The 72,089-nt window shown below is 40.5% G+C and overlaps 1 protein-coding gene across 1 annotated transcript; it reads left to right on the top strand.

Moving 5' to 3' along the window:
* The first annotated feature begins 36,009 nt into the window (after nucleotides 1-36,009).
* Nucleotides 36,010-51,934, top strand: gcgra (glucagon receptor a). The gene is made up of 14 exons (XM_034710735.1): nucleotides 36,010-36,106; nucleotides 36,586-36,724; nucleotides 37,165-37,261; nucleotides 39,013-39,120; nucleotides 39,236-39,330; nucleotides 39,456-39,550; nucleotides 41,457-41,646; nucleotides 42,438-42,597; nucleotides 42,769-42,829; nucleotides 43,387-43,456; nucleotides 46,365-46,453; nucleotides 46,559-46,703; nucleotides 48,852-48,893; nucleotides 48,997-51,934. The coding sequence occupies exons 2-14, from the start codon at nucleotides 36,671-36,673 to the stop codon at nucleotides 49,351-49,353; spliced, it is 1,563 nt and encodes a 520-aa protein (XP_034566626.1). The 5' UTR covers nucleotides 36,010-36,106; nucleotides 36,586-36,670; the 3' UTR covers nucleotides 49,354-51,934.
* The last annotated feature ends 20,155 nt before the right edge of the window (nucleotides 51,935-72,089 follow it).

Here is a 72,089-nt window from a genome sequence, read left to right as displayed (position 1 = left end):
GGTGGACAGGGGTCAGCCCCATTGCAGCACGTGTTCTGACACCTGAACCAGAACTTTTTCAGCAATATGAGTGCCAGTATCTTCTATTGGATGGAACAACATTGGCCAGCCGTCACTCCTCACACGCACAATAAACCTTGGCAGCCCATGACCCAGATGCCAGTTTTCCTTACTGTGACCACTCTTGGCAGATACTGATCACTTTAGACTAGAAACATCCCACAAGAGCTGCAGTTTTGGAGATGTTCTGACCCATTTGTCCATTTTGTTGCACATTGGTTCTGCTACCAACACATCAACTTTGAGGACAAAATGTTCACATGCTGCCTAACATATCCCACCCACTGACAGGCGCCACTGTAACAAGATAATCAAAGATATTTCCATCACTTGACAGTGCTCATTATGTTGTTGCTGATCTGTGATATAAGACCAAACTGATGTCATACAGAGTTTATTTCCACATATATGATCTTGTGTTGACATGTTAAAGGTGACATATCACGCATTTTGGCATGCCTGAAAAACCCTCTTCTTCAGTCCTCCTCAGAACACTCTGTTTTCTCTCTGACCACGCCCCCTCAGGAAGTGGGTGTGGCCTCAGCTCTCCAGCACATTGATCTAATGTTTACATGTTGGCTGAATATACACGGCTGCTCAGAGATCACGTTACTTCAACCCTCTGAATCTGATCCAGAATCTGATCCTGACGGAGAGGCGCCTGTAGCAGGACCTTTCTGAAGGATTGGTCACAGATTTAGTGTTTCTTGTTGTTTTATTTGTCAGTATGTCGACGTGTGTCTTGGTACACAGCTACGAACATGTAGCTATGTGGCTATGCTAACTAGCGCTAGCACTTATCCATGATAAATAAAAATCATCCACTAGATCTTCAAATCTGCAGGCCTGGGGAGTAAAACCGACCTCTACCAGAAAGGCAGCAGGACCTTTCTGAAGGATTGGTCACAGATTTAGTGTTTCTTGTTGTTTTATTTGTCAGTATGTCAACGTGTGTCTTGGTACACAGCTACAGCTATGAACATGTAGCTATGTGGCTATGCTAATTAGCGCTAGCACTTATCCATGACAAATAAAAATCATCCACTAGATCTTCAAATCTGCAGACGTGGGGAGTAAAACTGACCTCTGCCAGTAAGGCAGCGGGACCTTTTCTGAAGGATTGGTCACAGATTCTGTGTTGCTTGTTGTTTTATTTGTCAGTATGTAGACGTGTGTCTTGGTACACAGCTACAGCTACGACATCTAGCTATGTAGCTATGCTAACTAGTGCTAGCACATGATAAATAAAAATCATCCACCAGATCTTCAAATCTGCAGACGTGGGGAGTAAAACCGACCTTTGTGTTTATTAAGACAGCCTACAACTAGCATGCCTCCCTCCTAAGCTCCTTGTTACCACACATTTGTGCAGGTAATGAAAAACGGAGGGGGGATTCAGTATTATTTTATACAATCTATGGGCTGAACAAGCTCCGAGCTCTGACTCCCTGACAGACCGGATATTGTTGTTACGTAACAAAAACACGGAAGTCTGAAACGGCTCGTTTCACACACATTTATAGAAAGGTGTAGAAATCAAAACAGGGTCAGAATGGATTTTTTTCATTCTCTGGGGGTTTGTAGACATGCCAGGGACACATATTTCAGGTAGAGAACCATTATAAAGTCAATTTTGCATGATATGTCACCTTTAAGCAATAGTACGCTTCAAATTATGGTAGTTTGCTGTAAAAGTGATCCTCAGGTGACAAACTTAACCTTTACGGTAACAGAAAATGAAGACAAAATGAATTGAGTGTCATATTCTGAACATTCTCATTCTCGCTGATAAAGCTTTCTTTGAACTACAGGCCTTTTTGGTGCTGATTGTTATTTAAACTAGACTAGAGCACACAAACACACATACACACATACATGTAAAATAAAGGACTTATCATTGACCACATAAAAATGTCGGAAAATATCTAAAAGGTCTGATAATAGTCATTTTGTTGCACAATTATCTCTGAACAGAGAGTCGAATCATAACAGTGTGAAAATCTGTAACACTGAACAACAAAAGCACCAAAGCATGGCTCATGGAGAGGATTGTGACACTCAACTGATCAAAGCATACTTGTTAAGTGTTTTGCATACAGCTGAGCTTTTAACATCATTTTCCAAATAGACTGTAACTAAATAATATGCCAATATATTTTTAAAAAATGATAACACTGCAGGAGGAGCTTTGGCTTATGTTTCCTCCCACTCTGGCAGACACACATGTTGCATGGTTGCAGTAGTAGCATATGTGGATTTTGACATGAGATTAGGGATGGGTACCTTTTACATTTGAACCGATACGGTACTGATACCCGGTACCTGGGAATCGGTACCGGTACTCAACGGTAACAATTTTCGGTACTTTTGTGTTTTTATGTGGTAATAAATATTAATTTAAAAAATATAAAAATCTCAAATTTGTTTAATTTAACATATTTATTGAAGTTAACATGAAATGAACAGAAACAGGATTATATAGGTGATTAGATATATTAGCTGACACGTGCTCGTGGCGTCTAATTGCTCTTTTGGGAGTTTATCAACGAACACACGTGAATGCCTGCGGATGGAAAAAGTCAGTTCTCCACATCTCTTTATAATAACAGGACACACAACTTACTTGTAGGGCATTCACGCACACAGGAACAGTTATAAACGGGGTTAGGTAGTCGGAGCGAGACAGTCCGTCTCAACCATAGACTATAAAATAAACTTAATTAATCCTCATGCAGTTCTGCCTCGGGGTGAGTGCGCGCGCCCGTCAGATGCAGGCTCCGTTTGGCGCGCTCCCGCGCAGATGCAGAGAGCAGAGACGTCACAAAGATGCGTTCAGGTACAGAAACATGATTTTACGTGAGTCGGTACTCGGTAGTACCGACGGAATTCGGTCAGTACCTATAAAAGTACCGAATTCGGTACCCATCCCCACATGAGATATATTTTCACTGAGTGTGGGTTGAGCACAGTTCATGCATGGTGAGCAATCGCAGGATGCAGAAACCACAGGAGAGAGTGTAAAATGTCTTCTCTAAAGGTCCGGTTCTCTCTCTAGTGGAATAACATCAGAACTGTGCATGAATAAGGATGTGTGCAGGACGTGCAAACCTTTTGTTTAATTAACGGCATATTTCACTTCAAGTAGAACATAATACATATGATGCTACTCATGAAGTTTTTAATCTCTTATCTTGTGCCAGCTGAGTAGCTGCACAAAACCCACCATAACACTGGGAGTTATCATTGATGAGTGGCATCACCCATCTCTTTTAACCCTCTGTGAGAGTATCTAATAACTTCAAATGTTTCAGCTGTGACTGATCTTTGTTTTGACATTTTGAACATTTTACCTGGCCTTTATAACTCAGTGTGAAAATTAAAAACTTGGCAGAGCATTGCAATAGTTTTTTAAAATGTCTACAGAACCAAATGTCCTCAAAGGGTGACAGTGGCTAACACTGCTGCTTCAGGTTAGCACTGTAAAAGGTTAACGGTTTGGGATGAAAGCTGGATATATTTAAGGATTTGAACTGCAGACTGTGTCAGACTAATACATTCCAATTGTGTTTTTTTTTGTCTGCTACCCATCAATGAATGAAGCTTTTCTCGTCAGTCCTCAGTAGTGGCGATTATTAGTGGGAGTAGAAAAACAACAAGTCCTCCTGCGTCACTGAAGAGACTGCTGATGTCAGGGTGTTTCTGACCTGCAGGGCTGGAAAAGGGCCTCCAAATGCTGTGTACACAGGCAGGAGACATTGACCTCCATCTACACGTTTCACTCACACACACACACACACACACACACACACACACACACACACACACACACACACACACAAACACACACTCCCTGCAGTGTGCTGTCAGAATAGCACAAGAAATGCCCACTTACTTTGGTGTTGGTTTTAGTGACTTAATCAACCGTCTGTTCAGAAACCTGTGACAAACATTAAAATATTGCTTTTGGCTCGTCAAGAATAGAACAGAATAATTTGTGTATGCTTCACTGACATATGTGACCCTGGCAGCTGTTAGTGCTATTCTTTACTATTCTTCACAAGAGTGTGTGTTCACTCTTACTTTTGAATTAGTTTCATTCCATTGTTTATCATAAGTCTTATTATGTAACACGTGATAAATAATGTCACACAAGCATTTCTGTTCTTACTAAAAACATAGCACTAAATTCTATTTTATGCTCCCAATGTTTTGTCTAATGTAGTCAGAGATTAAAAGTGGCTCTCAAAGAACTGAGAGCAAATATTGAAAAAAAAAACTGGTGAAAACACTGCACATGAATACAGTTACATGTGTGCTATTTTTAGTCTTGCAATCCAGGCGACAAAGTCAGTAAGCTAGTGGGATAAGGTAGACTGTCTGCTGCTTACCTTATCACTTGTACTCAGCTGGCCAGTTAGAGCATGAACTGTGTGTGAGTATTTGATTGTTTGTTTCAGAATAAAAAAGGAAATGGTTTCAGTATTTCCAACAGAATGATTCTGTACCTATTGCAGTGGAGGGGAGGGGGCAACAGTAGTGGAGGATCTTTGAATATACTGAAAAATGGACATTGTGCTTTTATATATATTACATTATGCCATCTATTAATTATATTATTAGGTTATTTTATACATTAATTTAGCTTTGTTCTTTAATTCATTTGATTGTGTGTCCATGTGAGATCGTCTGATTAGTTGATGACATTTAGAAATAACTAGCCTATGCTCAAATCTATAGCATAACTAAGTGTATTTTTCTATTTCATTAATTTAATCTGTGTTAAAGCTGGGGTTGGTAGTCGGATTTAGATACGCTTTTTGTTATTCTGGTTAAAATGATCTTTATGTCCTGATGGCAATCAATACATAATGTGTTCTTAAAAAAGAGGTAAAAAAGCTGCTATCTAAACCTGGGAAAACACCAACCAATCCCTGCCATCAGGAGCCAAATTATGAAACCAATCAAATCCCGTCCTGCCATTCTGCCCGCCTCCTAGTGCAAAAAACAAACGATGTGCTGAGGACCGGTTTTGAGTCAGTTACGATCATATGGTTGCGAATCAGCGGCGATCTTGCATTGTGAGTGGGGCGTCGTTTTGGAGGAGCTCCGAGGGGAGGAGGGGAGGGGTAAGACGGAGTCCTGAGGAAATGCTACATTCAAATTCATGCTAGTTTTCCGTGACTACCAACCCAAGCTTTAAAATCTATCTTAAACATGTTACTGGCTAAGATAACCACGTATATAATATTGAAATGTGCGTGTAATTATGTATATTTCTAATATTAAATAGTTGTATTTTATCAAATGCAAAAAACACCAACAACAACTATGTAATATCGCCATTATTTATCAGCCATCAGCCTACCTGCTATCACCATCTGTCAATAATGAAAAAGCAATATCACTAGTGTTAAAAAAAAAAGACTGTAGTTTTCTCACCTTACTTTCTGTCAGTTCTGTTACAGCACAGCAGTGTGCCCTGCCACACCTCCTACTGTTTCTCTTTTCTCTCTGTGTCAGAATTTTTGACAATACTCTTCATTTTATAGCAGAATAACACAACTTGCAGAATGTCATCAGAAGCGACCAGCTGCCCATACTGTTAGCGTTAGAACAACAATTTACGTAGGTTTATATTTAACATGAGACATCTCAGCCCAATTATTGCCTTAACACTAGGGAGGTTAAAATATGAATCACTGATTGTAGATGGGGATCTTTTACAAATAAAAAAGGCAAAATGTTAAATGACTGGTATATACTTGGGGTGCCAAAAGTATGCTTGGGTGGCTAGGATTTGTTGATGTGGGAACAACTGTGTTGCATGAAGTCCTTCACTGATACGACATCAGAAAGTGTTGGGGGCGCGGATTTAGCCTAATGGTTAAATGGCGCGCCCATATAGTGGATGGTTCGAGTTTGATTCCAGCCTGCTGCCCTTTCCCGCACGTCATTCCCCCACTCTCTCCCAGTTTCTTACCCTATCCACTGTCATCTCCTCTACAAATAAAGGTCTAAAAGCCAAAAAATATAACTTAAAAAAAAAAAGAAAGTGTTGGAGAGGCTGTTCTATGAAGCTTATTGTCTCAAACAAAGCACAGTCGAGGTGGATGGAAACACCATTTGTTTGCAGGTATTCACTTCAACAATTTACTTCAAACAATCAATTCAAGTTTCAAAGCATTACATCCCAACGTTTTTCAGACAAAATACTCAAAATGACAAACACAAACAGGGTTTTATAATAAAAAAGTCAGGAGACCACAGTTGGCCTGTGTGTAACAGACTTGTTAGCATACATCCAATAGCTGTTGCACACTTAAATAGCGATCTCTGAAGCTATGGCAGGAACAACACAATAGTTTCCAAAGTATGATTTTCCAAACTTATATTGAAAACATAAAAAAATACCCACTAAACTGTATAGTATCTCATATTTGCATGTTTTCTGTGTGGTAACAACAAATACTACATAGAAGACTGCAACAAGAAGTTATTTCAGATTAATTCAGATTAATGTTGATTCTTTATTGTTTACCAGTAACTGAAGCATTATTGAATTAACAGGCATGAATTATACACAGTTTTTCTCTTTTTCCTCTGTTGTGTTTCATGCCTATGACCTCCTTCCAACAGTGCTCTCTCTTGTTAAACATTGTCTCCCCCTTTTTATGTCCTTCACCCTCCCCTGAGCTGCGTTGTCTTAAACTAAATAAATCAAATATTCATAACACACAAGCTCACAACTGCTGTGGAGAAGTTTTCATTCCCTACACACGAGTGTGTTGGATTGCAGAGTGTCTTGCAACTAGTATGGCTTTTTTCTCAGACTTTTAGCTATCAGCATGACAGATCTTATCTGCAGACATAAGAGCCAGATACACTTTCAATCTTTCAGGTTTTAATCCCAAGTCCCTTTGTATCCCTGTCCTCTGGTGTTTAGTTGTGTGGCTGTAAAATTGATTGTAGAGGGGCAGTAGATTGGAAGTCAATGTTGTCAGTCTGTGGTCCCTGCAAGTATAGACAAACAGGATAATGTGTGTGTGTGTGTGTGTGTGTGTGTGTGTGTGTGTGTGTGTGCGTGCGTGCGTGCGTGCGTGCGTGCGTGCGTGCGTGCGTGCGTGCGTGCGTGCGTGCGTGCGTGCGTGCGTGCGTGCGTGCGTGCGTGCGTGTATACACAACTATGTGCTCATCTATTTTACTGCCTAACTCCTTTCTGTTTGCTGATTGCATTACCTGCATTACACGACCAGCTGACAGCCGTGTTTTGTGCAGGCTGACACAGCTGCAGCTGTGACACCAATTTATCACTGTATAATGTCTGTTTGACCCAATAAAGGTATTGAAATACGGTCCAGTAAGCACTAGGATTTCAAAGTTGAAATTTGGTTGAAAACAGGGTGAATTCAGGTCTGGATGTCCAAGATCTAATTTCGGCATCCATCCAGTCATCAACTGTTTGAAATATGGTGGTAAAGTAATCTGCACAGAGTCATTTTCTGACTAATGTGGTCATTTTATGGGTGTCATTCAATGTGCAGTGCTGTGAAGCTCTCTGTCATCAGTCTACAGGATGGAAGAGTTGTCTCTCCTTTGCTCTTAGTGTCTTCAACGAATATGAGCCTATCATGTGTGTCATTATTGGACACTAAAATGTCCTAATAAACGTTGGTATTTGCCAACCTGTGAATGAAAACGGCGGTGTTGAGGCTGTGATGGAGGGAGGAGCAGAGAGACACACGGCAAGCAGAAAGAAAGGCAACTTCAGCAAAATCCAGCATCTTCCTTCACTTTTGTGCGGAGGTGTATGTATTTATAAGACCTTTAGCCCATATCTGCTGTAAAAAAAATCTGAAAGTAGCTTCACACTTTTACTATCACTGCTTTTTTTCTTTACTGGCGCTCTTTACTTTAACTCCATGTTGCTCAATCCGCTGCCTGCACACATGGGCTTCATGTTGAAAACATAAGAATCAATCTTTTTTTATATTCAACAGCTTCAGTGCCATTATTGAAAAAAAAAAAAAAAAAAACTAACAGAGATTGTGTTATTTTTAAGCACATAGTGTTGACAAGTATTTAAGTGTCAAAGGTTTAGACTACCTTCAGTACTCTTGTGCAGCTCATCAGCTCATCGCTTCAGAGTTTGTAAGAACCTTGGAGGCTGATGAAGGTGATTCACACATTACAGAATCATGTAGTAGATAGACAAAATGACTAACAGTGGAGAGCACTTTACTACCATGAGGAAGGTTGTGGGATCAAACCTCTGACTTGATCATTATTTTTTTCACTGGTGACTGATGATCTGGAACACAGTCAGTTTGCCTGCAAATTACATGAGTTATGACGTGAAAAACTTGGTTCATACGTGTGTGTGATGAATCTTGTGGCAGCAGTAGATTTCCTGGTGAAATCTGGTCTAAACATCAACATTTCATCATCATCTACAAATAGAGTTTGATGAAACATTTACTTTTTAACCTGTTTCTGGCACCTTTTCAGTTGTTGCCATAGTTGTTTTTTAGGATTAACGTTTTTCAGGAAATAGGTGTGCACCCAGAGTTCTGTTGTCTGTCATTTATTCCTTAATATTTATGAAAATAACTGTCTGTAAACAAAACTGAAGTATCTTAGAAAATATATCATTTATGAACAGCTGACAAAAATGTACTGGCTCTAGTGTCTAGTGTAAATGACTTTTTTCAGTTATCTCCTAGATTTTTATCGCCCTGATAATTAATACCTCTTTATTTAAGACATAAGAAGTTTCACAGACTTCAGAAGTTCAGAATTTTCCAAACAGTAATTTATGGCCACACTTTTGGTTATTTTTCTGTTTAACAGATGCACAGAACTCTGAGTTGACATGTATGGACTCTGAATTTGTTCCTCACATCATTAGTCTTAACTCATTGTGGGCTTCTACGTGCTTACTTTACTCACTATTCTACTGCTCGCTGTCATGTGACATGCTAAGATCTTGTTTGCTGCACTCCTCACTTTCTCATGAATGACTGAAGATGTTGACGCTGTGCTGCGCACGTTGCTCCGCCTCAGTGATGAGAGGCAGGATATGTCAACTTACACTCTATAAACCACATCACTCACCATCACTAATGTACAGACATGGAAAATGATAAACCGTAGGTCTGGAGTGCCTAATTAAATGATCCAAATGAACCATGCCAAAAGTGTTTGATGACACACAGTGTCTGTTCATAGATCAGCTCTCTGTTCTGCGTGTGGATAACGTCTGTTGCTGTGACCCAAACACTTTGGCAGGTAATTCATTCATAAGTGGGGTCAGTCATAACAAGTGAACCTAAAGCTCTTCATGGGAGAATAACTGACACTTGAGAGCTATTTATTTGCGGCTCATATAGGCTTTTTGCTGCTTATGCAGCAACTTGCAGTTGAACACACTGGAGCACATAAGTAAAGCTGTTGCTAAAAAGCAGATAGAGTTTACTAAAGGGCGACAACTTTGCTCTGTATAAAAGAAACGCAATAAACACAAATTAGACCCAAAGTTTAAATACCAATTATATTAAGTGCATGAGTCTGCAGGAAGTGTGTGTGTCTGTGTTGGTGAGATGAGCAAGAGGGTGAGTGAGCATAATGTGTGTATAACTGAGACGATGGAGCGGCAGATAAGTTGCTTTGCTTTCTCAGGCAAGTGACGCATTGAGTTCATTTAGATTAAGGATGATACTGATGCTAAGAGAGGGAAATGGAGTGAGATAACACAGAGGAGGAATACGAGTGATAAAGAAAGAAGGGCTGTGGGAGCCCAGTGGAATCCAGACAAATCACCTTCATTTAGTTTATGTTTCACAGTGGGAAAGTCCCCCATTACACCAACAAATTATGCAGCACCATTTACAGCTTTAAACCCCCTGAGTGTCTGCACATCGACAGATTATAGCTATTTATCATTTATCATCTCAGTTTGCTGAGAAAGTGGCCTAGAACACTAACACTGTGAAGACTGTTCACAGTACCACAGCACCACTGTAGAAGTCTGCAGCAAGGGAAAGTATCGGACAGTAAAGTAATTCACAACATCCTCTGAACTTAAAAGATAAGAGAAGCAACTTATCTTTTTGTTTTTATCAACAAATCCTAAGGGAATACCAGAATGGAAAATAGATTTTACACCTTATATCATTTACAAAAGTGTCAGTACTCAAGTACAAGCATTACAACTCCTGAATTCAAATTATCTTAATGCAAAAGTGAAGTTCTAGAAACAAAATGTACTGGACGTATGAAATTCATTACACAGTGTTCCTGTCTGTAGAGTATTACTTGTTTGCTGGATCATTAGTAATGATTTATTAAGATGTACACAGCAATTAAGTTGTTGCAGCATGGTAGAACTCAGGTCCAGGACTAAGACTTGACTCAGACTTAAGCACAGATGACTCAGACTTAGACTTAAACTTGAGCATGGACTGCATTCAGATGTTCAACAACAGTTCCTGCCAGGATGCCAACAGATGCGCCACAAATCGTGAGCTTTGCGTTTCACATTGCAGATAAGATGTACAGGGGGTATAAATATCCTGCCTTGAAATGGCAGTATATGTACTTAGCGTTAAACATATCTATACCGGATTATTATAATCGTCATAATCAATGAAGCACATGTTGCTTGTTCACCTCAGTAGGTGTTAAAATGTGTGTTTTTTAGAAGACATTACATTAAAGTAACAGCACAGATGGCCAACTTTCAAAGTATACCTTAGACTGAAGCACACACTTGATACCACCTGTTATTGGTTGCAGTTTCCTCAGTGGATTTGGTGGCAATCATATATAATACCACCAAACAAGAAGCAAGCAGCAGTGATTCAACCAATATTAGGTTTGAATGTGCTATACCTGCTGTAATGCCCCAAGGTATACGGCTCCTCTTTTCTGCAGCATAAAAACAGTGACTGATTTGACATAGACATTGGCTGCAAAAGGAACATACTGAGTTGATGTCCTCTCTGTTTTTTTTAATAGTTAATTTGACATGATGCTGCCTTGTTTGATTATGAGTGCTAAGTAGAATTTGAAGTCTACTTAAGTAGAATTTGAAGTCTACTTAAGTAGAATTTGAAGTCTACCTTTATTATGACTGAGATGTCATATTCCATAAGGCTTCAGAAATTCAGAATCTAAATGTATTGGCAACCCCCCCCCCCCTTCCTCCAAGTGTTTGATAAAATCCAGGCTGATGGCGGAGTGACGGAGCAGAGAAGAGAAGCTCAGGGGATTACTGCACATAAACAGTGGCTGCCCGCATCCATGAAAGCTCAACATACAATAGAGCTGTGTGATCGAAGACAAGGGAGACATGGTGACGGGATCACTGCGGCCCTTTCATAATTCAGCAGGTCTTGTTGGAGTAACCTCATAAAGATTAAAGAGGGGATTAGAGAGGAGGAGCTTGGTGAGTGTTGAGCACATATATTACGCATGGTATGTTTTTACTTTTTGTGTGTGTGCGTGTGAATAGAAATTGGGAATATTTCTGAATGTGGCCACAGCAAGAGGAAGCCAAGTGAGTAACTGTACATTCTTGGGAGGTAATCTCTCCATATCTGTCTCTTTTTACTGTTTGTTGTGTTACATATTAATTTTTATGTTTCTTAAAAGCCCCACCTGAAATGAGTGAATGCTATTCTTCAGTTTCCTGACATGTATGCAAAGTGTTGACCTCTGCTGCTTTGTGAGTTTCTTTTGACTTTGATTTGGTGTGATATGCATGTTAATTTTCTTTTTTGCTCGGTGAGAAAGCACATTCAGAGATGTCTGAAGTTGTTTCTCGTCCTTCTGTTATCTACATTTTTGTTTATTTTCCTTCACAAATCTTGTCCCCATTGGACTTAATTAGGCAGGTTTATCATGTTGTCTTGGGTTTGATAACAGTGTTTGTTTGTCAAGCAGCTGTTTCACCCCCTGAACTGAAGCCCTCATTAAGACTCAGGGTAGCTGTACAGTATAATAGCATCATGAGAAAGCTTGATGCTTCAAGACAAAGGCAGCTGAGACTTTAAAAGAGACATCGTTTTACTTCCAGTCCTTATATAAGTTATAATGGACTAAAGATGCATCATTAAATCACAGAGCTGTTGGCAACTTTTTGACATTTATAGAGTCAATTTAAAAGGCTGTTACTCTTTAGCACCTACAATGCTTTCAGTAAATTTCACAGCTAAAGGACTGTTTCTGTATTCTCCAGCAGCTGAATCAGTGTGTTCCAGATGTCATGCTTCCCTGCAAGTGCTGACAGGTGGATTTGCTGCGTTGGCTCTGCTCCCCTGCTCTCTTGTTTACACCAAATCTCAGGCAATTGGTGTGAATGTCACTGGAAGATTTATTACCGTGATAAAGAGGTCATTTTTGGTCCCAATATACAACTCTGACACGCTGTACTAAGTTTTGTGCTACAACTCGCTGGTTTGGAATGAAGTTATTTGGCAGGTTTTGACTGGATCTCTGAGCTGTGAGGAGCTGATCTAATTGAGGTTATATACAGTATCTCGCTTGCTTGTGTTTCTTTTCCTGATTTAGAAATTGCTATTATCAATAGCAGGAATACTTCATGGCTTTTAAAATAGTCTATGTTATAATACAAAACCAGTCTGCATCAAATGAGCCACAATATTAAAAGTCTGTGTTATTTTCTCCTGACTTTGTGTACCTGTACTATCCCACGTGGAGGCAAGAAAACAGGTTAGACAACTCTGTCATTAGCTAACGTTAGTGGTAGCCAATATTAAATGGATGAATCTCATTGTATTCCCAGTTCTGTGAATATGATTTCCCATAGCACATCAGCGAGATTATTGTTGGCAGTGAAGCAGCAGCTGCAGTAATCCCAAGCTACTTCATAATAATTACAAACCATGTCTTTTATGAGTGTTTTGACTGAAACCCTGGCTAACTGTGTAAAAGTTCGACCACAATTAGTACCAGAAAAATGTAATACAAGTGCCAGAAGTAACAACAAGAAGAGTGGATGTTGTTGCTGATTATATATTTCAAAGGGTCTTTCTCTTACTAGCAATGCATTAAAGTATCTGCAGAATTGTAATGTTGATACTGATCCAAGTCCCATTATTGTAAATGCATACAGTTTTATAAAATGAAATATAGTCAAAAGAACAATAATGCATGCAGGTGTTTTCTCTTGTATCTACATATCTGACCTCTTCTCAGAGCAGTTTAAGCGTGTGACTGACATCTTCATCACTTTTCTGTTGGTTCTGTTGCATCGGTCAGGGAGGGTCAACTTATCTTGCTTTACTTTTCTTGAACATTTGGGTAAAACATTTTTTTTTATAAATGGTGCTCTTTTCTCAGAGGAGTTATAGACTATTCACCCTATAGAATAATTTCAATGGATACAACAATTCCCAAGATGATCAACCTCCTGGAGACAGAAGCAGACCTCACCCAGCTTCCTCTTGATGACAGGTCTAATCAGAGTTAATTAGAGTCACCTGAGTGTTTCTCTAAGGAGAGCAGTGAAAGGGTCTTCACGTGGTGAAAAGTAGTGCATATGGAGTAATACACAGTGAAATGAGAAGGGGTCAAGGTAGCTGGAGCATCCGAAACTCATTCAGGGTGGGGGCATGTCTTAAAACGCTTCCTGGTGAAGCTTCCTCTGGTTCCTTAATTAACACTCCAGAGGAAAGGAATAGGGTTTGTAGGGGAGGGGGTCTTGAGAACTGAGATAGAAGAAAAGGGGTAGGCAGACTTACACATGTACCCAAAGGTTAGAGGGCACAGATAAAAGAGCTAATGAGACACATTTTAATTAGAGAGAGATAGGGTCATGCTCCTGTTCCTGAACCTCAGTTTTAACAATTTAATTTAATCTGACTAGTCTCTGATCGTCAAACATTGGAGTAAGATGAACGATATTTTCCTCTCAAATGTAATAATAGTGCTCTATCTTCTCAAATGTAGAGACAGTAATGTAGTAGTAAAGAAAGTGTGTGTCTCTGTCTCTTATTCTTAGCTGGCACATGTTATACAATCATGACACATACATGAGCCGTGTTTGAGGCTTCTGTGTAGGCCGGCTTCACAGCTGTAGAGATTTAAATTGAACATGGAAGTTATATTGGAGCAGGTGGGTTACCACAGAAACGCTGAGTGTGCCACAGCTTTAAGTTTACCATGCATCCCTGTGACAGCTCCGTTTGTGCAGCTATGCCTGTCTGCATTTATTATAGTTGTCTCAAACCCATGTTGTCAGGTGAATCGCTTTGGTTCAAGTTGGTTGGAGGCTATAGCACAACTGCAAACCGGTGCTTAGAGGTATCATGATGTGTGATGGGCCAGGCTTGACTCATAATCTGTATAATTCTCTCTTAAACAAAGCAGTTTGCTCTGTGTAATTGGAATCTTAACAATGTGAGTCAAACTGTCTTGACTGTGACAACAAAAAAAAAATCCCAGGAGGAAACTGATGGCTGTGAAGAGAGGATGATGAGTCACCTCTATTCACCAAAAAAGTAACAGAATGCAGACAGCTTTACATTTTAAACCATAAGAACTTTTAAGATGTGAGGACTTGTCTTTCTTATGTTTGAACCATAGACTGTATAAAATATGGACGTAGGATCCGTGACTTCACCCATCTGTTTCTGAAGAGCTGTTTGAGGCCAATTGTCGGCTGCAGCCATATTGCTGCTGTCGAACCAGTGTGACGTAAAGAGGCAGAGTTTGAGCCTCCTAGCCAACAGCTACAGTGTTCCCGCAGGCAGCTGTGCCTCTAATTGGAAGACTCGTAATCTCAATATCTTCAAAATTGCCCCGTTAGAAAAAAAATTCACCCACCTCACAGTATGTGCCGATCGAGAAATTAGCTATCCAGACTACACTCGTCTTTTGTACCAGGCTGTAAACATGTTTATTTCTGCTGTAAAGATCGTCTTTTTCCCATTCATGTGTATGTGACTTCTGGTACTTCCAGAGCCAGCCTCAAGCGGATCCTCGATGAACTGCAGTTTTTAGCACTTCCGCATTGGACTCATATTTTTAGACCGGAGGTCTAACTAGGAGAAATGTCAATGCGCAGTAATAAAATAAGTGGTAAAAAAGTGTATTAACAGTTTGTCCTGCTGTTATCAGCTCCTGATCAGTTAAAATTCTATTAAATATCTAAAAGACCATGCTTTGACTTTTCAGTATTACTATGATATACTATAATAATTGTAGTTAAATCTAGATGCAGTTGTTAAAAACTATATTGAGCAACAACAAAGAAAAGCCAACATAATTGTCTATCATTTGCACTACCTGATTTAAAGGGTGTCTTATGCTTCATATCCATTATAGATCCATTATAAAGTATGCAGATGATTCTGTCATTGTTAGTCTGCTCTATGAAAATGAAACCAGCCACGGTCCAGTCGTTGATCAGTTTGTTGAGTGGTGTGAGGAGTCTTACCTCCAGCTCAATATTTCTAAAACCAAAGACATGGTTATTGATTTCAGCAGGAATAATCACATGAGTGAAGTGACTCAAATCAAGGATCAGCCTATCGAGTCTGTGCAAACTTAGAAATACCTTGGGACCGTCATTGACATGAAACTGAACTTTGAGGAAAACTGTGCAGCAGTGTGCAAAAAGGCTCACCAGCGTCTGCATTGCTTGAGAAAACTAGCTTTCTTTCACATTGATCGAACAATCATGACCATGTTCTACCATGCTTTTATTGAATCTGTTGTGTCCTTTTCTTTAGTCTCATGGTTTGGCCAAATCACTCTAAAGGAAAGGAACTCATTAAACCAGATTGTTAAATGGTCAAGCAAATTGATTGGTGAGCCACAGGCATCCACAGCATCCCTGTACACTAATCAGTTACAGCAGATAGCCACCTCTATTTTAAATAATGCCTCACACCCTTTGCACAGTGATTTCCAGCTTCTTCACTCTGGACGACGTTTTTTAGTCCCAAGGTGCAGGACACAGAGTCACAAGAAAAGCTTGGTTCCTGCTGCTATTACTGAGCTGAACAAACAATAGCTTTTTTTTTCTTACAGTCAGCCCCCAATTTTATGACTTGAGCCCAGATTGTCTTATTTATTCATGTGATTCTATCGTTTTTATTGGTTGACTGTTTTCTGATATGCTTTTTAAATGGAACCTTTAGCACTTTTATCATTTTATCATTTTATCATGTCTATTCATTTTACCATTTTTAGTGTTAGATTAGTTTTAGGATATTTTTTGTATGTTTTGCACATTAAGTAGATTGTTCTGTCTAAAGTCTATCTTGTAATTTTGTATCGACCTAACATCTCACTGGCTGCAAAACAAGTTTACCTATGGGTACGAATAAAGTAACCTGAACCTGAACCTATCCCCAGCATCTCTACAAACCTCAGTTTGGAGGCTATGCAAGTTATTAAACGTATGTCACTTGGTAATAAAAAAGACTGCAATGTTAGGTTAAGGCACCAAACTGATCGGTAACCTTTAGGAAAATTAGGATGATAAAGTATTCAGGGTGGCAAATGATTACTTATTTTGATCGCTACAAATCACTACATTTGAATATTTCAATGTTTTAAGTTTTTAGTAACAATTTGAGCAATTCTAGCTTCTTTAATTTAATTTCATCCTCAGGTCTGTTCAGATTTGCACGCTCCAAAATAGTGCTCTGCCGGCTTTGCCCACTTATATCAGTCTGTTAGCTGCACCTGTATGTTTAGCTTGCAGGTGTTAGCTCAAACCTACAGTTTTTTGGTAATATCTGAATTCTGTTTAATACTGACATAAAGTGCATATTACTTTTGACTTGTCAACTGAGCTCTCTTAAAGTTTTGCAAAGTGAAATGAGCCATTCAGAAGTGTAGTGGTGTTACCATGACGGCTGCTTAACTACTGTGTGCCAAAAGGGACAAAATAGCATGTTTATTTTATACATTATTGATTTACACAAAACATTGAAAAGCTGTCTTCTGACAATATGTTTTACTCACTGCATGTCATCAACATAATATCGTGTGAAGAGATTAGAAAAGGCGAGAACTCGTTTGATACTAGCTTTGTGCTGTTCATTGTTCTGCACTTTAGTTAGGCTCATTAGATTTTTGAGTAGTTTTTTTTTTCATTTATTTTATCATCTGAATAATTATCTTTGACCGCATCTTCTGCAGAGAATCTTTATTCTGTTAAAATTAACTGAGCGATCAGCTGAGCCAAAAAAGTAGCACAAACAGTGCAGAAGAGTGAACACTAAATCTAATCACAGGTTCACTGAAGGGGTTCTGTTGCCTCACAGCAGGAACAGTTCACAGATCCTGCTCACCTCATCAAAGACTGCATGAAACATCAACCCGCCAGTGCAAAACACTTCCCACACACATGCACATGTAAAATACATAAAAGCCCATACACACATTCACACAATACAGGTACATCTTTAAAGTTACACAATGGTTTATCATTGTTTCCCGCCCACATCACCTCTGAATAGGAAATGTGAATGTTTACCAAAACACGTGAATAATCGGCACATGAAAAAGAGCTCAGAGCGCGAGTGGAGCTGTGACACAGGTGGGTCACACACAGCTCGCACACATTGTGCCAGGGTCAGTAACAAACATTTTGTGCAGAACAGACACATAACACAGCTGTGGAAATCTCAATCACTGTTTCTCCTGTTTGTAAGCCTCCATGCCATCAACAGCTGTGGCCCGAGGTATTATGTTTGCAGATAGTCTGTCCTTCTCCTCCATTGTTGTGAGCGTTATACAGCTAGAACAAATGAACAGAATCAGTGCAAATCTAGTGCAAACATCCACAATGATTCACAGTTATTCGGGAATGGAGACATTTACTTTAGGGCATATGTGTCAAACTCAAGGCCTGCGGGCCAAGTCCGGCCCGCAGTGGCATTTTCTTTGGCCCGCGAGATGATATCAAATTATTTATAGAGCTGGCCCGATGGTATTTTGCAAGCACCACTAAAACTACAAGTCCCACAATGCACTGCATGTCAATCGAGGGCCCGCACGCGATAGCCGTGACCCGACTCCGCTCATCATCAGCCTTATGAAGCTAGTCACCTGCAGTCAACTTTCAGCTATCCCTCTCCCCCAAAAATGACTAAACGAAAGGTGGACTTTGAAAACAGGGGGGTTCAAGACAGGTGGGAGGCTGAGTATACATGTGCGTAACAGAGGATCTTTTGGGATTAAGATCAATGCATGGCACAACTACGGGGAAAGATCTCTTTGAAGAGGTATCCAGATTTGTAAATGAAATGAGGCTGCCTTTGGATAAACATGTGGGACTGACGAAGGATGGAGCGCCCGCGAAGTGCAGGCAAAAGAGTGGATTAGTGGGCAGAATCCGGGAGAAGATGCGGGAAGAAAACAGCGCAGGTGAGCTTACAGTTTATCACTTATCGCTGTGTGGCAAAGCCTTGAGAATGGAACATGTGATGAGCACCATAACATGAGCAGTTAACTTCATAAGACCCAAAGGTTTAAATCAGCGCCAGTTCAAGTCTTTTCTGGAGGAGTTGGGTTCAGAATATGGTGACTTGCCCCATCACACAGAGGTGCGATGGCTAAGCCAAGGAAAAGTGCTGAAAAGGTGTTTCGAGTTGCGTGAGGAGATCTGTCAATTCGTGGAGAGCAAAGGGAAAGACACAACAGAGCTCTGTGATACAAAGTTTCTGTGTGAATTGGCGTTTCTGTGTGACATCACGAGCCATCTCAATCGATCTCAATCCGCTCAACCTGCAGCTTCAGGGGCGGGGCCGTGGGATCACAGACGCTACAGTGAGGGCTTTTAAAGCCAAGCAGCGCCTGTGGGACACGCAGATGCTGCAAGAAAACTTGAGCCATTTTCCGTGCTGCCAGACTACCTGTGTGAACAACTGTTCTCTTTGATGAAGTTAAACAAAATATCTCACAGGAGTCGTCTTACTGATGAACACCTTCACAGCTCAGAGCCTGACCCCAAACATTGATGAACTTGCATCCAAGATGAGATGCCGAGTATCTGGCTTAGACTAGTGTGCATCACAGAGCAGCAGACTGAGCTAAAATATGTTTCCTTTTTGCACTTTTTCTCACTACCACAGGGTATTTTTGAGCAATAAGAAATGAATGCAACATATTTTTCATTTTTTAAATGTTTATAGGCAAAAACTTAAGCTTTGCTAATTCAATGTTCAATAAGTGCAATAAGTTAATTTCAATAAGTTTTGCAATAAACATTAAACCAGTCCGGCCCTTGACTTGCTCCGAATTTTTTATTTTGGCCCTCGGTGTATTTGAGTTTGACACCCCTGCTTTAGGGGGTCAAAGGTAGAAGATGCAGGCTGTGGAGACACTTGCTAAAAACACACTTTTGGTAATGCAAAAATCTCAAATCTTACAAATATGTTTGTTTAATAATTTCTATCTATAATATGCCATTATACTTAATATAAGCCTCAACCTGACAAGCCCAAATGCGAGTCCCAGTTTAAGAAACAACAAGACAAAAATATGACTTAATGTTGTATTACATCTTATTTCAACAAATAGGTGAAGAGACTTTTACTTGCTGCATTAGAGGCCATTTTGACTCATTACAGTCAGTTAAGTCCTTGTTTTAGGAAAATTTGTAGTCAGTGTGACTTATAGAAATCAATCAATCAATCAATCAATCAATCAATCAATCAATCAATCAATCAATCAATCAATCAATCAATCAATCTTTAGCCCTATAGCGCCAAATCACAAAAAAAAGTTATTTCAAGATGCTTTTCAAATATACCAGGTCTATACCAGACTCTATGTTATATTATTAAAGACCAAGCATCAAGACAAGATAAGATCCAGTCCCATCTTACAGACAGGACTCAGTCTTATCTCATCTTAATCCACCATGAGCAAAGCACTTTAGCAAGCATTTAGCAAGTTACAGCAGCAAGGAAAAACTCGCTTTTAGGCAGAAACCTCGAGCAGAACCAGACTCATGTTAGACAGCCATCTACCATATGGCCAGCCTTAAGTGTAATGGGAGATATCACTTGAAATGAGACAAATCAACCTGGTAAGATTTAATTTTTTTGCAGTGAAGCTCTTTCTTTGTTATTTATTTCTGTCCCATTTCAACTGTGCTTTATTTTTTTAACTTGTAGGTTTTCATTTTCAGTTTATAATACGATGCCCTTCAGTCCTCCCCACACACATTTGCACTTCTGCTTTCTTTACACAGCTACCCCTTATGTTGGTCTCTCTCATACATGCTGACTATGTTGACTACATTAACTGCCTTCATCTGCAGCACGTTTTATGAAGTTGCAAAAGTGAAGTTTTTACTCACAATTTAGTTTTCACAGCTGGTGATTTATGTCGTAAAGGATTTCTTAAATCCCAAAAATTGGCAAAAACATGACACCCTATGACTGACAGTTTTTTCAAACCCCTAAACAGCCAGAGAAGTAGGTTTTTAATAAAAGGAAAGCTGAGTTAATGCAGTTACAGGAAGGATGTATTGGAGGATGTAAGCAAATCTGACTTGCAACGGGTACGGGAAGAATGGAGACAGAGGTGAGCTTCCATCATCACGGATGATAGCTGACTGTGGAAGAGCAGTGATGTCAGGGTGGGATTATTCTGTGTTGATAATTTCAGCTCTTTGTCTTTCCCATGATTAATTAATCATAATGATGTGTTATTTTGACTGCCCAAGTTATATCTCATGAATCAATGCAAATTATTAAGCATTTCAAATAGAAGAGATTAAGTGTGCCTTTTAATTTATCCAAAAGGTCAAAGGCCACTTTCATCTTGATATCATAGTATTTTTGAGTAAGACTTGTCTGATCATAATTAATGTCTTATTATTGTGATAAGATATCTCAGCAACTCCAAGAGGGAGTATCTTGCAATTTTGGACAAACAAAGAAAGAATTTTGTGTGTCAAAGGTTAAGTTCACTTTGACCTCACGCTCATCTCATTATGTGAAACAAGTATTCAGATGTCTAGACAGTGGATTGGCTTGTGGTTCATAATTACTCGTTCGAGGGAACAATCCAATCCATGGTAGATTAGTGGACAATTTCCCCTCACTCAATCCCCCGTACCTGTTGGTTCTGCTGTAGAGAGAGTCTGCTGACAATCCCAAGCTCTATAGAAGTAGAGAGACAGAGAGAGGTAGAGAGAGAGAGAGAGAGAGAGAGAGAGAGAGAGAGAGAGAGAGAGAGAGCATCTCTGATGTTATGTATCTTCTGTAAACAATTGTGGTATAGCCTTTCCTTTTTAATATAGGAACACTTATGCTGTTCCTTGTGATGTTTCATGGTGCAAACATGCAACCAGACACATTTGTGAAAACAACCACAGGGCTAAAGTGTTTTACCACTATTATCTGTCATCATAATCAATGTATCACATGTTGCTTGTTTATCTCAGTAGGTGTTAAAATGTGTGTTTCTTAGAATAGATAGCATTAAAGTAATGGTACAGATGATCAATATTCCAGGCATACACCAAACGGAAGCACCCACTTGATAGCACCTGTTATTGGTTGCAGTTTCCTCAGTGGAATTGGTGATGCAAACATGAAAACCAGACAACTTTTGGAATACAACCATGGGGGTCCTACTCTAGCTATGGCTTTCACACTATTATGCCACATTCCATACATGCTATGATTTACGTCATGTTTTTTGTACAAGAGAGAAACCACTCAATCCATGCTACAGTCGCTGTAAAAAATGAAGGACAAATACTATACATATGCAGTGGATGCTGTAAATACACTGCATGTTTTCCTCCTTGAAGGGGAAAGCATCTTTGGAAAACAGGGAGAGGAGACAGGTGAGGAATAATCCAACACTTCTACTGTTGGCTACTATTAATATTTTGCTTTCACTGCAACTGTACTTGCTTTTTTTTTTCATTTATAACCATTGCAGTCAGCCGATAACATTCTATTTTGAGGAGGGTAACCATTAAAAATGTAACAAGATTTAGTGATGCCAATTTTATTCTCTGTCCTCCATTTAATTATTGCAAAGTGTTGTTGCTGGCACTTTTGACTTGCATATTCAGTGAATTGAAATATCCCACTGGCTGTTTGAACACATCTCCAAAAGGCACAGTTGTGAAAACAGTTTTAGCCCTATTGTGCTGCATTTCTGCAGAGTAGAAAAAAGATTCCTTAACAACCATTTTTCTCCAAATAATTATGCTCACTGAGATGTGGAGAAGGTAACACGTAGAGGTCTGGGTGAACGACAAAGGGTTAGCAAAACCTTGGACTTGACACACTTCCCAAACACCAGTCAGCAGACAAATGCCAGCAGGCAGCAAACGGTTTGCAGAGCAGTGCATGTCATATCCCCTAATAAATCCAGCAGACCTGACAACCAAATCCCACAGACAGGACTGACCAAATTAGGCCACAACATGCATAGTCATTTTGTTGTTGGAGAGTGAGGAGTGTAGATATACAACATACCTCAACTGGGGATGTTTGCCCTCACAGGCACATCCAGGATAAGATCGATTGTGGAAAGGACACTGCTGTGATTTTTGAGGTCTTGTGAAGTGAACTCAACTGAATTCTGATCCCTGTGTAGTTGCCAGCATGTGCCAACTGGTGAGCAAACAGAGATTGAGTGAGGGTACCAATGTTCAATTTATCCATTTCTTTTCAGCACAGTCTGTTGAACCCCAAAACTCCAAAACTCTGTCAGGAATTGGTGAAGATATTTTTGGGTTTACTTCCTTGTGTGTTTGTTCATTTCTACTGGCTAAAGTACAGTTGTTTTGCAGACTGATCGCAAATAAGTAAACTTCAACTGTTGGGGGAAGTTCTTCTACAATTGAAGAACAGCAGCTTTCTCTGGGGCCATAAATATTAGCCAGTCCCAGTGACAGTTCCTATTAGAGATAAAGTAACAAACAAACATACTATTCAGTAATAATTTGTTGATTCTGAGAACTAGAATCCAAGTAAAGTACAAATGTCTTTTTGCTTTTTATCACTATGGGTGATGTTAAGTATGGGTGGCTCTCTTCCTGTAGTTCTTCAATCCCTTTTTATAAATACACTGCTTCTCTTGACGTGTCTGAGATACACCTCTCCTGAAATCTTAGATAAAGGTTTGGTAAAAAAGTACCAAGACATGGTACCCATACTCTGTCAATGTAAATAGAGTGAGCAGTGGTGTTATATGACGAGATTCTGTCATAGCAGCATTATTTGTTAAGGGATATTTACAGCCTTTGCTATTGATTTGTGCTGTGGCGGCATTTTTCAACAAAGTAGCACATTTCAACAGAACAACCGATGCTTCAAATAAATGATAAAAGACACAGGTGAAGCCAGTGAAACCATTCATATCTAAATACAGCCTTTAGATGTCCCTGTCTCAATGTGGAAATGAGTCAGTCCAGCATACCATTACAACTGAGTCGAGCAGGGTGTAGAGTATGGCTCTGCTACATCATATCTGTGCTTGCATTAACATTTGAAAACGTTCTTTGATCATCTGATGATTGTCACCTGAATAGTTCATCGAGCACTTTAAAAAACCTTCCTCTTTGATTTGTTTGATTATGATCTTCATGGCTGCCTAGCAGATTCAAAGTGTGTTTATAGATAATAATCTTATTTATCTATCAAAAATATGAAATTCTCTGGAAGTATTTTTCCTGTTGAATCATAGTAACCTGAAGCACAAGTTGTACTTGATTATATTCAAGTCTGATTTTGCAATTTGCTGTTTTGTACGCTTTCAAGAAGTATTCCCCTGAAAACACCTTAATAAAGCTATTGCTTGGAAAATCAGGTTTTAAACAGGCTTCCATGCAATTATAGGCACATCAGATTGCACACAAGGACAACAACTACAATACATTGTAGGAGATTTAATCAGTTGAGATTTGATGATAATATTCACAGAACATTACACAGAAGGAGAAAACATGATCTGATTCATCATCTGACAAATGACTCATCCAGGCACTTTTGGAGAAGTCAAATAGCTGAAGTTGATGGATCCTTTGCACAATGGCAGATAAGTATGCTATCTCCATCTTCATTGCTGAAGAGAAGTCACAGAGCGTGTTACAGCATGATGCTCCATCTCATCTGACCTCTCCTTTACCCCATTATCAGATAGTGGGGCTCTCATCCAGCACTGTCACGCTCAGTGTAACATCTGCAGCCCTAAGGTATGAGCATTGTAATGGCTATCGTTGTCTTCTTTTGCAAACTATGTGTCTATACTACTACTTACTGCTTACTTATTAATATAACCATTCTAGAGTGACGACATGACAATGTTTTACGCGTTGAGTCGGCTCGGTGACCTCCTCGCATACGGTAAAACAACCGTGAAGCTCCGCCGCACTCATTTATTGAGAACAACAGAAAAACACTTCATACAAACACGTCACTTCCTGTCTCTTAGTCACATGACTACTGGAGCCGCGTAGGACACCAAACTTACAGGTACAAAAACAGGATATAAACCAGCAAATATAACAGTATACTTAGACTTAATATAAACGTCCTTAACACTGAGAAATGGCGCTTACATTCCGGCCCCTAATTGTTAATTGCAAGGGCATAACAATTACATTCAAACAAATCAAAGCGGCATTCTAACTTCACACCCAGGATGACATGGATCCGACTTATTCAAAACAGAAGCATCTTCATCTGTCAACTTCAAAAAACAAATGTAACAAATCCACTTTTAAACAAAACACAAATTACTCACGCATGTATGCTAAACTCTAGACTTTAAGCACAGGTATAGCACATATGAGATTAACTTGTTTACTCACTCATCCATCTCAAGTAACAAACATAACTTATCTACTGGCCTTTCCAAAACATTAGTTTTAGTCTTTACAAACACACGTCTGACAAGATCATTTGAATCAGAAAGTGTCCTTTCAACTTTTCCCATCAACCAAGAACCTCTGGGGGCACTCTCATCAACAATGAGAACAACATCTCCTGGTTTCAGATTTCTCCTTGGTATGAACCACTTCTGCCTCTCCTGCAAAAGCGGCAAGTATTCTTTGGTCCAACGCTTCCAAAAAATGTCAGAAAGGTACTGCACCTGTCTCCACCTTCTCCTCACATACAAGTCCTCCTTTTGAAACACTCCAGGTGGTAGTACCGGATGTCTCTTGAGAAGAAGTAAGTGGTTAGGCGTAAGCGCCTCCAAATCGTTGGGGTCATTAGAAACTCTTGTGATCGGCCTGCCATTAACAATAGCCTCAACTTCACAAAACAATGTATGGAGACTTTCATCATTGTCAAGGGGCTGCTGTTTCAGGATCTGGGCAAGAATCTTTCTCACAGAACGTATCTGCCTTTCCCAGATGCCACCAAAATGTGACCCAGCGGGTGGGTTAAAAATCCATGAGATTCCCTTTTGCATGAGCATCTCTGAGATTTTAGAATGATTCCATCCTTGAATTGCTTCTCGCACTTCCCTTTCTGCTCCCACCAGGTTTGTACCATTATCTGATCTCATGACAGAAACCTGGCCTCTCCTAGCTATAAACCTTCTTAATGCATTTACACATGAGTTAGTGTCTAGCGAATGTGCTACTTCAATGTGAATGGCTCTAACAGTGAGACATGTGAACAATACACCATACCTCTTAACTGTACTTCGCCCACATTTGACCTCAAATGGCCCAAAATAGTCAACGCCCACATTAGTGAATGGAGGTTTGTCAGGTACCAGGCGATCTGGTGGCAAATCTGCCATTCTCTGTTCACCAGGTCTTGCTGAAGTCTTTCTGCATGTTACACATTTGGACAGTACTTTCCTAACTGCAGAGTCTGCTTGTGGAATCCAGAACTTTTCTCTCAGTTTGGATAAAGTATAATTCCTTCCAGTATGTCCTGTTTCTTGATGAATGTGCCTGAGGATCAAAATGGACACATGATGACCTTTAGGAAGGATCGCAGGGTGCTTAACTTCTGCTGGCAGTGAAGACTTGTGCAACCTTCCTCCAACTCTTAAAATCCCATCGTGCACAACAGTATCAAGTTTGACAATGTGACTGCTCCTTTTAACCCTTTCACCTTTCTGAAGTTTCTCCAGTTCCTCACTGAAACTTTGACTTTGACAAAACTTGATAATCTCAACTTCACCCACTGCTACATCTTGAGCAGTAAGCAGAGACCCCTTAAAGGTTGATCTGAACTTCTGCATTTGGTTCTTAATCATCTCAGTTTTCTTTTCAAGACTCCACTTGTCACTTGCTTGTGAGAGAAGAAACTTGCGATGTGTGCTCAGCTTCTGAAGCAACTGTTTGACTTTCAGCATCCAAGATACTGCCTTTTTTAAGCTGTGCCACTCTGAATAATGACATATGAGCTTGTTGAGTGGATTCTCATGCACATCAGTAGCATTTACACTCACTGCTGCTTTAACTTCAACGTCATTGTTCTGTATTTCTCTCATGCCTGGAGAAACTGGCCAATGTCTCTTGTTTCTTGCCAAAAACTCAGGTCCACAAGTCCAGTTTTGACATTTTAGAAATTTGTCTGCATTCATACCTCGCGACACATGGTCAGCAGGGTTCAGCTCAGTGTTTACATACATCCATTGACTTGTCTTTGTGTTGTCTCGGATCAGTGAAACTCTGTTTGCAACAAAAGTTTTGAATCTGACACTTTCACTGGCGATGTACCTTAAAACAGTAGTACTATCAGTCCAAAACACAGACTCTTTCAATGGCATTTGTAACTCCTTTCTCATGAGCAGGTCCATCTTTACAGCGACTGCAGCTGCTGTTAATTCCAGTCTTGGAATCGTTGTCTGTTTAAGAGGTGACACTCTCGACTTGCTGATGATGAATGAACAGTGAACTTCCTCTTTCTTGTTTGTCAGGCGAAGGTAGGTAACAACTCCATACCCCTTTTCACTCGCATCAGCAAAGTGATGCAACTGTGCTGATGTGATCGTTCCAAATCCTGTCGGCTTCAAACACCGCTCCACTGCGAAACCATGAAGTTTGGTGAGATCCGAAATCCACATTTGTGACCTTTTAGCCAGTTCAGCAGGAATGTCCTCGTCCCAGGAGATCTTCATGCCACAAAGCTCCTGCAGGATCATTTTTGCTGGAAGAATAACAGGTGATAAAAACCCCAAAGGATCATATGTAGCACTTACAAATGAAAGAATGCCACGTCTTGTCTTTGGCATGTGCTTTGCATTTATCCTGATCTTAAATACATCTGTCTCAGTACACCAGTTGACTCCTAAGACTCTCTCATCAGGTAAAGCATCATGACTGAGATCCAAATCCTTAACTTCCTTTGCACGTTCTTTTCCCGGAATGGATGCAAGGACGGCTCTGCTGTTGCTCATCCATTTTGTCAGATGGAATCCTCCACTCTCACACAACTTTGTTAAGTCCTTGACCATGGCACATGCTTGTGTTTCATCTGACACTGACACAAGGCAATCATCTACATAAAAATTGTTTAAAACAGTCTTAACTGCAGCACGTGGCATTGTGTCTTCAGCATCCTCAGCTGTCTTCTTAAGTGCAAAGTTTGCACAGCTGGGGGAGGATGTTGCCCCAAACAGGTGCACAACCATCTTGTATTCTTGCAGAGGTTCATTCAAGTTTCCATCTGGCCACCAGAGGAACCTCAGAAGATCACTGTCCTCTGGTGGGACTCTGACTTGGTGATACATAGCTTCTATGTCTGACATTAAAGCAATGTGTTCATGTCTGAATCTTGTCAAAACTCCTACCAATGAGTTTGTTAGGTCTGGGCCTTGCAGAAGTTCTCCATTCAGTGACTGTCCCTGGTACGATGCTGCACAATCAAAAACAACTCGTAATTTCCTTTTTTGAGGATGGTACACCCCATGGTGAGGTATGTACCACACTCTCTCATTTTCAGACACTGTCTTTACTTTTGGCACCTCAACTGCGTAGCCTCTACTTAACAACTCTGACATGAAGCTTTGATACTCTCTGTAAAAGTCTTTGTTTTTAACAAGTTTCTTTTTCAGGTTTTCTGCTCTTTGCACAACTACACTGCGGTTGTTTGGCATTTTGACATCTTTGTTTCTCAAAGGGAGACCCACACTATAATGCCCATCAACCTTTGTAACTGTTTCATCAACAAAGTCCATGAACTGAACATCTTCTCGTGACATCTCTTGTTTCTCTTCACAGGCTTTCTCAGGGAAATCGTGGTTGAACTGTTGCACTAACAGGTTCTCTACACTGACAATAGAAATGCGATTCACAGAAACACTGAGTTCACTTTCACATGAAGTTGGGCTGTCATCTCTTCTGAGAGGACCGTTTATAACCCAGCCTAGGATGGTGCGAACTGCATATGGACCATCATCCACACTATGGATGATCTCCCATGGTTCCATAGCCTTGTAAACATCACATCCTATCAAAAGACCAATGTCTGCATCCATCTGCGGCAGTTGGACTTGATGAAGGTGTGGCCACTTTTCCAAATCCTCTTGTAAAGGAATGTTCTCTTTTGACACTGGAATATCCTTGTGGGTGTAAATCTCAGGCAAGTCGATGTAAATGTTCTCCTTCAAACCACACACCTCCAATCCTGAGAGATGGTAGCTTGGCTCTAGCTTTTCTTGTCCCATAGTGCGCAGTAGAATTTGGGTTTTATTGCCTTCGATGTCAAGCTGCCTCATTAGCTTCTCTGTACAGAATGTAGCCTGGCTTCCATTGTCCATGAATGCATAAGTCTCTATAATCTTGTTGCTTTTCTTTGACTTAACACACACTGGCACGATTGCCAAAACTTGACTGTCTTTCCCGGCCCCGGTGGCTCCACAAGTTCCACCCGATACATGTGTCGATTCATTTGCAGTAGTTCTTTCAGGGGTGTTGGTACTGTCAACTGTGTCACTGTTTTCATCCCTCGTGAAGTGAAGCATGCTTGGATGTTTCTTTGAACAGTGTTCACATGACGCTCTCTTTTTACAGTCTTTACTCAAATGTCCTGGTGTCAAACACCCGAAACACAGACCTTTACCTTTAATAAACTCAAGCCTTTCCTTGTAAGGCTGTTTTCTGATTTTGTGACATTCTACTAGTGCATGTTGTTTATCACAGTACATACATGGTTTCTGGAAAGCACCACTAGCACAGCTGGATGATCTTTTATCATTTTCATGTGACTTGTCATTTTCAGTAGATGCTATGCTTGTGGCGAATGCGCTCCCTTTAGGTCTAAATGTTCTTGTAGTTTTCACATTTGCATAAGGTTTCCCCTTGTCCTCAGCATCTTTTATATCACCAAAAACAGGATCTGCAGCTATTTTAGCTTGCCTGTTTATGAATCTGACCAGCTCTGCAAACCTCGCTCTCCTTCCACTTGCTTCTTGGATGTCAAAGGCAGACACTCTCCACTTTTCCCTTATCTTATACGGTAACTTAGACAGTATGATTCTGAGGTTAGTGGGATTCTCCATTTCTTGAAGCTGGTTAATGTCTTGCATGGCATTGTTACATCCAGTGAGAAACAATGAGTAACTCTGAAGAGCTCTAGCATCATCTGGTTTGATCTGTGGCCAGTTAAATGCTCTGTTCATGTAAGAAGTTGCAATTTTCAGTTCGTTACCATAGTGATAAGTTAGCAGTTTTCTTGCTTCGCTATAGCCTTGATCAGGACTCATGTGCTGACAACTTCTTACTAAGTCTCTGGGTTCACCTCTGGTAAACTGTTCAAGGTAATATAACCTATCACTGTCACTATCAGCTTTGTCATGAATAGTATGGTCAAACGCCCTCATGAATGACTTAAACTCAAGTGAGTCACCACTAAACACAACAACGTCTCTCTGGGGCAGATGTGACAGTTTCTGTTGAGTGACTAACATCTCAGTTATGTCATTTTGTTTCAACATCACTTCATACAGGTTTACTGAATTGTCACTGTTATCAGTCTGCTGTATTCCATCTTCTTGTTTAACTGGGAAATCAGTTACCTTTAATTGTTCAGTATATTCAGTCTTTATTTTTGGCTGCTGGTTGTTGTGCAGTTCATTGACTGCTGGACATGTTTGTGGAAACACAACTGCATCACTTGTGCAGCTTTCATACTCACAGTTTTCCAGCACTTTTATTTTGGCTGTTGAAGCAGCAATAGCTGTTTCAATCTCAAGTTGTTCCTTCTTTGCCTTTAACTTGCATTCTTCAATGTCTAATGCCTGTCTTTGCTTCAGGGATGCTGCACGTGCAATCAAAGCTGCACGTTCTGCTTGCTCCTTCTGTCGTACAGATGATATGGATGAAGCTCTGGATGAAGCTCTGGATGACCTTGATGCACTGCTTGTAACTGCGCTTCTTGCTTCACATAAGCCAGACTTCCTTTCTGCTGGTGCATCAGTGACAGACACGCTATCCTCTGGATTCACATCTTCTTGATGTTGCTCCCTTGTGGTAGTTACCCATCCTTCAACTTCTGACATAAGTTTAGTGAAGTGTTCAATTTTTTGTTTGAACCAGAACGTCTGATCAGCCTCCTTTTCCACATCAGGTAACAGCAACAGTACATCATCATTTGCTTGAATAAAGTCTTTCAGTAGTTTTGAGCATTCATTTAAATGTTCATCAACAATGTCTGGACTTTTGCTATCTTTAATAAGTCCATCAATTTTATTCGTTTTTGATGTTAGTTGCGACAGTTTAGACCGTCTTGCATTTATATGCCTGTTCAGTAGCTCTTCCAAACCCTTTTCGGTGTACTTTGGCGCCCTCTTGTGGTCCGCCCTGCTGCCGCAGCTCGGCGTTCTTTCTCTGGAATTTTCTGCGTCGTCGTCCGCCATGTTGGATTTTTTACGCAACTTCGAGTTCAACAAGTGTCCGTGAAAGTGGTCTATGACACAAAGCACGGCCGGCTTTCATAATGAGTGTCATCTTAATAAGACCAAAAACTTCCTTGTTGTCTTATTTCCTCACGAAGTGGTCTTACTCTTATTCTTGCGGTGTCCCGTTTACTTCTGTGGACGTCATGGCGGCCGCCGTCAGTCTGAAGAGCGGGTTGTTTTACTTAATGTAATGGCTATCGTTGTCTTCTTTTGCAAACTATGTGTCTATACTACTACTTACTGCTTACTTATTAATATAACCATTCTAGAGTGACGACATGACAATGTTTTACGCGTTGAGTCGGCTCGGTGACCTCCTCGCATACGGTAAAACAACCGTGAAGCTCCGCCGCACTCATTTATTGAGAACAACAGAAAAACACTTCATACAAACACGTCACTTCCTGTCTCTTAGTCACATGACTACTGGAGCCGCGTAGGACACCAAACTTACAGGTACAAAAACAGGATATAAACCAGCAAATATAACAGTATACTTAGACTTAATATAAACGTCCTTAACACTGAGAAATGGCGCTTACAAGCATGGTGTGCTTTGCCTTACAATATGAAGTCAGATCATGTAAAGAAGGAAGAATACATAAAGTAGAAGCTGCGTTTTTGGTTTAGCGATGATGTATTTCACTGAATATATCTGACAGGTATGTCTGAAACAAAGCTACACAAGTGACCCCCTGCTTCAACGCTGATGAAGACAAACAGGCTTCACCAATGTCCGGCATGCTGTGCAAGATGAGTGATGGAGGAGGCTTCTGTGTTTGTAGAGCTGCATGATAGATTGATGCTCAGGGGCATTTTCTGAACCGGACAGCCACTGTGTTTTCCAAGAGGTTTGTTTTCAATCCTTGCCGCTCCCTCCGCCTGCATTCATGCATGCACACTTCTCTTTTGTAATTTGATTTGTTATATAGTAACCGAATGAATGGTAAGTACTCTCGAACAAACAACTGAGTAATAGTGGCCATTGTGTTGTGCCATCCAAAATGCACTTGAACAAACAGAGCAGTTTTATGTTTTTGCAGCATTCAGGGAACTCACGCCATTCATTTATCATTCCCTGTGTATTTCTCACACAAATAAAAATAAATGACTAGCTGACTATTCTTTCAAGCAAAAGGGGGATGACCTTTTGTGCTTCAGTTCAATTGAATCTATTCAAATCCAAGGTGGAACATCAACAATACAATGATTCTCAGGCAAAGATAAGCATCATGTAACATCCCAACGCAGAGATTAAACATTTCAGCCGGTCTCAGTATGAAGAATTCCAAATAAAACAGGCCCACACACCTCGAGAGAGCCCTCTGTTCCTCCTCTCTGTGACTCTCAGCAGCAGTTTCAGCTCTTAAATCAGATGTTCAACAGTTGCATTAAAAGCTTGAGGTAACTTCCTTGAACTTAGAGCTAGCAGGACTCAACAATTCATGTTCCATCAGACCTTGATTTGGTCTGGATCCACAGCTGGCTCTGGCTTTCGCAGCATATCACAAACAACAGAGTTCACAAGCCTAATTGGCATCACACCTTCCAGCCTATTAGTTCCACTCTGGCTCTCACCAAATGGCCGATGTGATTCCCGTCACACTGCATTGAAGGCATCTAAGCAGACACATTGGATGTGACAAATCTGCGTAAATAAAGCATGATAGATTTTCAAATGAGTGTCCTCAGGGTGAGTCTACAAAACCCTCCACATACTTTTATGTTTGGAGAAGGGAGCAGTTCAAGTACTGAATGCTCAGTTAAGGACATTTTGTTTCCAGCTTTGGGGCATGTGGTAATGTTATGTCTACTAGTATGCAAATACAACATGAGTCAGGGTGCAAAAATGCCACATATGCGATGTGAGACTGATGTTAATGGGTCCAATTTTAATGAGGGTGTAGGAAAGGTGTAAATGTCACCAACGAGGATTGGGGATTCAAGGGTGGCATTAACGATTAGTCACAGTATTTGAGGACTCAGGGTGAGCTGATGTGTTAAAATAATAACACAAAAATACAAAGATAACGTTTTTACTGCTCTTGGATTTTCTCTGTGATAGTCAATTAAGAATTTGTGTGATTCGGCGTCATCTGTTATTGCTGCTCGTTCTGCATCAGACAGTGTTTGTTTGACTTGGGGCACACTGGTGAATATGCTGTCTGCTTGATATCCTGCAATAAAACTCAAATGCATTTAACAGCTAGTTCTAAGTTCTTATGGGTGGGGTGTAGAGGGTACTGTCAATAGTAAGTTTTTAACCCACAGTGGATACCAGTCAGCTCAGCCCCTTTATTGTCAAACCCTCAACAAAGAGGCCATAAGTGATCTACTAGTAGTGTGTGATTATTGTGAAAAAGACTGTGGGGATGTTTTCCCAAAAATCTGATGCATTCTGGTACGCTTCAGAACAATAATTCTAATATCTTCAACACAGTAAAGCTGAGCCGATATGTCTATTAGCCTAATTAGTTCATTTATTCACCTAGCAGTAATTATCACATAATTATGGTTGGATGTCAGACTGGTTGGAGTTTCAATGACAGGTCATTCTTGCAGATGGTGTAGGCAGTGCAGAAGCACATCTCTGTTACCTTTGATCTTTGCTCATTGGCTTTCCACCACAGTGCTACACAATTTTCTGAGCCCTATTCAAATTAAACCATCTCTCATCCTCTTGTTTTACAATTTCCACATTTTAAATCTGACTGACACTTTCCATGTTAACTGATTTTGCCATTTAACCTTTTCTACGGTTCCGGCTGTCATCCCATCAATAAACCCATCTTTGTTAACGGCAAGCCATTTGTTTTCCTCCTTCCATCTCTTGATGGGGAAAGGCTCGACACAACCTCCAACCAAGGAGGGATGGGAAGGTGAAGGGAGCATCGGCTGAGGTGGATGTAAAGCAGCAGCTTCCACCTGTGTGAGCTCCAGTGATGCTTGTCTTTGGCTGTCTTTATTCCCATAATCTATTGTAGACTTTTTTGCCAGAAAAAATTAAACAAAACGAGGAAATGAATGTTGGCATTTCATATTGGCAACCACTTGACATAGAAGCCTGCAAACTTCAACACTGGCGGGAGTGCGAGATGTGTTTAAAATAGTCTGACCAGGAGTGGGGATGAGAAGTATCTTCACAAGGGACAAAAACAGAATGACTGGAGGAAGGGGATGTAAAAAGCAGAGATGTGAGCTGTGTAGCACCAACTATACAGTAAGGCTTTAAACCCTACAAAGATTAGGCTGTAGGTGCCATGATAACCATACATGGTAAACTGGTTGGAGAAATGTTAAGTAATTGGGTCTGTGCTGCTGCTTGTTGATGCTAGCATTTTAGAACACGTTTTGGCAAGTCATGTAATGAGCTGAGATTATCTTTACTGTTGGTCTTCTTTGTTATTCTTCATAGCATAATGGCAAAGAGTTTGGGATCATTTCTTAAGCATATTTCGCATATTTCGCATGACATAATTTGTGAAGAAGAGCACCTTGAACCGCTTTTCACGATTTTAGACCTGTTGTTGTTTTCTCCTCATAAACCACCTTAGGCTAACCAGCAAGCTAACGAAGCTAACGGTACTTCCTGAAAGTTAAATGTCAGAGTTTTATGGGATTGAAGATGCTAAGCCCAATATGTAAAACAAGCTGCAAACCCTGGATGACAAGTTTTGGATCTAGCTATCAACCAATTTATATGACATGCTTCCCTATCCAGGGCTCTGCTGACATGCACACTTGCATCTTTAACATTTAAACTGCTAACTGAATTGGGTCAGTTAATCTTTACACTTCTGTTGAGGACATGTCTCATTTTACTCAAATCGTGGCTGTCCATTACAAAGGAACTTTTGCTCCCTCAGTATTTATTTATCTCATCCAGATGACCTACCTGACACCTGAAGGTTATGCCAGTGTCATGACCATTAGTGCTAAAATAGGATCAGGGACTAGAAAGCCACCCTTTATCAACCCTTCTCTCCCTCTCTCTCAATTTGGCATTCAACTCTCTCCATGTGTCTATCTTTCGTTATCTCTCCTACAGTCTGGTTAATCATTGCCCCTACTTGGTGCAAAGTTGCAGAAAGTGGAGCAGGCCGGCTGCTATGGTGGGAAATTAGTCTCTTAATGTGTTTGTGGGAAAGGGGAGACAGGGACGTCACACACACTCATGCCGTAAGCAAAAGCATGTGCTCACTCACATGTATGTGAGCCTCTCTTCTTCACCCGGACACATGCTTACACATCATGAACCCACAGAATATTGCCTGAGCTCTTTCTCTGGTAAGAACGCATATTTGTCACATTTGAAGCACAGATGTCTGGTGTTGGAGAGAATTTAATGCCCAGTCTGGTGTAACCAACATAGTTTAGCTGTATATTGTTTATCACTTAAGTGAAAAGCATCAGATTTACCTGAAGAGCATGTGCTTTCAATGTAACCATAAGCCCCAGCAAACCTGGAGTACTTGAACTCAAAGCCATCTTCTAAGAAAGACTGACTAAGAATGCTTCTTTCATTTTGAGCCATTAATGTTTCTGAAAACAATAACAGATTTGTGACTTGAACATTTCTGATGGTGTGAAGGGAAAAAGAGTCAGTGCTGTGATCTCAGCTGAACCAGTCATGACCCGATATCAGACTAGACAAGAGAGGCTTTGATCCCAGAGGCGCCCGGAGCAATCAGTCAGTCTGTACTATAGCTAATGCTCACTGCATCCTGTGGTCATTACACTGAACAGGCCATTTAGAAAATATGGCTCTTTGCTGTAGATATTATCTGACAGTCTGCTTCATTATATAGGGTGGCCCTTTAGGTTGTGACTAATGGTGGCTCAGACTTAAAAAGCGTGTTGACATGTTTAGGAGAAATAGATTTCTTAAGCTCATATATCACACACAATACATCAGTCATGACACTTTGTGCTCTTATCTCTTTAAGTAATATCATTACCCTGGTACACAAAAGAAAATTCCAATCCCATCAACATGAGCACAACCTCCTCCCTTCCACGAGACTAGAACAGAATGGAATTTGAAACGTTTTAGCCAAAAATGTTTCCATGGTCAAGGTGTTTTTTGCAGAAACGTTTCAGATTTCGTTCCGTTCTCCGGCTTCGTCTTAATCTCTCGGGGCGAGCTTGTGGCACCCGTGGACACACACAGGTGAGTAACCTCTGACACACACTGACACACTCACTCAAACGGCGACAGAGACGATCAAGGAGGACGGCAGCCAACTGTGACTTACTGAGTGGGTGCAGCTGTGCTGAGCCGCAGGTGCACCCACAGATGGGAAAAACAGCGTTTCCTGGATGTATTTGTTTCTGTTTCAGGACAGTCTAAGTTTGTATATCCTTGCATCATTTAGCTAACAATGTCAATGTCTGCTTAGATAAGACTGTTTAGGTCTGGTTCAATATTCCTCTTTACTGAGTCCATTTACGTTTCAAGAAAGACTGATATTCCTTTTATCCACTTTTGCTGCTTCTGCATGCCTTAAAACCTTTGCAGTGTTGTGTGATGGATACAACCCAGCCTTTTTCCTGTATTGCTCCTTTTGTTTTGCACAACCAAGTTGAGCCAAGGCAGCGAGTAATGTTTGCAATGAGCTTTGATCGATTGTGTCTCTCTGTGTCATCCAGACAGTGTGGCGAGCGTAGATAAGCCCCCTTATGAGGTGAAAACCCTTCCCTGTCCCGCAGTATCCGCTCCAAGCAGGAATAAGTGATGTCACGGCTGTTCTTCCTGTTGGCATTGCTTATTTTCTCCTGCAGCATCCAGGTGGGTCCAGATAGCACACACCCACACGCATGTAAACACTTACACACGCTTACATGTACACACTTTCTCCCAGAGGAAGACAGCCACCATGCAAGTCATTGAACTCTGCCTCTGGCCTTTACAGTGTTGGGGTGGGTGTTGTTACGTGAGCGCTGAAACAAGCCAGAGTACTGAAGCTTAAACAAGCTGTCCTGTTTTTAATGAGTGTTACAGTGTCCTTACAGTAGCACGATCTCCCTCTTACACACAACACAAAAGAGTGTGAACCACTGTCTTCTTGATAGATCATATCTCTGTTTTAAGGTCAGGTTGTTTACAGCTAAAGATTTATAGAGAGAAACAGGTCATGGAAACACTTAAGCCACATTAATAAATATGTAAATAATAGGCCTTCTTCATGTGACCCTTTGTTGCCTGTTCCTCTTATCCTGCTTCCTTAGGTGTCTCCCACCGCTACTCTGGATAAGCTAAAGGAGAATTGGACACTGTACATGGAGGAGTGTGATCGCAACAACAGCCGAGACCCACCAACCATTGGTGAGCAGAGCACAGTAGAGCTGCTCCTAAAGACTTTCTAAAGATCATTTAAATTATTAATCAACAAATCAATCAATGAATTGCTTAATTACTTAATGGTTCTTATTTAGCAATCAGCTTTTCAATTCTACGCTACACTACTCGAAGCCTGCCATTAAAGATTTTCTTCAATGTGAGATGAATGGTTTACTTTTAATGAGTACTGTGGTTACTCTGTTGAGTGGTGAGAGAGGGGGAGGGAAGAGGTAATGAAGAGAGAAAAAGATGATGTTATATGGGTTGTTGTAAGGCTAAGATTTTAAGTTAGGGGTTCTTAAACTCACACAGCCTGACTCTAACTTTGAACTGTTAAGCAGAATGTCGCTTTCTAAGAAGAAAGATGTCCAATGTGCCTTCCCTCAAATGCTCACACAGCGGACATGCTTGTTCCAGTTTACAGATCTTGCAGGCCGCTGTTTTCGCTAAAGCTTTGAAGGTAAAATGCTCTTGGACTTCAGAAATGTTATGCATTGATTTAATTCAATTTGTCCCCGGGGGCAATTTAAAGGCCAGAGAGCAATCATGTAAAGAACACCAATGGTGTTGCATCAGTTGCTGCTATGTTGCTAAGTTTTGTTGTGTTACACTCAGCAAAGATTGTAAGGATGCAAGATATCTCACTCTTCGTCAAATCGACTCCAGACGATATTCAACGTTAAAAGCATTACCACACGATGACCTCACCAACTATGAGTCTGCAAATAATATTTTCATTTATTTTTTCTAGTGTGTCAATGAATTGTTGCACCTTTAGAATATATTGCTACTTGTTTTTAAGAAATAAGCTGTAGACACATCACTTTCCTTGGTCCATATTGCTATTTTGTGGCATTCAGTCCAGTATTCAGAATTATTACTTCAGTTTTGGTCTCCATCACTTCCTTAGCTGCCCAATTCTTTACAAGCTATTAGCTTACTTTGACTGTTGTTTCATTCTGGACATACATTGTGTTTATAAGAGACTGACATCATTTACCTGCTGCACACAAAAATTACAGCTATGAAACAGAGAGTGACCACAATAAGTACACATGCTTGAAAAGATGCTCTAACTGCATTTTCTCCAGACCATGTTGGCCAGCAATTTCCACTCACTGCTCAAACCACTGTATAACCCTTTGGCGTGCTGCTCCCCAGTTTTCTATTTGCCGCACCACACACTCTGCTTTCACTCGAAGAGAAAACTGGCTCCAGTTTGCTCCACTGACAGGGTGTTTGACTACATGGCAAAAGTGGCACTTAAGTTACTTTACATCCTGCCTGCTGGTGAATTACAGTCAGAAAACTTGTGCTCTGCTCTGGCTCATTAAGCAGCACACATTCTGCACACAAATCAAACCATTCTGCGGCACTAATACACCTCTTCCTGAGTGGGAGATTAAATTAGCAGGTGTAAAGGTGATAGGACAGACCGCTTTTTACATCCGAACTTCTGCCTGTACATTCACTAACAACCAGTGCTGTTTACATCCTCTGTGGAGAAGATGAAAGGTTTGGCATGTGCACAAGGTCATGAAGGTTGGGCTCTACTCTGGAGTCGAGATGAAAGACCATTATTTGTAAGGATGACATAAAGGTCACCAGCAGCCTTAATTTCTAATAAATGCTACTGTATACCATGAGTTAGACCTCTCCAGACCACACACTGAGGCATGTAAGGGCTGTGATTGTACAGGAAACTCTCACCCATATCTCATTTCATTTATTTCCAGGCCCTGTGTGCAACAGGACTTTTGACAATTATGCATGTTGGCCTGATGGACTCCCCAACACCACAGTCAGCGTGTCATGTCCATGGTATCTGCCGTGGTACCATAAAGGTAAAAGATGTGAAGTAGAGGCAGTCTGTGTTGCAGCTGAATTAATGTAGAGTCTAAACATCCTTGAGACACAAACAGCTATGTTTGATTATGTGTTAATTTTGTGTCTGTGTAGTTAAGCATGGCATGGTGTATCAAGAATGTGATGCAAACGGCCAGTGGGTGACTACTAAGAATACCAGCGAGTGTGACTCCATCGATGCAAGTCTGGTAAGAAATGACTCTTGTCTCTCTTTTTGCAAAGCATTAGACATTTAGACAAATTTAATATTTAATTGCTGCTTTACTTTTCTAAAATTATGAAAAAACTGACTTAAGTGTGTTTTCATTTGCAGCAGTACTATGGCCATATTCGAATCATGTACACAGTGGGTTATTCCTTATCTCTGGTGGCTTTGGTGTTGGCGCTTGGCATCCTCATATTCTTCAGGTAAAGATGATTTTCAGTTTAATAATTTCAAAGAAAAATCTAGCAAAGTAAAAGAAAACACCTGGAGCTAATAACTATGGTTAATTCTGTTTTAAACACAGTATTTTTGATTTATAAATATTTTGGGGGGGCTTTTACATCATTATTTATAGATGGGAGGACAGTAGATAGAGTAGGAAACTGGGAGAGAGTGGGGGACTGACGTGCGAGAAAGAGGCTGCTGGCTGGATTCAAACCCAGGGCCGGCTCCGACACGGGTGTGTGCAACTTTAACCATTAGGCTAAGTCCACACAGGATGAATTTTTTTTATCTGACAAATTACGTACAAAGTTGGTTAATGAGCGTATTTGGTAGTTGGTGTTTGGAAGGCTATTTGGTATTTTGTGGGGGGTTGGATTAGTAGATTGATACCGTTTTTGTGTCTGTCAGTTTAATATGAAGCTAACCTGTTAGCTCAATTTATCTTAGCACTGAGATCAGTAGTGGACAGTAACAAAGTAAATTTACTTGAGTACATTACTTAAGTACATTTTTGAGTATCTGTACTTTACTTGAGTATTATTTTTTGGGGAAACTTATTACTTTTAGTCCACTACATTTAGAAGACAATTATTGTACATTTTATTCCACTACATTTCTATCAATGCTCTAGTTACTCACTACTTTAGCTTTGAAGTCAGCTCATGAATTTCCTTCCCCTTTCTAAGATCTGATCCCTAAGACAGTAAAATGTGTTTGTGTAGTTCTGTTTGTCTCAGTTGTTTAGTCATACCTGTATATCGTGCATCTCCACCGTTGAACGTGGAGCAAATACAGAGCAAATTTCACTCAGATCAGGCAGCTCATTTAGAGGTGGTAATGATGGCTATAATTCTCTACCTGAGCACCCATGACCAGATCTTCAGCCTGTGTTAGAGGTTTTTAAAATGAACAATGATACGTATCATTTGAAATGTTCACCCTGTTTCCCACTCTGCCCAAACGTACAAAAATTCACTGTCCAACCTGAAAAAGCGTATTGAGCTACATAACATTTGTTTGATTCGAGATGAACATTTCAAACTAAGTTGTTTGTGCTTTGAGTAACTTAGTTGCTGTTTTTATTCTATGGTGTAGTTTTTAGAGATTTCAAGTAACGGTTTCTAGATAAACATGATGTAACCAAATGTACGTCTATATATTCTTTACTGCAATTATGTATTTTGAAAAGACAATGTTTTGAGATTTTTTAAAAAGTACTTTGAATACTTAAGTATTTTTAAAAGCAAGTACTTCAGTACTTTAACTCAAGTTTTTAATTTGTATTTGTATTAACTTGTATTGGAGTAATATTTGACCAGGAGGATCTATACTTTGACTTAAGTAATGAAGCTATTACTTTGTCCACCACTGACTGAGATGCAACAAGAAGGAAACAGCAGGACTGGCTCTCAACCATACAGTCTATGCTCTGAACAGCTAAAAAGATACAACTTATAGCAAAAACAAAGGTCACTTTTTAACACTTATATCAAAGTGTTGAATTTTGCTAAGCAGTGACTTCCTTGAACAATCACTTGTTGCCTGGTAACTGTTCCCATTCAGGACATAGTCCAACACATAATCTGGCCTTGTTAAATTGCTCACCAACACCTTGACATTTGTATGACTTGAGAAAACAAAGCAGAACAAAGAACATTTTAATTAGTCTGCTTTAGAGGTGCCAGAGTCAGGGACTCTCTCTGTTTCCAGTCTTTAGAGCATGCTGAGCAAGCTAGCTACTGACTTTACCTTCATAGTCAAATTGATGGTATTATGTCCTCTACCAAACTGTGGTAAGAAAGTAAAATACTGTGTCTCCAGAAATCTGATTCATTCTAAGCCGTATTACACCTGCAGTGAATTCTGTTCCCTCTCATTTGTCAGGAAGCTTCATTGCATGAGGAACAACATCCACATGAATCTGTTTGCCTCCTTCATCCTGCGAGCTCTGTCCATCCTCATCAAAGATGCTCTGTTGGAGGCCAACAACACATCACATGACCTTAGTAGAGACCAGGAACAAGGATTTCCCGAGGCATCCATGCCTCCTGTGGAGCTGCTGGTCAACAATGAGGTCAGTGGTGTTCTAACACTGAGCTATGACAGGCAGTGTTCTTCAAGGCTTTGTGAAAATGATCTATGATGTATCGCCTAAAGTGTGTGCTGCAAGTGCATATAGGGTGTATTTAGATGAAAAGCTCATAATTATGTTACATAACATGTCATGAAGTTACATTAAACTGTCTTAAACGATGGAGGATTCTCCTTTTTTTGTTAATAATAACAGAACAAGTTGTGCCCACTCTTAATATGCACATTAATGTTCATTTTACAGAGTGTCAGAGTTTGAAGCTGACATGTTGCATTCAACCTTTCTTTAATCTGCAGTATTTTATATGGAGATAAGATACTGCAAATGTGCCACTTAGCATAAATGTGTAACACTCACGGTTAAAATTTGATTAATCAATTAATCAGAAGGTCTGATAATAGTCTAATAATCTTTCCGAGATATGTTCTACCCTTACAACGCAAAGTTTAGTACAGCAAAAAAAATCTAAAGCCTGCATTTTTATGCAGAGAAAATAACAGGAGGACTGTAGCAGCTTAACAAAAGTATCTGTGAAAAGGGTGAGGGGTCAACCACATGTTTTGATGTGAAGAGTGCCTCTGTTTGTGCTTGGGGTCACAGCTGGCTGAGAGTGGGGTTGAAGTTGCTCTCTCATCGCTATGGGAAAAATGCCTGAGGATTCAGAGCTCCCATCTGCCGCAGCACTGATCACTCATATCTAAATAATGTTCATGGTAAGACGACTTGATCATTCAACCATTTTTATAGACACAAATGTCCCTGCTGTCTCCCAGATGACCATCAGCTGCAGAATTGCCGTCGTGATGATGCAGTACAGTATTATGGCTAACAGCTACTGGCTGCTGGTGGAAGGCATCTACCTCCACAACCTCCTGGTCATAACTGTGTTTACAGAGAGGAACTACTTTAAAATCTACCTGTGCATCGGCTGGGGTGAGCTGGCCTGTTGGATGTCTGTGAGCGTGTATTTGTGAGATGGAATGCATGGTTATTATGTGCTGTGTGATATGTTTTACCTGGAAGGAAATTAAGGCATATAAAATTATATTATGCTGCTGTACATTATGACTGTTTTGCATTTAGACTGCTCTCATTTCTCTACAGGTGCCCCGCTAATATTCCTTGTGCCCTGGGTTGTAGCTAAATACCTGTATGAAAACCAGGAGTAAGTTTCCACTGCACACTCTATCTCTTTCTTTTACTCTTGTATTTACTGGTTGACCAATTTTGTCTTGTTTTGTTTTCGCATTCAAAACAGCACCTCATATCAGTAAAAATAATGGCCAGTTCTATTTCACCTATATGTTTGAACATTGCACAGCAGCTCAGTCAATTCAAAACCTAATTAGAGTAAGTTTCAGCGTAACTTTTCACACAATGCCAAATATGGAAACCATGTCTGTGCATTATTTGTTTGCAGCACCTTATAAATATTTCATGGAGCACTCAGCAGACAAACTTTCTCATATAGTCTGGTAGTGTTCACACTTTAGCAGCAGATTGGGCTGAGAGGGTTTTCAGAGACCAGGCTCCCTAAACTGCAGACACAATCTGTTGTTACGTAAAGTCTTAAAAACCCATGATGGTGTTGTGTGTTCTGGCTTTTGAGGACCAGTCTGGCTGTCAGTCTCTCACATGTCTTCGGCTCGGGGGAGGCCAGCCTTTAAAAGCATGTGAGGTGTTTCTTGTATTTGATTGTCGCTCGCTGCTTCTCTTTTTCAGGTGCTGGGAGCGAAATCTGAACATGAATTATTGGTGGATAATCCGTTCTCCGATACTGCTGGCAGTTGTGGTAATTTGCCCCTTCTCCATCACACTTTGTTACAACTCTGTTGCTTTTTACAGCTGGAGCCTGAGGCTTTAAGTTTTTTGTGTGTTGTCTGTATGTTGTTCTTGAGAGCTCAGTCTCTGGTTGCAAAAAGCAAAATGATTGTTTGGCATAGTGCACAGACCCTTACGTTTTTAGCATGACTTTATTATCTTTAAACATTTGAATTCAGCTTTCACAGAGGTTTTTTTAAGGCATATTGTACACAGTGTCACTGAGACTCATCCAGCACTTCAGCCTTTTTTCACTTTCCCCCCCAGAAATTCTCTCCCTTTTCATTCATTCTAAAATATTAAACACAGCTCAAATATTCATGACGTATAAAAGACTGTTTGTGCTTTAGCCCTCACACAGGGGGATTATCTTAAGAGTCAAAGGTTTTCATATTCAGGAAATATGGATTTATTTTTTGCACTGTTACCCTTTACACAGTTTAGCCAACCAGTATCCATGTGGTGACAAGCCATTTCGTAGTGGGTGTGCTCAGCTGGAGTCAGTTCTGAGCTTTATATAAGTGCTATTTGTCATGGCTCTTGTGTCAGGCCAGTAACACAGACATCCCGGCATTTTCCATGCATTAATCGTGCTGCTAAGTGGCCTGTATCTCACAGGAATTCCTGTGTTTGAGTCCTTGCAGAGACTGGGCGGCTGGTTCCATTTCCATGTTTCCTTCTTTATCCTGGTCTCATGTTCAGACTGCACATCAGAGAAGAAAACTTTACTCTGTATTATTATGTAATGCAATACAGTCAGAAATAGACAGATACTGTACAAACTGTAGCATGTTGCAACATATTCACTTCAGACGTATTTTTGTACTTTACGTATGTTATATTTTATTTAATGCCACTAACATATTTTTAATGAGCATTGTGGAAAATGTTGCTCTTCATGCTTTATTGGTTTCTTCCCTGGCTCGTTACTTTTTCTTCTTCCTCAGTCTTAATTGCCACAGATGGCCTGACCACTAACTGTATGTAAAAACCGGGAACAGCTCCTTTACATTACTTGCAAAAACTTGTTGATAACATATCACATCATAATGGATTAAAATCAGACAGAGACACCCACTGTTTCTTGGAATTCTGCAGTGAATGTGTTCCCTGGTAACATGTTGTTTCCTGTGTGTGTACTGAACATAATAACGTTAAAAGTGTCACTATATTAAAAGTGGGGCTGTCTGTGATAATGCAGTAATCTCAAAGTGATTCAGAATTATTTCAAAATTAACACATTTTTTTTATCACATGCTGTTTTTGTTCCTTTCGGCACACCGTACTAAAACCACTGCAGCATCTCCCTGCTTCCTGCTGCTGCTATGGTAGTACACAGCAGTTGAGTGTAAAACACAACAAATTTATTCCAGTGTTATTCAAGTGTCACAAAAACAAATATTTAGAAGATGATGCTGGATTCTATACTAAAAACAATAGGACACGACAGAAACAGTAAAAAAATGTGCAACTCCAAATCCAGATCTATGTGCATCACACAATATTATATTAAAGAGACAGTAACTTGAAACCACTATCAAAAAATTTAACTAAAATAGCCTATAAAAAAACAAATCCAATAAAAAATGCTCCATGCTTTACAATTACCACTTCTCAATTAACACTAATGCTTAATAAATCAATAAACAGTCATTAATAATCAGTAACACAACTTTGCCTCATACAAATAGTATGCACTTTGTGTCATAATATCACCAAAGTACTTTGAGTTTGATCCACCTACCAGCAAAGCACACAGGTGCAACTAATCAGACTGATGTCAGCAGGCGACCACATCACAAAGCAGGCAGAGCACTGTTTTGAAGTGTGGGAAACCCCACAGACCTCTGGATGAAGCAGTTCAAAGCGCTCTCTTAGCTCTAAGTCAAAGTTTCAGACCACACTGGGTAAATCTAAAAGTGAGGAACATAAAGTACATTTCATTGCATTTATTTGATTAAGACACTTGCAAAAAAAATACATTTACATTTTTGAAACATTAAAAGACTTTGGTGTTTTGCTCTCTTTTGATTGTACGGTAGCCCTAAGTAGACATGCATCTAGATATTTTATTATTTCCCTGTGATAATGAGTCATTGGTGGTTGTTACTTGAGGTTTGACTTCATTTTCTTGTTTTCTTGAGATAATAAAGCTAGTTTTCCCAATACAGGGATGAATTCATCTTATTATCTTGAGACAGTAAAACCTGTTTTGTCATGATAACAAGATCATTTTCTGGGGATATTGAAAACAGAACAGCACGCTGGTCTCAGTGATGGGTCAGACCATGACTTGCCATGCTTCCTTGCTCAAGTTAAGCCTATTGATCTGGTCGTTTTGTGCTTTTGCAACTATAGAGATGTGTACATAGGATGTTTTTATAGAACTGTATTTTATTATATTTTATTGTATTTTATATTTAAATTTTAGATATTTAAAAGCTGGAAGAGAGAAACAGCATCTCGTTTTTCCTGTATGTCTCATATATACAGTGAAAATTGACAATAAAAACCTTTGAATCTTGAGATACAAATTTTGCTCATCTGACATCAAGTCGGTACTCGAGAAAACGACTAACAATAATAATAAAATTTAATTTCCCCATTGTGGGACAAGTAAAGATCTATCTTATCTTATCTTATTTTATCTTATCTTATCTTAACCCATTATCACAGGAAGAGGGAGAAAATACAATCTAAAGATGCATGTCTGCTTTGGGATTCCAAACTCATAGAATCTATCCACACTGCTGGGTTTTTTTCACATTAGAAAAGTTTGAATGTTTTAATCTTACATCGTTTTTCTGTTCTTAAAACTATCTGTTTCTCTTCATGTTAGTGTGTCAGACCTGACCCCTCTCCGTCTCTGTCTTTCACAGATCAACTTTCTTATCTTTATCCATATCATCAAAATTCTTGTGTCCAAACTTCGAGCTCATCAAATGAGATATACAGATTACAAATTTAGGTGAGATCAAACCTCAAAGCAGTTTTTCCTTTTTTACATTATTACATTCTTCCCTATGTTTATTCAGTGTTTTCTCTCTCTTTGTCTCTTATCTTGTGACCTTAGGTTGGCTAAGTCAACCTTAACCCTGATTCCTCTGCTGGGTATCCATCAGGTGGTCTTCATCTTTGTGACAGACGAGTCCACCAAGGCAACCATTGGCCTACGTCTCACAAAGCTCTTCATTGACCTCTTCTTCTCCTCCTTCCAGGTTGTTTTCTGCCAAAAGAACTTCTCCATTATTGCTTTATGAATAACAGACAACTTTGTATTTAGAAAAAGTCCCCGAGCTGTGGCTTGCTGAGTCATGAATTAGGGTTTCTGTGGTTTGAGTGAGAATATGGCATGTGAAATCAGGAAGTATGAGAAGTTGAGGCATCTTCTAGCAGCATATTCACTGTGTTGTTCTCGAACTAAGACAAAAATGAAATAAGAAGAGCGTTTTTTGGGGGAGAAATATGAGAACAGAGCACTGCAGGACAAAAGGGATAAGACATGCCCTAACAGAATAAACCTATCCTTGTTCTGATGTGTCAGTTGATACCAACATAAAGTGAAAGATGAAGCTTAAATTCCAATTTAGTCAAGCTTATCAAATTCAAATCCAAAGTACATGCTGTAAGAAAGTGAAACCAAACCATAAAAGTTCTCTCATCATGTCAAAGTGTTGTTCCTACTAGGCTTCTTCGAAATTTCTGAGCATCTGTGACTTTCCCTGTCTGCAGGCAACTAAGCAGTGCTGTATTAATGAGTGTGTCAGGAGGATTTACATTAACAATAAGCTGTCTGTGCTGCTAATCTGCGGTTTCACACTGTGACAACAATGTTGACCTTTTAGCTACTGGAACATGAATCATTTGTGTTATGATTACTACTAAACAGCAGGAGACTCGCCTTGATGACGTGAGCGACAGATAGAGAGAACCCTGAGAACCCCAGAGACAGAGAGAACACATATGAGGACATAAGAGTTTTAAGTAGGGATAATATAGGCTACAGTAAGTGGGTTGTTACAGCAGAATTGGACCCTAAGGGCGTGAGACAAGACCATAGGCTGTATAAACATACATGTAGTCTCTGTGCAGTCACCCTTAGTATGCGAAGAGACATTTTGAAGCCTATGGCGGGCGCCATAGCGGAAATTCTGACTCCTCCTACCTACCTTATATCCAGGCAAACAGGTGGCGTTGAGGCAAGCGTTGAGCCACATGGTAAACAGCTACATCACTGCATGTTCATCAGCTCAGTCATGCCTCTTTCCGCTGATGGTTTTTAAAGTGGGGGTGGAAGGAACAGCTGAATCAGTCCAGCACCTGATTTAGGTTTTCTGCCTTGTCATCATGTTTATTTCTATTCACTAGTGTTTAAAGCTTGTGTTAGGAGTTTTCATCTGTTCATGCAAAAGACTGATAATAAAAGTGATACTTCTTTATCAAAAAAGTTAACAAGACTATTTGCAACAGTTGACAATTCCTGTACTGTAAGTTCTAATGCCGTAATTGCTGTAAAGAGTAGGGTCAGACCAGGGATTGACAACGCACTGAAGAAGCAGCCCTTTATTTGACTTTTTCCACAGCAAATATTCAAAGTACCCTATACATTTGAAAGTTAAAAGAAAGAAGAGTGAGATTTTGATCAGAAAACACTTCTTACACATAGGACAAGATGAGCAAAGTGATAAGAGGAATAATTTTGTCCACAGGAGGCGCTAAACAGACACAAACTAAAAGTACCTTGAAGGAGCTTTAATTACTTCTGTTTCTAAAACCAAGGCTGTTTTCGAAAAACCGCCTACTATACTAGTAGTGCTTACTGATTTGGCCAAAATTCAGTATGTAGTATGTAGTATGTAGTATGTGAACAACAGCAACATTTGCAGTATACCAAAACTACCCAGATGTTGATTTGGGAAAATTTCTCAGTATTCATCGGACCAGTCTCCCTTGCATACTGTTTCCCACAATGCACCACGATAACGTTCCACTTTTTCTTTTTTCTTCTTTTTTGTTGGGGGGCACTCAGTTTTTAGGTGCTGTGAAAATGATTAAATTCCATATAAACCACTTCTTAACTTTTTAAATTATAAATAGTTGCTTAAGAAGCAGTTTCATGATCAGCTTGGCCGTTGTTTCCTTCCACTTTCCGAAACCGGAAATCCGGCAGCACTTGACCCAGCATACTGCAGAACAGATCCAACAGAACAGTCATACTACATACTACTTTTAAACCCAGTATGTAGCAGGCAGTTTCGAAAACAGCCCATGTTCTGTCAGTGTTGAGTCATTTGAGTAAATACATCACAGCTAGTTCTCCAGCTCTGTGATCAAAGTGAAAGACTAAGTGATGGTTTTCTCCACAGGGTCTCTTGGTGGCCATCTTGTACTGCTTTGTCAACAAAGAAGTGAGTCTCCCTGTTTGCACCATAAACACACAGTTTTCAGCCTCTGACTTTCCTCCTGTCATCATATTAGTAATGTTTGCTTTTGTCTTTGTCCTTCCCACAGGTTCAGTCTGAGATCTTGAAGAAGTGGAAGCGCTGGAAGCTAGGGAGAAACATTGAGGAGGAATACCGACACACCTACAGCAATACACCTAACACAAAGACAGGAAGCCTGCTGAACCATGTTTCCCGGCTGCCTCATCTGCCAGACATCGCCAAGAGCTCGACCCCGGTCTGCAGCCCGGAGGAGACGCTCATGCTTGTGGCTGGATGCCACAATGGTATGCTAGACAGCAAGGGGGAAAGCAAGTGTGGGAGTGAGGGAACCATCAGTAACTGCACCCTGGTGGAGGACATCAGCCTCACAGAGAAGGTGCAGGGCCATCAGGCTCCAGGAGAGAACGAGGAGAGCGATCTGTGAAATGTGCTGGGAATTACAAAATAATGAAAGAAGTCGGAGGGCCTTGAGCGCTCGTCTGGCTCTGACGTACTGCCCTGGGTGGCTGTGAAGAGATGGGCTGATAGAGTCATCTGTCAGAGATCGGTGCCACTGGAAGACACTCAGCCCCCTTTACAGCCTGAAAACGGAGAATGATTCAGCAGACACCCACGCTGAGGTGTCATATGTGCTGTGAGCCTTGTGAATGGATTTCTGTAGATGTTTGTCAAATGGTGAAAAAGAACATGCTGCATGTTGGACAATACAACAACAGCAACTTGAGGAAGATAAAACATGTAAAATAATAAGAGAAAACCCTACAACCTCAAAAAGCAACAGAAACAAAAAAGACACAGGGTCCTTGCTCAAGCTTCTGCTTTAATTTGTGTTGTGTATTAAATGTATTTGTGTGGTACGGGAGGTAAGAAGCAAATTGGACATTGAACTGCATACAAAAAAAGGCCAAACAAGTGAAACAAAAAAACATGCAAGGGAAGAGATATTTTTTTCTGCTGTGTTCTGATATGTGTAAATAGTTTCTTGTCTGACTTTTTTGAAAATGTAGAAAACAAAGAAACGTTCTGTTACCTTATAAAGTAAGGTGACCACAGTGTTGTTCAAACAGCCCCATCCAGGGTTTAATGGAAATTGGCAGCTGTTCTCATTCGGACATTCCAAATAGACTCTTAAAAGAGGTCAACAGATGGTTTGGGATGAATTATGAGTAAGCTAAAATGATCAGCACTTGACTCACTTACAGAAAGTGTTTAAAAATGTAGATCAATCATTTTATATGCTCCTAACCCATGGGTACTGCCGAGGGCCACAGACAAACATGCCAGATGTGTGTTCAAGGGAACTGATGTAATTCTGCTGCGCATTACTAACACATCGATGCACAAGTATGTAGTGCTCACGTCCGCGTCGACCACTGCTGCATAGGGTCAACACAGAAGTATAAACCAGCCTTAAGTTAAGTAAAAGCTTTGGTTAGCAGGAGGGGTGTGAGGCTTCTGTGCAGATATTGGCTCCAAAATACGTCACCAATATGTTAACCTACATCAAGGCAGTATTTTGTCTTCATTTTGTTTTACCATGGGGGGAAATGGAGGCGTGCTTTTCTTATTAATACACCGTCAAGAATAAGTTGTATGAATCATATGCAGAGGATTCATGCCATACAGTGCCAGCACAAAGGTGGATCCTATGTGTGAGCCCTGGGGCATGTGCCAATGACTGCATCTTACTCTGCAGACAGTGTGTAATCATTTGCCTATTCCTGCATCTGCAGGGGCTGTAGTGTGGATACTGAGAACAAAACTCTGAACCAGAAAACCAGAACAACACCTTCCAAATAAACATTCAAGTGACAATTAAAGCTGAATTAGCGATTAGCTTCTGAGCGAGCACAAAAAAGGAAGCCTCCCACAGAGCTTTCATTCATCTTTAGGTTGCTAAACAGAACTAAATCAACTTGACTGTATATGTTTTACTATTTTCACAATGTTAATTTATAATTGGTACTGTCTCTGTGTATATATTTGTTGATATAGGTGATTTATTTGATTTCTGTCAATATATTTCATGGCATGTATGTACAAGTGTATTTTCAGGTGGGTATGAATGTGCGTGTTTTCAGTATTCCAGATATGTAGATGTGTTACAGTAGGATGAGTTGATGGTTTGGTTGATATAAAGCAGTATAAATGGCTTCACAGGGAGCACAGAGGTCAGAGGTAATCATGAACCAGCCTCATTCTTACATGTACAGTATTTCAACACATGACGTTTCTAGAAGTCATGCCGATGTGAGGCACAAGGAGGACGCAGCTCCGTGGTTGATAATGGGAGCTTTTCTTAACATGATTCCCCAGTGTCATTTTGTAGATCAACGCTAAATTAGAGCACAACAGCCACATGTTTTCCACTCAGATAATAGCTCTGGGTCTTTACACGTCAGCCAGGTGCAGGTATTGAGTCTATGTAAAATAAATTGCAGGCGGGGGCTATTTTCCATCATCGACTGCTGAGGATTGTAATAGAGCAGGTAGATACCCAATGCTCAGAATTGGGTTGGGACTACAGGACACAAACACACACACACACACACACACTGTGGCTGCTGATGTACAGAGGTAAAAAAAAAATTTTTTCAAGACCTGGATAAATGTTTGGAAATAGTAACAAAAGGATGTCCTACACCTTGAGGTCAATGGTATTCAGTCACATTTGTAAGTTTGCTTTATTCATATAAAATAATTTTTTTTCCCAAGTTGTGATCATAGCTATGTTTGTTTTGAAGCCAGCAGCTTGGGTCACTCCCCTCTCTGGACCAAAGTGGTTCTGTCTGAATGTATTCTCTAGGAGGCCCAAATCCATATATTCTTTTTTATTCTCTCTTGAAGTGGTCATGTACAGTCATGTAATATTTGCTGTGAGGAACCAATCAGTAAAATCGGACTGTGTTCAGGTGTATACAGTTTATCATATATTGTGTGTGCATATCAAACTTTGTCAAAATGGTGAAAGAATAAACTGCAATGTAAGTGAAACAGGACTCCAACTTGGGAATGATGTGTGGTCAATATTCAGAATGTTGCAGTAAAGAAAACAAGAATTAAAAGTATCCCAAAAGCAGTGTTGTGCAAGTTCACACTGAAAATAGACCTTGCACAAAGTTCAGTTCAAACAGATCAAAATCAACTAGTTCAGGTTTACTTTTCTTAGCTGCACATAAATTATTTTTCAGTAGCCTCCTATGCACTTATCCCTAATTGTCATGAGTTGCTTTTGTTTTGTATTTTTTTTGTTGTATTCTGTCAAGATTGGGGTAAACTTAAAAAAAAAGGACCCAAGTGCAGATTTTAGAATACAAATTATTTAACAACAAAAACTGAGAAGAAAGACTAAAACTTACTTCCATAAATCCACAGAAAAAACAAGAGGACTCAGATACAAATTCAGATTCAGACAAACACAGAGAAGACGAACAATGATCCAACAGGGAACAGGGGAAACAGAGTACACAGAGTAATCAACACAGGGATGAAACACAGGACACAGGTGAAACTAATGAGGGTAATCAGAAAAGGAGGGAAACACACAAGGGCATGACGTAAAACTAAACTGGAGACACAAGGATTCAGAACTACAAAAAAAAACAGTAAACAGACTAAAGACTAGAAAACACGACAAGAGACATGGATCACTAAACACACAAGGGAGACAAAGGATAACTAATACAGAATAAACATGGGGAGGAACCAAGGCATGGTTTAATGTGACAGGAAGAAGGGCAAGGGTTGAAACCCTGACTGTATAAAATACGGACATCGTCTCTGTGACATCACACATTTATGAGATGTTTTGACGAACAACAATGGAAGGCACCATGAGGGAAATTCAGCTCAACCTATCTTTCGATTAATTAAGTCAGAGGCACAGAGGTGGAGTTGAAGCAGGCTTTTAGCCTCCTAGCAAATCACTCCAGAGTGCCCACCAGTCCATCAAGTAACCGTCCCAACTCTTACTATTCAGGCTATCTTTATAGGTGCATTATGAAAAAATCACCCCTTATACAGTGTCTACAAATAAATGATGTTTGTGCAAAACTGCAAACATTTCTATCTCATCTGTGAAGTTGGGCAGTGTAACATGAGACTTAATGGGGATTATTTGGCTTTTGCAGCCAGCTTCAGGTGGACATTTGAGGAGCTGCAGTTTTTGTGCTTTTTTAATTAACCAATTTTTCCACCAGTCAAGGTTGCCTCTTGGTTTCTTAGCTTAGGTGAAATATGAATAACTAGAATACCAAGGGAGTTTAGTGCCATGTCAATTGTTCAGTTAATCACACCTGTTGTAGCCAACTCCTACATCCTCACTGTTAAGAGCAGTTTAAGCCACAACACTTCTTCCTCCTAAACATTTACAATCACAGTAAACTAGAGAGAATCCAGAGGCACACAAGCCGTCTGATTGCCAGATCCATTTAAAGCTTTTCTACACAGGAATCTCCCATCAAAAACTTTCCTTGCGCTCTCTCATAATGGTAATTGCTTGAAACAAGTAGGTAACATGAAAAAATATAAACATCAGTCTTTATGCTCTATAAAAGAGTCAACTATCCCATCTAACCGCCACCGTCTCATTACGATAAAATGGCGTGTTATTGTTGCCCTACAAAGAAAGGGGAGAATGAATCTCTTGGAGAAATGGGATTTCCCAATAGGAATAGAAATAGAAATATGGCTGTTAGCAATTAAGACTTATGTGTATAACACTCTTATTTCCCAGGGTGCAAACAACATCTCCTCTGGACACTGTAAGGCTCAAGGCATAAATATATTAAAGTGGAGGGGGTCAATAGACACAGTGGGATCTTTGTTTTCTCCCTGAGGCCTGTGTAGTAGTAGGCTTGTGTCCTGATGTGGAACAACAGATTGTTTAATGGTGATAAAGCCACTGTGTTACTCTGCATCCTCTTATCTTTGACAGGCTATCAGGCTGATGCAGTTCCAGGATCCTCAGTGTGGCACAGCTGAATGTGGGAGTAGATTTGTGAATGAATAATTAACATCCACATTATTGCCAATTTACAAAGCTGGATAAATATTATACGACTGATTGATGCATACAAATATGACTACGTAAGTCAGCTCTGTAAGTGCTCTGTGACGTGCTTTGGTCCACATGAAGATTATTACATGAAGAGAGATTACATTAGTGTTTTCAATTCCAAAAACACTTTCATCCTCTAACTATATCCCAGCATAAGTGACGTGCAGTATATTGTGATCTATATTCATGATGTGAATGTAATACTAGTGCTGTCATATTCTTCTTGACGTTTAAATGGGAAATAAGTACTTCTCATCTCAATCTGTCTGAGGAAGGGGTGGTGTCAAATCGACTCATTTACAGTTACTGAAAATGCGAATTGGAACTGGCAGGACTTTCAAAACAAGACTTAGTTTTACAGTTATGATGCTGCCCAGAGCCCACAGGCAAGATATTACATTGTTAGGACAGAGAAAGAACTGAGCTGAGGAGGAGTGTATCGCCATGAGCACTGTCTTTTTTTCCCTGTGTCGTGATCTTCTTTCGTCTTCCTTGATGTTTCTGTCAGTTTCCTTTCATGCTGCTCAAATAGAGCAGGATGTGGTGGACGATGGCAAAAAAACCATAAGATTGTTGTTCCTTCAAGTCTTGACATTTTGGTAACTATCACAGAAAATCACTTGATAGATTGGATATCAAATGAGCACGCCTCAGGAACCGCTGCAGGTAAAATAAGGCAAGGATCAAAAGCTTGACCTTTTAAATGAATCTTTTTTTCATCACTTCCATGGTTAGCCAAAGTAAACATGACAGCATTTACTTTTATCTTGATCTATTTTGAGTTCACATTTGAAAAATAAGAACATAAACATCATTATCTGAAGATTAGAAAATGATTGAAACCACTTTTATATTTTGGTCTCCATGTTGAAAACTTTAAAAAGGACACCACGTCAGCTCATTATCAAACAGTGATGTTAGTCAAAGTTAAAAATCAGACATTGCCAGTTCTTGACAGCATACTTGATAACCAAGTTAAAACTTCTGCATCAGCAGCAACCATGTTGGTTGTCTATACCTTTTTTCACACAGCCAGTTAGAAACGTAATTTTTGCGACTTGCTTTCAATGTGAATATCGCAGAGGTGTGATGGTGGACTAGATCGTCCCACTGGTGTGCCAGCATCGCCGTTGGAGCATGCATGGCAGTGTGTGTGAATAAGTGGGTGTGTACGAAGCTCCAACTGTGTGTTTTCCTCTCGTGTTTCCACAACAATAAAGCAAAGTGAAATCACTTTATCAATATTATGCTATTGTGGGATCAATATGAAAGTATTAACAGAGCTGCATTATGGCTACAGTGGGGCAAAAAAAGTATTTAGTCAGCCACTGATTTTGCAAGTTCTCCCACTTAGAAAGATGAGAGAGGTCAGTAATTTTCATCAGCCGTACACTTCAACCATGAGAGACAAAATGAGGAAAAAAAATCCAGGAAATGATATTGTAGTTATTTTTAAAGAATTTATTTGTAAATTAAGGTGGAAAATAAGTATTTGGTCAATAACAAAAGTTCAACTCAATACTTTGTAAAATAACCTTTGTTGGCAATAATAATAATAATAATAATAATAATACATTTTATTTATATAGCGCTTTTCACAGAACTCAAAGACACTTCACAAATAGCACACAATAAAAGACACAATAAAAGAAACAAGCTAGAAACACAGTGGAAATAAAAACATTAACAATTAAAAGCAGTTCTGAAGAGGTGTGTTTTGAGGTGGGATTTGAATGTTTGTAGGTCAGTGGAGTTGCGTATGTGTGTGGGGAGGGAGTTCCAGAGGGCAGGAGCAGCAATGGAGTAAGCCCTATCGCCCCAGGTTCAGTGCTTGGTCCTAATGGGTGGGGAGAGGAGGTTTTCATCAGAGGAGTGGAGAGCACGGGAGGGGTTGTGAGGGTGAAGCAGGTCAGTGAGATAGGAGGGGGCCAGGTGATGGAGGGCTTTGTAAGTCAGGAGGAGGAGTTTGAAGTGAATGCGTTGGGGGACAGGAAGCCAGTGGAGGTTTTGGAGGACAGGGGTGATGTGATCACGGGAACGGGAGTGAGTGAGTAGACGGGCAGCTGAGTTCTGGATGTACTGGAGTTTATTGAGGACTTTGGATGATGAACCATATAAGATGCTGTTACAGTAGTCAATTCCTGAGGTGATGAAAGCATGGATCAGGGTTTCAGCTGCAGCGAAGGAGAGTAGTGGGCGGAGTCGGCGATGTTTTTCAGGTGTAAGAAGGCAGTTTTGGTGATGTTAGTGACATGTTTTTCAAAGGTTTCTAACATGGGTAGATGGAGTCAGAGATGAAATGTGAGGGAGAAGTTTTGGGTGGTTGTGGTGAGGGATTTGGGTCCGATGATGATGATATCTGATTTGTCGCAGTTTAGTTGAAGGAAGTTTTTTTGCATAACAGGTTTTAATTTCGGTAAGACAGTCAGTGAGTGTGGTGAGGGTTGCGGAGGTGATGGATTTGGTGGAGATGTAAATTTGGACGTCGTCGGCATAACTGTGAAAATGGAAACCATGTTTGTGTATGATGTGACCAAGGGGGAGCATGTAGAGAATGAATAGCAGAGAAACAAGCACCGAACCCTGGGGGACGCCTTGTAACAGAGGGGCAGTGGAGGAGGAGCAGTTGTTGATATGGATGAACTGTTGTCTGTCGGAGAGGTATGATTTTAACCAGGAAAGGGCTGTGCCAGTTATTTTGAGGTGGGATTCCAGGCGGGAGAGGAGGATGGTGTGGTTTATGGAGTCAAAAGCTGCGGTGAGGTCCAGAAGGATGAGGATGTTGAGATGGCCAGAGTCTGCAGATAGGAGGAGGTCGTTGGTGATTTTAAGGAGAGCTGTTTCGGTGCTGTGATGGGTGCGGAATCCGGATTGAAATGGTTCAAACAGGTCACTAGAGTTGAGGTGGGATTTGATTTGTGCAGAGACAACACGTTCCAGAATTTTTGACAGAAAGGGAAGATTGGAAATGGGCCGGAAATTTGACATAATGTTTGTGTCAAGTCCAGGTTTTTTGAGGATGGGGGTGACGACGGCAAGTTTGAGTGGTGGAGGCACAGATCCTGAGCTGAGGGATGAATTGATGATTGAAAATGGAAGAGTTGCATTTGTCGACTGTAAAGGACGTGGAGGTGCTGTTGGCGGGTCTGAGGAGTCTGTCGATTGTGGAAAAGTGAGTTTGGGGGTTTTTGGAGCCTGAGTGTATGAGGTGTGAGTAGTAGGTGGACCGGGCTGAGTTAAGGGCATTTTTGTACTGCAGGAGGAAGTCGGTGTAGAATTGGAGATGGACTGTTAAACTAGATTTTTTATAAAGTCTTTCCAGCTGTCGCTTGCGGGATTTCATTTGGTGAAGTTCAGAGGTGTACCAGGGAGCGGAGTGTGTAAACGAGACAGTTTTGGTTTTGATGGGGGCCAGATGATCAAGACAGGAGGAGAGGGTGCTGTTGTAGTAGTTCACAAGGTCGGTTGGGTTATCAGGGAGGTGATGCAGATATGTTACAGGTGACAGAGGCTGAGAGTGCAGAGGGGGAGATGGACTTAAAATTTCAGAATGATATAGTGCGTGTGTTTCTTGGGATGGGAATGGGGATGTCAATATCCATGATGATTGCGAGATGGTCCGAGATGTGGAGGTTTTAGATTAGAGAGTTGAGCAATTTTGAGACCAGAGGAGCAGACCAGATCCAGAGTGTGTCCACGGTTATGGGTAGGGAAGTTGATGTTCTGTGTAAAATTAAAGCAGTTTAACAGTTGTAAAAATTCTGTGGCAAGTTTGCAGTCAGTGTTGTCAATATTGATGTTAAAATCACAGAGGAGAAGAACAGAAGGAGAGTTGGCACAGAGCTGGGTTAGGAAATCAGAGAGGTCGGAGAGGAAGGAGGGGTTCGGCTTAGGGGGACGATAGATAATGGCAGTGACCAGTGGAGTGGGACCAGAGAGTTTAAAAGCAATTTGTTCGAAGGAGCTGACAGGGAGGATGTGAAGTGGAGTTGATTTGATGACCTTCCTATAGATAGCAGCAATGCCATCTCCCCGCCCTTCAAGGCGGGTTTGTCCATGTAGGTGAATCCAGCAGGTGTGGCCTGGTTTAATGAGAAATAGTCCAAGTTTCAGTGAGACAGAGGAAGTCCAGGTTGGAGTTGATTATGAAGTCATTTAAGATGAGGCTTTTATTGTTGAGGGAGCGGGTGTTGAGTAGAGCCAGTTTCAGGTGACGGTGTGACAGAGGTCAAACGTTTCCTGTAAGTCTTCACCAGGTTTGCACACACTGTAGCTGGTATTTTGACCCATTCCTCCATGCAGATCTCCTCTAGAGCAGTGATGTTTTGGGGCTGTCGCTGGGCAACATGGACTTTCAACTCCCTCCACAAATTTTTTATGGGGTTGAGGTCTGGAGACTGGCTAGGCCACTCCAGGACCTTGAAATGCTTTTTACTGAGCCACTCCTTCGTTGCCCGAGCGGTGTGTTTGGGATCATTGTCATGCTGGAAGACCCAGCCACGTTCTATCTTCAATGCTCTCACTGATGGAAGGAGGTTTTGGCTTAAAATCTCACAATACATGGCCCTGTTCAATCTTCCCTTAACACGGATCAGTCGTCCTGTCCCCTTTGCAGAAAAACAGCCCCAAAGCATGAGGTTTCCACCCCCATGCTTCACAGTAGGTGTGGTGTTCTTGGGATGCAACTCAGCATTCTTCTTCCTCCAAACACGACGAGTTGAGTTTTTACCAAAAAGTTCTATTTTGGTTTCATCTGACCACATGATATTCTCCCAATCCTCTTCTGGATCATCCATATGCTCTCTGGCAAACTTCAGACGGGCCTGGACATGTACTGGCTTAAGCAGGGGGACACGCCTTGCAAAACTTCAGACGGGCCTGGACATGTACTGGCTTAAGCAGGGGGACACGCCTGGTGCTGCAGGATTTGAGTCCCTCTTGGCGTAGTGTGTTACTGATGGTAGCCTTTGTTACTTTGGTCCCAGCTCTCTGCAGGTCATTCATCAGGTCCCTCCGTGTAGTTCTGGGATTTTTACTCACTGTTCTCATGATCATTTTGACCCCACGGGATGAGATCTTGCGTGGGGCCCCAGATCGAGGGAGATTATCAATGGTCTTGTATGTCTCCCATTTTCTTACAATTGCTCCCACAGTTGATTTATTCAGACCAACCTGCTTGCCTATTGTAGATTCACTCTTCCCAGACTGGTGCAGGTCCACAGTTTTCTTCCTGGTGTCCTTGGACAGCTCTTTAGTCTTGGCCATGGTTGAGTTTGGAGTCTGACTGTTTGAGGCTGTGGACAGGTGTCTTTTATACAGATAACGAGTTCAAACAGGTGCCATTAATACAAGTAACGAATGGAGGACAGAAGAGCTTCTTAAAGAAGAAGTTACAGGTCTGTGAGAGCCAGAAATCTTGCTTGTTTGTGGGTGACCAAATACTTATTTTCCACCATAATTTACAAATAAATTCTTTAAAAATCCTACAATGTGATTTCCTGGATTTTTTTTTCTCATTTTGTCTCTCATAGTTGAAGTGTACCTCTGATGATAATTACAGACCTCTCATCTTTCTAAGTGGGAGAACTTGCAAAATCAGTGGCTGACTAAATACTTTTTTGCCCCACTGTAAGTGCCACAATAAGGCTGCTGGTGTGATTACTGGCTGGGGTTCTTCAGTGTGGACTTTGCATGTTCTCCCATGGTGGGTAACCCCCTGGTACTGTAGCTTCCTCTCACACTCATCAGGTCAATTGGATATTTTAAATTTTGGGGTTTGAGTGACTGTGATAGGATGGTGACCTGTCAAGTGTGTACCCTGCATTGAGCCCAATGAAAGGTGGGATAAGCAATCACACACAACCATGTTGTGATGTTTTCAAGCAAACTCAGCATTAGCTTGCAGATTTTTCTGGTTTCCTGGCTGAGTGAACTGATGTTTATGCTTTGGATAACTTTCTCCTTAGGCAAATTAAGATAAGTAATGTGTGGACTTTTTATTAGAAAATAACAAAAAGACAGGTGAAATATATTTATCCCTTTACGCGTTCAATCCATTTACAAATAATCTCAAGTCTAATTGGAAACCATTGGAACAAACAGTTTAGAGAAGTAGATCATTTTGAAGGTAAATGATTCTGAAATAGATTGGTTTTGGTCTATTGATGTTGGGAGCACAATGAACTTACCTCTTTTTAATGGAATGTGACATTGGTGGTGCAACATAGTTAGCAAATAAATGTCAGAAAAGTTGCAACCAGGTAGAAAGATGTGACTAAATGTATATACTCAGCTTTAAAATAACATGTTTATCTTCTTTGTCCCAATGTACAAAAAAACGTTGCAATACTAAGAGGGTTTTTCAGCTCAGATGCTGCTCAGATAAACAAGCATAATGCACCGTTTCAAAGAAGGTAGAGGAGTGGAGGAAATGAGGCAGGCAGACATCATTTGGGTGTTATTTTATAAGCGTCACACGTCAGGTTGTTAGAGCTCATTAGCTACATTTGAGAGGTTGTGTTATCACCTCACTCAGTGTGGCCAAGTCCCTTGGGTTCACACACTCGAGGGTCGAGACAACCTTGTCTACTGCAGCGACTACATCTCCATGTAATACGAAGAAGACCATCTCAGCTTACCAACAAACGCCTACTTCAGCCTGATAGTCTGAATGAACCACCCTGCATGGTCTGCTCTCAAGCATGCTAAATTAAATCAAGTAAATAAATCAGATTACATCAGCAAACAAAGAATAAATTAGTAACTCCAGTATCTCAGTGTGATAGTTTGAACAGAAGCACTACAGCAGAGTGAAACACATGGCTCAGAGAAATATCACTGTTCTGGATGAGACTGATGACCAAAAGCTTCTGTCAGAGGAAGGTTAAATGAAGAGCTTTCTATGCACTGTTCTGTACTCAGAAGTGTGGCTATAAAGAGCCAGGGGAATAAAGGGCTTCTGCTGACAATAATATGGCATTTAAAATGTTCTTTTGAAGGGAAAGTTTGACATTTTGGAAAGCATCCTACCAGGGGCTACGGATGTCTTCAGACCTTTATATGGCTCACTCTGTCATATCCATTAAATGTCCCACAAAATAAAAAACACGTTTTTCCATGACTCTATATACGACCCTCCAATCTCTGCATTTTTTTTGTAGCCCACCTCCAGGTTTTGTTTTAACAAAGCAGATTGAGTTGGCTCCTGTGGTGATGTAATAACAGGCATGCAAAAATACTTTCAATTCTGTCTCCTCCAATAAAAGCGTGATTTTCCTTCGGTGTTGCAGAGTCAAGTTCCACACGAAAGACAAGACAGTAAGAATAACACTCAAATTTCAACACACCAGTTAGAGACACACTGTTGTGACTGTATCTGCAACATTTGTACAGTTCCCTCCTCCAGTAAAGGCTCAGATTCTGGATTGTATGTGTAGTGAACTGACATAGGTTCTTCTGTAGTGCTCGCCATTTTTTATTTGGTGTCTTTCAGCCTCTGCGTCCATCTGCACCTGTCTGCACCCTCTCCCTCAGACAACATTTAGGCAGCGCCTCCTTACCATAGCATCTATGCCCACTCAGATAACTGTAGGGATAATGAGGTTAGAAACTGAGTGGCTGCAGGTCCTACACAAAAGTTGAACTGTTTAAAGTTTACTATTCTATGGGTCCTCTGAGGTGTGACTCCACAAATCAAAGCAGAAAATCCCCATGCTTTCTTGCAGGAGATTTGACCGCTGGCTCAGCTGTTTTTGTTTATTTTGCTAAATCAAATGCCATGTTGTCTGGGCTTGGTAAATTTCACAGCGTTCCTCTGGAACCTTATCTCAATGTCAAAGGAGTGTAAATAAGTGGAGCGCCGCCTGCAAGCTAGTTCAGGCAGACAACTCGAGCTGCGCTCATTCATACTGACACGTCATCATCCTCCCTATCAGCTGATCTCAACATCCTCTCTTTTGGCGGTCTATTTAAGCTGCAAGTCTCCCTGTCTCTGCCTCTGCTTTGCAAGTGCTCCTGCTGTCCTGCTCAGTGCTGTTTGCAAACTTCGTTCCCACCTCCTCCCCGGCATCCACCTACAGGCTCCGAGGGGGGTTAGTCCTATCTCATTACTCCTAAATGTCTGCATTTAAATAATCTACGAGAAGTAATGAGGTTCAGAGCCCATATGCCAAACACAATACTGTATGCTGCAATAAACTTTATCTTAAGTAAACGTAAGTTGTCTGACTGAACTAGTTTAATCATGAAACAATATCATATTGGTTCTTTGGATAACAATATGAGATTTTCCAATATCACAAAATCTGGCGAAATACACCGTTACCCAGAGGTTAATGGACTTGGTAAATGGACTTGTGCTTATATAACGCTTTTCTAGTCTGTCTGACGACTCAAAACGCTTTTACACACTACTCGTCACATTCACTCACTGATGGTAGAGGCTGCTATTGTAAGGGACCATAAGTGTTAGCTAATCTCATTTGTACACATTCACACACCGCTGAACAACGGGAGCAGTTTGGGGTTCAGTGTCTTGCTCAAGGACACTTCAGCATGTGACTGCCAGAGCTGGGATGGAACTGCTAACCTTCCGATTGATCGATGACCTACTCTACCCACTAAACCAACCAGAGGAAAATTTTACTGCTCAAGGCTTTCTCTTCTAAGTCTCTGGAGACAAAATTGAGATTCTCACTTCAGCCTCATTCAAGTTTCAAATTGCTCTCATTCGTTTCTCATTACTTTCTCCTAAAATTCACTAGGAGAAATAGTTGAGACCATGACCATGAGTCTTATTTGAGACTTAAATGAGAGATCTCATTAATGGCTAATATTCTTCTCTTTTTTTAAATATATTTTTGGCTTTTTGCCTTTATTTGATAGGAAAGCTGATGAGATACAGGAAAAGTGGGGAGTAGTGAGCGGGGGAAGACATGCAGGAAATGGTCGACCGGACGGGAATCCAACAGGCGATCCCTGCAACGAGGACTGTAGCCTCTGTATGTGGGGCGCTAAGACCGCTAGGCCACCTGCGCCCAAAAGAATCCACCCCTTTAATTGTAATAATCTGGCTAAATCTGGTCAGCCCATATTTTAAAATTATGGTCTGTCATACCTGGTATGAAATCTCTATCTTTTGCAGTTTCTCTCAAATCCACTAAATCTTTGTGAAGTTGTTTTGTTCCAAACAGACTTTTAAAGGAAGGACCATATTGTGAAGTCAAAGAAGAGATCATTTTACATCTAAATAGCTGATCTTGCAAGTGGTTCAAATGTTTTAATGAGAATTGTAAGTTTGTGGACAATTACATTGAAATCTTAATTTTGCAGGGCACTATAAATGTTCATGAAAAGATGAGCTCAGGCTCTTTGCTCCATCTGAGCTCAACTTGAGACTCAAGAACTGAGTCTAACAAAAACAAATGGATGAGGTTAGATTGAGAGAGCTCCCTGATTTCTCCACCTGATTTCAAAAGGAGTCACAACACTTAAATACCTGAGAATCATTTCAGATTTGGACCAGATCTCCTTTTGAACTGAAAGGGAGACTAAGCTGAGACTTTTTGCAACTTTTTTTCTGGAGGCAAGAATGAGAAACAGGAGACATAAGCTATAGTCTCATTTTGCTTTCAAACAGATCTCATTGTTGTCTAGGAGACATAAATGAAACACTTTTGAGATCTCCTCTCTAAATTTCTTTTCCTATGGGCACAGCCGTGGAGGTGTTGAGTTTCAAGTAGCATCTATGGTAATGCTAACATTAGTATTGGTGTAAATGTGCAGAATCCCCTGGGTGGACACTGTGAAAAACAGGGGAGTGGTAGGAATTTCAAAATACAAATGATCCAGGTCAATGCATTGTTACACCCCTACTTCCAAGGGTGAACTTCCAGGGGCTGAGCAGTGCACCGTTTGGGCAAGCTAAGTCAGGCTAGGCTCAACATACAAAAGAGGTTTTGTCAAAACCAGCTACCAACATTCAGTTTCAGCTGTGAAGCCTCTTGTAGCCTGTCATAGTGAGTCACATGGAGGCTGCAATCTGGCACTGAATGGTGGCCTTTAGATGTGTTACAGTTAGGATTATTCTGCCTGTCCATATGGTTCTGCTGCTTTAATGATTTTCTGTTTTTTTGTCATTGTACAAAAGCAAGATTAAAAAGCAGATCTATAAAAAGTTCAGATGAAATGAATTATAGGACAGACATCAATAATCCCGCTTGTATGCTAAACCTGAAACTAAAGGCAAGGGGGCCATCTCCTTAGATGAACTAGGTGTCATAAGACTTTCTTTTAGTGAGGTGATTGAGGAACCTAATATTCCTAGTGTTTAAACAGGTAAGCTTCAAAGATGCATGTAGGCAAATATACATTTTAAACCAAGGGTTGGCTGATTCTGCTTTTTATTCTCAGCTAAGCTGCTTTTCAACAGTGTGCACCAACAAGAGTGGTATCAAACTGTCATCAAATCATGGATGCCTCATTAACACACAAGGAAACACATTTCAATCACTTCAATGTTTTCAAGCATTATGTCTATTCAATAGTAAGCTTTTTCAAGCACTTAGTTTCCTTAGAATGTCCAGAGGAGATTAGGCTGAGCATAGACTGCCAGACTCCCAATAATTTACACAAATAAGGATGTCACTGTTATTAGACTAAAAAAAACCAATGGCCTGACATTTACAGGAAGGCAATTTGGCACAGATTTAAACAGCTCCTTCAATTACTTTCACACCCTGATATATTTATAAAGACTCTAATGCTCCTCGATTATGTGTCGGAAGTGTCGGCACAGTCTGATTGATTACTTAACCAATAGGTGATGAATAACATGATTGATTTGACGGCTGGAGGTTGTAATATTAGTTGAAACATGAGTTGTAAGTGTTTCTTCAGCCACTCATTGATTAATTCCCCTCTGATGGACAAGATATATTTAGCAAGACAATAAAGAAAACAATCAAATACTGCACTGTTATTAGTGTGTAGCTGGATAGCAGTTAATGTGTCTGATATTGCTGAGTTCATGTTTTCTCCACAAAATTAAAAGCATCCTGATACTGCAAAGGCTGTAAAGGTAAACCATGACTTGATATTTTTTTTGGGATATGTGCTCTAATGAAAAGGATAAGTGTCCAGTAAAGAAACACCCCATTACACCCTCATATGGATATTGAATATGTCCCCCATAACCCAGACATTCCAATCAGATTGGGGGTGGATGGGCAGAGAGAACCCATCACAGAGGTTATAAAGAGGGCTCTTCCCTTCACTGGTGTCATCAGGGTAGGCCCATGACACCTTCCGAAGGCTCAACTGCTCCAGCATCCCAGAACCAACCTCCTGCATACTAGCTCTCACCCCCCTTCATACCCCCATGTGAAAAAAGAAAAGAAAAGAGAAAAAGCAGAGAGGAGGGAGTTTAAGGTGTTAGAAAGAGGACAGGTAAGGCAAGGCAAGGCAAGGCAAGGCAGCTTTATTTGTATAGCGCATTTCATACACGAGGGCAACTCAATGTGCTTTACATTAACACATTAAAAGCATTGGAGACATTCAGACAGGCATAAAAGAACATAATTAAAATGACAAATATGATAAAACAGAAAAGAAAAGGAAAATTAGAAATATATTAAAAATTACATTAAAATTTTAATTTAAAGTGGGTTAAAATAATCTAAGATAGGAAGGCAGAGGTAAATAAAAAAGTCTTAATCTTTGATTTAAAAGAGGTGAGAGTTTGAGCAGACCTACAGCTTTCAGGGAGCTTGTTCCAGATATGTGGTGCATAATGACTAAACGCTGCTTCACCATGTTTCGTTCTGACTCTAGGAACTGAAAGCAGACCAGTACCTGATGACCTCAGAGGTCGAGGTGGTTCATAAAGTAGTAGCAGATCAGCAATGTATTTTGGGCCTAAACCATTCAGTGCTTTATAAACCATCAGCAGGATTTTAAAGTCTATTCTCTGACAGACAGGAAGCCAGTGTAGAGATCTAAGAACTGGAGTAATGTGGTCTACTTTTTTGGTCCTTGTTAGGACTCGAGCAGCAGCATTCTGTATGAGCTGCAGCCGTCTGATGGACTTTTTAGGGAGTCCTGTAAAGACCCCGTTACAGTAGTCTAGTCTGCTAAAGATAAATGCATGGACGAGTTTTTCTGCATCCTGCTGAGACATAAGTCCTTTAATCCTTGATATATTCTTAAGGTGATAGTAGGCTGACTTTGTAATTGTCTTAATGTGGCTGCTGAAATTAAGGTCTGAGTCTATGACTACACCAAGGTTTCTGGCTTGGTTTGAACATTTCATCATTGCAGATTGGAGCTGAGCAGTAACCTTTAACCTTTCTTCCTTGGCTCCAAAAACAATCATTTCAGTTTTTTCTTTGTTTAACTGAAGAAAGTTCTGGCTCGTCCAGTCCTTGATTTGTTCAATGCATTTACTCAGTGTTTGTATGGGACTATAATCCCCTGGTGATATGGTGATGTAAATGTGTGTGTCATCTGCATAGCTATGGTATTTTATTTGGTTGTTTCTTATTATCTGACCTAAGGGGAGCATGTAGATGTTGAATAGTAGAGGCCCCAGAATGGATCCTTGAGGTACTCCACATACGATTTTCATCCGCTCAGATGTGTATTTACCTATAGACACAAAATAGTCCCGGTCATTTAAATAGGACTTAAGCCAATTTAGTACTGCACCAGAGATTCCCACCCAGTTTTCAAGTCTGTCCAGTAGTATCTTGTGGTCAACTGTGTCAAAAGCAGCACTGAGATCAAGTGATACCAAAACTGAGATTTTGCCGTTGTCTGTGTTTAAATGAATATCATTGAGGACCTTGACTAGAGCGGTCTCTGTGCTGTGATGTGATCGGAATCCTGATTGGAAGACATCAAAACAGTCATTTATCATTAGATAATTGTTCAGTTGTTGAAAAACAGCTTTTTCAATAATTTTACTTAAAAAAGGGAGGTTTGATATCGGCCTATAGTTGTTCATTTCTGATGCATCTAAATTGTTCTTCTTCAGGAGGGGTTTAATTACTGCTGTTTTCATGGCCTGGGGGAAGACACCTGTAAGAAGAGACATGTTGACAATTTGAAGCAGATCCGAGGTCATGCAGTCTGAAACCTTTTTGAAAAATGGTGATGGTAGAATGTCAAGGCAGCAGGATGAGGATTTCAAATGCTGTATTATATCTTGTAGGTTTTTGTAATTTATTGGATTAAATTGTGTCATAGTGATTGAGTTGTTTTTTGGTGGACACACAGATAACACATTCCCAGTACCTCGTACAGTAGTGCTGACTGCTTGTCTGATTTTCTGAATTTTGGCAGTGAAGAAGGATGCAAATTCATTGCAGGCCTTGGTAGATAAGTGTTCAGAGGCCACTGGCACAGGGGGGTTTGTTAGCCTGTCGACTGTAGCAAACAGGGCGCGTGCATTATCTTTGTTTTTGGAGATAATGTCTGAGAAGAAGGTCTGCCTTGACTTTTTCAGTTTTTCAGGGTTGAAGTTGGCGGCACTGGAGGACGCTCCTCTTGGGGGGGTGAAGGTGGCGGCGATGAAGACTCCTCCTGGCTCAGCGATCTCAGTCGTTTTCCTCCAGAATGTGGTCTTATCTTCTGCTTTGTTTTGTCTTGTCTCTTGTCCTTGGCCAGGGAAGCTGGTGTGTGATACACAGAGTAAAATAGGTTGGAAGTGAACAATCTTACTCCTGACTTGTTGAGGCAAAATCCATCTGCCTTAAAAAGGTGTCTGCGTTCCCAGAAAATATTAAAATTGTCAATAAAGTTCACTGATTGAGCAGCACATGTAGCTTTGAGCCATTTGTTCAAAATCAACAGCCTGCTGAATCTCTCGTCCCCTCTTCGGACAGTCGGTAGAGGGCCACTGATAAACACCACAGTATCAACAGATCTGACTTTGCGCAGCAGATCAGTAAAATCTTGTTTCAATACCTCAGATTGTTGCTTCACAACATCCAAGGCCCCAGTGTGAAGAATGAGTGATTTCACCGTTGTGTGGTCAGCAACAATGTCCAGAATTTTGTCTGAAATGTCAGAGACCGAATCGTTGGTGAAGCAGAGGACTTTGGTGTTTCTCTTGCCACAGAGGCTACTGACCTCTTTCACGGCACCATCGCCCACGATCAGTGTTTCAGGCCCAGTCGTCAGCTCCCTCTGCGGCCTTTTGCTTATAGATTTGGTCTCGTAACTTCCCTTGGTCTTCGAGGACACAGGGTTTCTCAGGTCCTGGGATGGAGAGTCAGGATCTTGTGAAAGTGGTGCAAATCTGTTCTCTAAATGTATCTTTGTTTCTTCTACAGGTTTGCTCTTACTAGTAGTTTTTACTGCTGTCCATGGCTGTTTCCTCCTTGGTAGGGGGGTTGAGGCGGCACTCCTTCTGGATGAGAGTGCAGGCCAGCCAGTCGCATCAGAAATCTCAGGGCGCTTGGCTCTGCCTGTTATCCGTTCTCTCATGTCCGTGGGAAACGTTTTATCTTTAGGCCTAGCGCCAAGAGTGTTCCAGCTGGTCCCAACTGCACAGTCCTCCTGTTTTGGAGTGTCATTGTTTGGGCTAACTAGCCGTGTGTTAGCAGGTACATGTCTGCTGCTCTGACCCCATGGAAGAGTGGTGTCATTCCCGCATAGTCCATTCACTTCCACATTCACTTCTATCCGATGCATCTTTGTTTCCAGCACAGCAATTTTCTGAAGGATCTTCTGAAAATCGTCCACAGTGAAAGGAGGCATTTTGGTTCCAGTTAGCTTAGCTGCTAACAGGCTTTTGCCGATCAGTAGGCCACGTTTGCAGTTTCGATAAAATGTCGAGATAAGGCAGTTGTTTACTTTGTCGACAGTAAATTATAGTCCCAGTGGTTTCTAAGTATCCTGGAGTGACTGCTTGTAGTCTCTCAGTGAAGAAAAAAGAGTTAAAATGAAAAGAATGCAAGCATAAGCAAGAGCAAGCAAAAAAGCGTCTGCACTCCTCAAGAGCAGACTTCTTCTAGGTAAAGCAGAGCCAGGGTGATGAAGGCGTTTGTCTTGGCTGGGATTATTTCTCCTCATCCAGATCCACTGACATGTTTTACTGCTTGGTTTGACATTTCCTTCTCTGCCTTTCACAAACTTGTATTGCCATGAATTAAATTTGTTCTTGTTTCTTGTTCTCTGTCAGCAGACCATCCCACATCTGTTGTTTTTTTTTAAATCTACGTCAAAACAACAACTCAAACAGTAACCTGAGAATGATTCAGCCATGTTTAGTCTGGATTGAGGCTGCAAGGTGAGATCCAGAGGAAAGTTCTCATCAGTTGGAAAAGAGGAATGATTTCCCCACACTACTCTAGGGCTCTGCAACATGTAGAACATATATAGATGAAAGTATTATTTAATTTAGTGATATCCTGAGATGTTGTTTTTCCTTCTGAGGTTTTCCTATCTGGTTGAAATTGAATGATCAAGCCACACATTGTATATATATAAATTTCACTTATTTTTCTACATGTGCCTTTGGGTATTTCTGGTAAATAATGTGGCCCCTACTGTCATCACGTTGCAGTAAAGAAGATTTCTGTGTGCTATTGGGCTATACTCTGAATTACAAAGCCTTAGTGAAAGGAAATAAGCAATTATGGCAAATAGAAAACAGTCCCAAGAGTTTCAGAAGCCAAGCTGGTATTACAGTCTCTGTGGTTTCTCTAAGGGAATGGCAGCAGGCATAATTGTCAGGCTAAGTCAGCAGAGTTTCCTAGAGAGGCTCTAACATCACCTCAGGCAGAACCAGAGAAATTTCAGCACCCAAAAGACTGCTGAATCTCTTTCAGTGCCTGTGTTGAAAACCCCTCTTGCTCTTAATGGAAGGTTTTCCGTGTTGCATAATTTTTGAACTCCCTGAGGTTACTCCAACTGTCCTGACCTTCACTACAAAAGGAACTGGCCCTCACCTGACCTGGCTGGACACACTTTCCTTTTAGCACTCAAAGCCCACTTTTCATTTGACTGTCGGGTGTGATGACAAAAAAACACTTAATGTATGACCTATCCAGCCCGGTCTTACTCCCAATTTGTCAAACATGGCAGTTTGGACAGCGGCTCAATGCTTCAAAATAGATGCTGTGGGTACTCCTCCAGCCTCCTGTCTAGCTTTTAAGCTTTCTAGTTTTTTGATATGCTGTTGAAATAAGGTGATGAATACAAAAGAGCAATACATTCTGCTTGTTATGAAAAAGCCATCCATCACCTGGCTTTTGGTGAAGATGGTTAAGAAATGTAGGACTGTCATTTAAGGGGATCAGGGTTTGAGATAAGGGCAGAAATAAACATCTTTACCGTATAGCTCAAAAAGCTGTTTTGGTCTATGTAGTTCATCTCTTTATTCATACACACTGTAGAGAGGGGGAATGCATTCTGTAAGGTAAATGGTAGGAGTTATACTTAATTATGGATAAGCTGAGTTGACTATAAAGGTGCTGTAGCTGTTTGCCAGGAGGCTAGCCTGCCTCAACTCCACCTCTTTGCCTGTATCCAGGTTGATTGAAAGTCACACTAGTCTAAGTCAGCATTTCCAGTTCCGCAATCACTATTGTTGAGCTTCAAAACATCTATCCAGAAACAAATGTGAGAGGTCACAGAGACTATTTTTTATACAGTGTATTGTTCAAACCCTTGCCCTTTTCCCACCATAGCTGGCCAATCATGGATATTCAAATGAGTGTTTTACAGAATCACAGGGTGGAGGGGTCTCTGAAGTCATCCAACAGCAGTTGTGATGTTTTTTGGCACAACTAGAACAAAGGGACTTATACATTTTCATAGGGACAAGTATAGTATATGGTTGACTGACAGCTCTTTGTCTTTTTTTAAAGGTTCGGGTCAGGTTGACCAGTTAGTAGAGAGAGCCTGTTAGCCCTATTAGGGAAACTAATAACAAGTTGTTATTCCTGCTCTATCATGCCCTATGTGCACATATGAAATTTATGCTTTTTGCCCTGCAGTAACTGAAGGACAAACTAGTCACGTAAAACACTCACCCATTTCAAAAGCCAAGGTAATGGACTGTCAAATACATTATATTTTTTAAAAGCTGAAAGTCCCTGTGAGAAATAAATCACTTACTCTAAAAAGGGTTCAGTCTATTATGTGGTTCTTCAGAGAAACCTTCTAAGCCTCTCATGAGATGCTGAACAACTATAGGCATAAAGCTTGTCAAGACGTCATTTAAATGCAAAAAAGAGTAAGGATAAAAGATAAAGCAGGTAGTGGGAAATTGCAAAAATCACTTTTTCTGAAATGGATGTGAACAGTTCTAAGAGATTCAACACTTTGCCTCTGAAAGGTACAGTGTCTAGTTTAAAGCTTATAGGGCCGAGTTCCCTTCCACAGAGACCGCCATCTTGCACCACTTTGATGAACTAGTAACATGTTCATTTTTGTATTAAGTGAAAACATTTTCATCGTATCTGTGATTTAAAAGGCTGAATGCTAACGTTAGCTGTGTTCTGATGTATGATGATAATGGGCTGTCAAATATGTGATTTAGACTAAAATATGGCACAATCTCTCCTATTGTCTTTGTGACTGCTCATTTATCAGGGAGCTGTGAAATAACCATAGTTTGGCAGATTATCAAGGTTTATGACCTCAGTTTGACAAAAAATGTTGAGCTTCCCACCCTGAGCGTGACATCACAATAAGATTGCTGCATTTTTTAACCACTTAAAAACACGACAGAGATACAACATTTAAACATGCTTTAAACAGCTTTTGTCAATCACAGTTCAGGATTTGGGATGGAACCTAGGGGGTACAATCAGTTTCAAGAAGGGCCTAGACTACCCTGAGCACCCCTCTGGATGTTTTGTTGCACCACTTGCCAATTTGAAAGCTAAGTACATCCATAGCCCCTTTGTGATGTAGTTGCCGTTTAAAACCCTTCAAAGTTGTATTATTATCAATGTTGAATATTGAATTACAGCTGCATCATACTTAGGGCCTGATTCACTAAAGGATAGCATGGCTTTTGCGTCTGCTAAACATGTGCAAATGAGCTGAAACATTGTTTAGTTCACAAAGCAGGCACATAGGGTTAAATGCTC

Source organism: Notolabrus celidotus, chromosome 20, assembly GCF_009762535.1.
Source record: "Notolabrus celidotus isolate fNotCel1 chromosome 20, fNotCel1.pri, whole genome shotgun sequence".
NCBI classification, from domain to species: Eukaryota; Metazoa; Chordata; class Actinopteri; order Labriformes; family Labridae; genus Notolabrus; species Notolabrus celidotus.
This window is presented reverse-complemented; position numbering and strand designations above follow the sequence as displayed.

What these genes read in the sequence shown, in the direction of transcription:
- gcgra (XM_034710735.1), top strand. Translation starts at nt 36,671, where the DNA reads ATGTCACGGCTGTTCTTCCTGTTGGCATTGCTTATTTTCTCCTGCAGC. An exon ending in TTTTCTCCTGCAGCATCCAG is followed by an intron (nt 36,725 to 37,164) that starts GTGGGTCCAGAT and finishes CTGCTTCCTTAG; the next exon opens with GTGTCTCCCACCGCTACTCT. An exon ending in CCGAGACCCACCAACCATTG is followed by an intron (nt 37,262 to 39,012) that starts GTGAGCAGAGCA and finishes ATTTATTTCCAG; the next exon opens with GCCCTGTGTGCAACAGGACT.